We start from the raw sequence: 72,089 nt of genomic DNA, 5'->3' as shown, positions 1-72,089 counted from the left end.
TCCCCAATGGGACACACATGGCAAAAGAAACTGACAGGTGTTATAACCTAAATTGAAAAAAATGCCTTATGTTCTACTTTAACCACTTGCCAACTGTGCTGTAGCTGAATGATGGCTACAGTGCAATTGTCTAGTTCTGGGAGGGCGTCATATGATATCCCAGAAATTCTGAAGGACCCTCTGCACACTGGTATATACCCTTTCAAGCAAACTATGCAATAAATAGGGATATTTAGTTCACACATATTGCAATACATGCTTAAGCTGGCCAACTGCGTCAAAGTAATCCCTCTATGGCCAGTCCTACTCTGCTCTGCCTACGCAAGTGCTACTGTGGACACAATGCTAGCATAGGGGAAAAGACACAATGGGGAGAGCTACAAGGTTCAGGTCTGGCTACTGATACCAGTGTGCAGAGGTTCCTTCAGAATTTCTAGAGTTAATGTGGTTACACCCCTTTAGCACCTGATGGATAAATGCATGCACTAGCTGTATGGATTTGAGCACAGGGATCTCTTGTTTGTTGTATTGTTGGGTCAGTAGCCAGACCTGAACCTTGTAGCTCTCCCCATTGTGTCTTTTCCCCTATGCTAGCATTGTGTCCACAGTAGCACTTGCGTAGGCAGGGCAGAGTAGGACTGGCCATAGAGGGATTACTTTGACGCAGTTGGCCAGCTTAAGCATGTATTGCAATATGTGTGAACCAAATATCCCTATTTATTGCATAGTTTGCTTGAAAGGGTATATACCAGTGTGCAGAGGGTCCTTCAGAATTTCTAGAGTTAATGTGGTTACACCCCTTTAGCACCTGATGGATAAATGCATGCACTAGCTGTATGGATTTGAGCACAGGGATCTCTTGTTTGTTATATGACATCCCAGAACACACCCTCCCGTGCGCCCCTAGCAGCGCGCACCCCGCGCTTTCCTACAGACACAGCTGATCACATGATGAGGTAAAAGGCCAATTAAAGTGGCCTTTTACCACATGATCAGCTGTATCCAATGACACAGCGGATCACAATGTAAATACAGTTGCCAATTATCGGCAGCATGAGGAAAGTTCTGCCAATAAATGGAAAATGACACAGAGGACATCTGCACTGATCATCAGGGCACTGATGATCAGTGCCCAGCAGTGTCACCCAGCAGTGCTACCCAGCTGTGCCTCCCACCAGTGCCGCCAGTTAGTGCTGTCATTCAGTGCCGTACATCAGTGTCACCCATCAGTGCCCATCATTACTGCATATCAGTGCAGCATCATCAGTGCCTCCTCATCAATGCCCATCATTGCCGACTCATCAGTGCCACCTCATCAGTACCCATCAGCACTGCCTATCCATGCCACCTCATCAGTGCCCATCAGTGCTGCCTATCAGTGCCCATCAGTGCAGCCTCATCAACGCACATCAGTGAAGGAGAAAAATGACCTGTTGGCAAAATTTTATGATAGAAACAAAGAAAAACGTTTTTGTTTTTTTTTGCAGTTTTTTGTTTATAGTGAAAAAAATAAAACACCCAGTGGCGATTAAATACCACCAAAAGAAAGCTCTATGTGTGTGAAAAAAAATGATAAAAATTTCATATGGGTACAATGTTGCATGACCGCACAATTTTCATTCAAAGTGCGACAGCTCTGAAAGCTGAAAATTGGCCTGGGCACGAAGGGGGTAAAAGTGCCTGGTAGGCAAGTGGCTAAACTACGTCTCCAGCCTAAAATGATTAACTTTCCTTTGAAAGTTTCCCACAGGTTATGATTAAGCACGAGATTGTGTGAAAAAGGTCCTGTATTCATGTCCTGGTGTTTTGTGTGTCCTATGTGTCAATAAATATACACTATATTCATCTATGCTCTGGTGTGCAGCTGACCCTTCTTGCTGTTGCATCGTGTGTGGTGGCGAGCCAGAGCCTTCACCTGACGTGGATTGATCTGAGCGGTATACCTTTGTTCTTAATACTAGCTCATTGACAACATGTTATTTTCATGACCTTCTATGACTTCTATGACTCTTACTTGTTGATTCTTCTGGTCCACTGAATAAGACGTATGTCCATAGGGTGGTACTATGGATACACCACTCATAGACTCATAGACTGTGCCACATCCTATAAGACTAGTCAAAAAATGGTTGCAGCTCAATGGACTTTATAGGTGTTTAAACATAGGCGCAAAAATGTAAAATCTTAATTCTCTTTATTATACAAATCACATGGTTACACAAAAGACAGAAACAATTATTCCTAAAAGGGATACCAATATGTACCATAAACTCCACTGAATAGCTCCTCATTTCCTGAGTTGGGCTAGAAAGGGGTGCTACTGAAATGACTGATCTCCCTACAACGTTATTAGTATTCATTCTTTTCTGCTCAGACGCCTCCCCTCACTGCGCATGGACCTGAGCAGAATTATCGGAACGCATGCGCAATGAGGGAAGCTTCTGAGCTGAAAAAGAGGATATGAAGACAGCTTCTCCATTCCTTCCTTTTATATTAGCACTCAGGGAAATCTCTGCCCCCAGCAAGAAAGGAAAGGAGTAGCACCGATAGTTAGCGATCACATGACCGCACATCAACAACAAAAAAAAGGCGTTTTTTAGCAGATTTTAAAAAATAAATATTGATGAGTGCAAAATGAGTGCTTTCTTTACCACTTTGACCACTGAGTCGTAGCTGCGTTTTTATCTACTTTAAAGCTGCATTCGGGGAACAATAATCTTCATTTAAATAAATTCCTTCATAGCCAAAAAGGATATAAATCCACTTTTTGGGCGCCAAAGCCTGTTATTACCTTGTAAAAGTAGTAGTGACATCACCACTATGTTGTACATAGCCTGAGCTGAAAGAAGAGCTCTCTGTAGGAGGGGCCCAGCAGCCTTCACTAACTACAGGCTGCCTGCAGAAAACTACAGGAGGAGGCAGGGACAAGACTAGTCACCCTGCACAAGAAGCTACAGCAGCAGCGACTGGTCTTTAATCCAGAAAGCTCCTGCACAGGGGTCATTACTGCACAGATTTGGAGAAAGAAATACACAAAAACACACCAAGATTCAAGTTAGATCTTTCCGGATTGATAGGCAGTCCAACAGCCAGCTGGAGGAGCATGCACAACAGGCTGACAACACTGTGATAACTGCAACATGGTGGCTTATGCTGGCCATGCAAAGCTCAAAATTTGGCCACATCCTGCTGAATCTGAAGCTATGAAAGGCCCCGAGCTCAACAAAGTTCGACCAAAAAAAAAAATCTAAGGACTGGACATAAAACTCTTAGCTGAACAGTGTTTGCAGTCAATCAGATGAGGTCACTGTTCAGGTATATTGACAGCTGTGTAAGCAGTGGCTTTCGGAAGACAATAGGCAGCATGCTGCTTAGCTTGGATGGCGGAACCTACTGATTTCTCTCATTCAGTCCACAGTGCTGAATAATAGAAACCTTCATATGTATGGCTAGCCTTAGAGTGTTACTAAACTCAGGACCCTGCATTCACTATATCTGGTCTCCCACAGGAAATACAATTATTTCAGAAAAAATAAACTGCTACCTTTTCTCATCAGCAGTTAGAGCAGTCTTGTGACTTCTATCAGTGTCCAGCAGAGCACTGGTTAATCTTGTAGGAGGAGTTTTCATTCTCTTCTGACTGACCTATGAGGCTGCGGGACTCCTGACCCTCTATCAGGACAGTGCTGATTGACGCTGTGCTGATCACATGCATTCTCCCAAGAAAAAAAAACTCTCTAGCAGTACACACCAAACTGAGCATGTACAGCTTACCCCCAAGGCTCTGCTCTATCAGGAGATGAGTCAGGGACAGTAGAAGAAAGGAAGGATCAGAGAAGACAGGATCAAACAGCCTTTTTACACACTGCGGAAAATTAACCCCTTAGGTTCCACAGTGAGTATAGCAAGCATGCTTTACTGCATATAAAGACTGATTTTACTGTTGTGGGTTTAGTAACACTTTAAGCCGGCCATACATTAATAGAAATTAAGCCAGTTCAGCCGATCCATATATGGGCACCCTGATTGTATAGAAATTGATCTACCAATCGACTTCTGAGCAACCAGCCTGTCAATTTTTTCCTGATCAATCAGTTCTGGATATAGTCTGCAACATTGATCATTGTATTCTGATGGTGGGGAATGCTCCCCGCTGTCAGAACATAAAAGCACAGAGGGAAGATTCTCCTATCCACATCAAATGTGTGCATAGGAAAATCGGATCACTTTTTTTCTTTCAACTTGCTGGTTGAATGAAAAACGTGATGAATGTATGGACTGCCTTAAGGTTGTCAACCTGCAACAGGAAATAATAGAAAAAACCTTCTGCGCTGCTACAGGTATAGATAGGACTATTGAAAAAAGCTGCAAACACCTAGACCTAGACACCACTAGCACAAGGAAACAAAACAAATAATATGGTGTTGTGCTAATATCAATAGTACTAAGGACACAATAATTCAAAGAGTGGGGAGACAGAAAAAAAAACAGAGGTGATAAGTATAAAGGTCTGAATCCAGACCTAATTAGGTGCAATATGAACTGTGACAAAGACAACATGAGTAATAAACAGCAAGTGAACGTAAATAATACATAAAACTGTAAAGGCCTGAACCCAGACCAAACTAAGTGCAATCAGGGGCGAACTGACAACTTATGGGGCCCCCGGGCAATAGGGGATCATGGGGCCCCTGTGCCCTTGCCCAAACTCAAAAAAGCCTATGAAAAAGGTACCAGGTGCATCTCATGGGGCCCCTTACTGACCCCGGGCCCTCGGGCAGTGCCCGAGTTTCCAAATGGTCAGTCCGCCCCTGTTCCTCCCACTAATACCAATGATGGGTCAATATTCCTCCCACTAATACCAATGATGGGGCACTGTTCCTCCAACTAATACCAATGATGGGTCAATATTCCTCCCACTAATACCAATGATGGGGAACTGTTCCTCTAACTAATACCAATGATGGGGCACTATTCCTCCCACTAATACCAATGATGGGTCAATATTCCTCCCACTAATACCAATGATGGGTCAATATTCCTCCCACTAATACCAATGATGGGTCAATATTCCTCCCACTAATACCAATGATGGGGCACTGTTCCTCCAACTAATACCAATGATGGGGCACTATTCCTCCCACTAATACCAATGATGGGTCAATATTCCTCCCACTAATACCAATGATGGGTCAATATTCCTCCCACTAATACCAATGATGGGTCAATATTCCTCCCACTAATACCAATGATGGGTCAATATTCCTCCCACTAATACCAATGATGAGGCACTGTTCCTCCAACTAATACCAATGACTGGACACTATTTCCTCCTTCCACTGACTACAAGCACTATGACATTTATTTTACTCCTACTGATGCTGGGACATTTTCTACTCCCACTGGGCACTCCGCCCTCCTAAAGTCTTAAGGACAATAAACTGGCCCTTTGTTTAGAAAGTTTGGAGACCCCTGATTTAGAGTAAGAAAGGGTTATAACACCTGTCAGTTTTTTTTTGCCATCTGTGTCTCATCCTGTCCCATAGCCAAAACAGGAAATGAGAGGAAATCCATCCAAAGAAAGGGAATCCCTGGTTGTCACCAGGGTCAATAGATCTAGTGTCTCCATTGGAAGATTTTACCTCTAATACTGTTCTGGGAACAACCCAAAATTTTGGATTTTTTTTTACTTTCATTTTGGTGGTAATGCCCCATACACACGGTAAGAAAATTGTACGAAAAATGTAGCGGAACCACTGATCGAACGATTTTCTCTTCGTTGCTGAGCAGGATGTTTTAACCGATAATGATATTGTGAATGAAAAAATCTGCTTGAACAACAGTGAAAAATGTTGTCGTTTGCATATGAGCGACCGATTTTCTATGCGGTGGTATAACGGTTGTACGATCTATCAAGCGCTATCACGCATGAGCGGAAACAGAATTTGATGTTTATGTCCAAGGAATTTTCGTAAACACGAACAAAAAATCCAAATGTTAAAAGTAGGTTGGCCTAATGAGATAATGAAACCAGAATTCTGCATATTATATTTTATGTATCACTATTTATGTATATAGATAATGTAATAAACTATATTATACTCATTGCTGTTAATAGTTGTGTATATCGTTTGTTCTGGCCGGAAGGGTGGGGCTACAAGATCACACACACACTGCATCACTTCCACTTGTATGGAAGATGTCAACACTATGTATTGCCCGACAAATTATTTTTTTAGATTGGTTAATGTGGGCCATGATTTCGACCAACGAACGAATGCCTCTCGGTCGTCGGATGACCAATCGGTCGATTTTCTAATTGTGTATTCCCACCTTAACGGGGACACAGACAGCAAAAAAATAAATCTGACAGATTCTAATCCCTCTCCTCACTGTCCAAAATTTAAAAAAAAATAGTTTTGCTTTTAGTTATCTTAATGTCTATGGGCACGTGTAGAGGACATCAGCATGCTGTGGTGGGAACATCTTTTAAGCAAGAAAACCACAGCAGGTTTAGACATAGAAGACAATGGAGGGTAATTATGTGCCTCTTCTCTCTTCACCTGCTCTGTGTTGGTTTTGTGGACATTTGTACTTAGCGCTGGATTAGATTTGTGCTAAGGGGGGTTATCAGAGGCGTATGTGACTGGCGGCACATCCGCACAGGGGGAGGGGTTGGGGGCCCCTGGTCATTGTACGGGCCCTGTGTCATGGAAATGCTTCTCTTCCTAGTCTCTGCTGTGGGTGCCATAATACCACCATTCTGTAAGACGAAAGGTAGCTGGAACCCCCTGGGGAAAGGAGTAAAGAAACTTCAAGTTTCACTGGCTGAAGCATGCCTCCTATATTGTGACTTGTAGACACTAGCATAGAGTGTGAACAATACAAAACCGTGCTGCATTACAAAGACATACGGGTACAATATAGACGAACATTAACCACAATAGTATATATAATACAAAACTGGGTGCTTTGGGCTGCATTCAGGTGTCAGACAGGATATGCATCTAAATAAATATCAAATATACATCGCTATGTGTACTCTGCCATGTACAATTCCCACGATCGTCATAACTAGGGATGAGCTAAAGCAAAAATTAATTTAGTCGACGATGAAATTTCACCAGCACCAAAATTCACTAAGCTGCTTAGGTGAAGAATGTTTGGAATAATCGTAATGGAATAATAACTTACAATACACAGTGCTTTTTGCAGACTAAAGTTGGGAATTAGATTTACTTTGATATTATCTTTTTTTTAATTATTGATTTGTTCTGTAGAAAACTCTCTCTGCTTCGCCAGTGTGTCCACTTTTAAACATTTAAAAAAACCCATATACAGCTGGAAAAATAAGTATTAAACACGGCACCATTTTTCTAAATAAATATATTTTTAAAGGTACTATTGACATGACATTTTCACCACATGTCGGTAACAAGCCATGCAATCCATACATACAAAGAAACCAAAACAAATAAGTTCAGAAATTAAGTTATGTGTAATAAAATGAAATAACACAGGGAAAAAGTATTGAACACACTAACTTAAATTTATTTAATACTGTGTACAAAATCCTTTGTTGGTAATGTCAGCTTCAAGATGCCTCCTGTATGGAGAAACTAGTCGCGTGCATTGCTCAGGTGTGATTTTGGCCCATTCTTCCACACAAACAGTCTTCAAATCTTGAAGGTTCCGTGGGCCTCTTCTATCAACTCTGATCTTTAGTTCTTTCTATAGATTTTCTAGCGGATTCATGTTAGGTGATTGGCTGGGCCATTCTAACAGCTTTATTTTCTTTCTTTGAAACCAATTGAGAGTTTCCTTGGCTTTGTGTTTGGGATCATTGTCTTGCTGAAATGTCCACCCTCGTTTCATCTTCATCTTCCTGGTAGATAGCGGCAGATTTTTATCAAGAATGTCTTGGTATATTTTTCCATGCATCCTTACTTCAATGAAATGAAGTTTGCCAGTACCGTATGCTGAGAAACAGCCGCACACCATGATGTTCCCACCGCCATGCTTCACTTTTGGTATGGTGTTTTTGGGGTGATGTGCAGTGCCATTTGACCTCCAAACATGGTGTGTATTATGGCATCCAAAGAGTTAAATTTTGGTCTCATCTGACCAGATTATATTCTCCCAGTATTTCACAGGCTTGTCTAGATGTTGTGCAGCAAAAGTTAAATGAGCTTCAACATGCATTTTCTTTAGTAATGGAGTCTTGTGTGGTGAGCATGCATACAGGCCATGGCGGTTGATTGCATTAGGTATTGGTTTCTTTAAAACAATTGTACCTGCTAATTCCAGGTGTTTCTGAAGCTCTCCACAAGTGGTCCTTGGTTCGTGGACAACTCTTCTGATAATTCTTTACACTTTCAGAAATCTTGGGAGGAGCACCTGGTCCTGGCTGGTTTATGGTGAAATGATGTTGGATTATGGCCCTAACAGTGCTCACTGGAACATTCAGAAGTTTAGAAATCCCTCTGTAACCAATACCATTGGTATGTTTTGCAACAATAAGGTTGCGAAAGGCCTTGAGAGAGCTGTTTGAATTACCCATCATGAGATGTTTGTTGTGTGGCACCTTGGTAATGAGATACCTTTTTATAGGCCATCAGTTGAGACTGAACCAGCTGATATTAATTTGCACTCACAAGGGGCAGGATTGCTTTCTAATCACTGAGAGATTTCACATTCCATTTTATTACACATAACTTAATTTCTGAACGTATTTGTTTTGGTTTTTTTGTATGTATGGATTACATGAGTTGCAAGAAATACTATTGCATTTTTTAAAGGATAGGTTCGCTTTTAGTAAAATGCCACACCTGTATTTGAGGTGTAATACAGGGGTGCTCAACCCTTTGAAGAACGAGAGACGCTTAAGTGATTTGATAAACAGTTGGGGGCCACAATAAAATGAAATATAACATTTTTTATTTTGAATAACATAATGAACATTTCCTCCTGCAGCCACTACTGTAAATGCAGATGGGAGAGGAGGAGAAGGGAGGCTGCATGGGCCCATGGAACCATTGTGAACCCTGACTCTACACCAGTGGATGGGGGTGTGTGGTAAAAACATGTCTCAACCATGGACTTTTACCTCCCCCCAAAACGCAAATGTAAGGATCTTTACTTTCAGCCATGGGGCCATCATTTTCCACTCTTAATAGAAAATAATGTCTTTTTTGTAACCACCTCCCACCCACCCGCAATGTACTGTGGACGTGGCAACTGCTGTAGGCACAGTGACATACCCAGGGGCTATTTGTTAAGCGAGAACGTATGTAATGGCAAGGGGTGGTGGGGGTACTGCAGAGTTCATTGATGCTGGCTGGTTGGGGATCTATTGTTGCTGGAGGGTATCTACTTAACACGTTCTATTGATGCTGGAGAGGTTTACTGTTGATGGAGGGGATCTATTGTTGCCGGGGGTCTTATGTTGCTGTGATGGATCTACTGTTGAGGGAGGGGTCTATTGTTGCTAGCTGCTGGAGGGTCGAATGATGCTGGCTGTGGGGAGATCTGTTGTTGTTGCCATGGATCTATTGTTGCTGGAGGGGCAGTTATTTTGTTGCAGGTGGTCTATTTTACTGCTTTTCTTGTTATCATTAACAAATTCTATACAAATTGATAATTAGTTACGTATTCTGTAAAAGGAAGGCACTGGTAGGTAGGTAAGGTGTGGAACCAAGGGATGGCATGGGATGAAGACAAGGGGTGACTCGGAAAGAGAGAGTTTGTGCACCTATTCTCTGAGAAAAAAAGCCCCGGACTTACCTGTACATTGCTGCCTACTTCTGGGTTTAGGATGCGTGCATGCGCACCCCCAGCCAGCACTCGCTGTAATACACAATGGAAGCCTGTAAACAAGTCTCAGCCAATGATTCATTAAGACCTGGGTGTGTACAATTAACACAGAGCTCTGTACAGAGAGAATTCTCTCTGTTACTAATCCTTGCAAAGCAGGGATGAGAAATTTAGAGATCTATTAGTAAAAGCAGCACACCTTACACACAGTACACATAGGTATGCACACATTTAACCCCTTGATTGCTCTAGATGTTAACCCCTTTCCGGCCAGTGTCATTAATACAGTGATAGTGTATAATATCACTGATCACTATGTTAATGTCACTGGTTATGTCAATGGCAATTAGTCAGTCCCCCCCCCCCCCCCCCCCGCGTCAGTTAGTGTCAGATTGCCTGTAGTCCCATTAAAGGTTCATTAGCATTCTATAACCATAGTTTTTAGGTGCTATACCTTTCATGAAAAGCAATCAGTATATGCTCATTGGAATTATTTTTAATCAAAGATATGTAGCAGAATACATTTTGGGTAAAATTTATGAAGAAATTTGATTTTTTTTTATTTTTTATTGGATATGTTTTGTAGCAGGAAAAAAAATCAGTCTTTTTTTGTTTATATCACAAAAAAGGAAAAACTCAGCGGTGATCAAATTGGCCACCAGACAAGACCAGCCAGATCAGGGATATCTTTTTATGTCTATAGGTATGTTTATGTGTAGAAACAACCCAATACAGATAGAATATCCATCAGGTGTGCACATATATTGTTCCCAATTTCACCCCCTGCGACCTAGGGACAATGGGCCAGTTAAAGGACACTAAGAACATTAAGACATGAAAGGTTCCCTGGGGAGACATACACAAGGAAAATGAAACAAAGTGAATCTAATTAAAGAGAAAATGACGCATATGGGCTAGAAAAATAACTCCTGAATTGTATAATCTGTATATACACATATGTAATGGTGGCTTAGTAGTTAGCACTGTTGTCTCGTAGCACAGGGGGTCCTTGGTTTGAATCCCATTCATGATGCTCAATGCATGGAGTTTGCACATTCTCCCTGTGCTTATGTGGGTTTCCTACCAAAAAACATGCTGGTAGGAAAATTGTTTTTTGCCTAAATTGTCCCTAGTATGTTTGCATGTGACATAGGGACCTTAGATTGTGAGCTCCTGAGCTGCAAAGACTGATGTGAAGGTATGTAGTGTTGGCGCTATATAAACGCCTGTAATAAATAAAATGTAATGCATAGCTTTGTCTGTGAATAGGATGGACATAGAATTAGCTGAGGTCTGTTTTTCTCTCTGAATGCCAGGATTGATTAGCCCAGGGATCCCCAACAAATGTCTTGCCAGCCACATGTGGTGCTTGGGTGTCTTTCGTATCAATATCAGCAGCTTCTTAAGTATTCTTTTGGGAAGTTCCACTGTATCTGAGCACCAGCTGATTTCATGATTATTATTATCTTTGTTATCTTTCTTGCTGGTGAATGTAGTGGCAGAAGGGGTAGGAAGTGGTAGATAAAATGGAAGTACAATGGAAGTAGATTTGTTTGTATGCAAATGAAAGTATGTCTAGTTTAAAACCCTCTTCTGGAACCACAACAAGATATGAAAGGAAATCTCTCCAAAGAAAAAGGAAATGACCTTTTAAGATGGTCATACGCTAGGAGAATTTCGAAATTTGAACATTTTAATTTTAAGAATGTTCATCTGATTTTCTAACAGTATATGTGGTTTTTCATTCAGGAAAGTCCAGTCATTCATAAATCAAATGTTAAAGGCAAATAAAAGTTTGAACAGTTTCGAATGAGATTTTTCAAGTGATTGAATGTGCCGAGAAACTTTTCATACAAATGTTTGTACAAACTATCATTAAAAAAAATATTAGTGTATGGCCAGCTTTTGACAGTTATCCCAAGAACAGATGTCTCCATAGAATTATTTCCCCTTACTACCTGCTCTTGTGACAAATGTAGCATTTTGGATTTCCCTTTATTTTCTCTACCAATTTTCTTTTACAGCTGAAGTATTAGTCGAGGTATTTGTAGTAATAGTAGCAGAATCATTAGTAATCATTGTAATAATGGTAGCAGCAGAAATTATAGTAAGAATGTAAATTTTTTTTACAGCAGAAAACCATTTGTGCAGCTGCACAAGGGCCCTATGGGACTCTGTGGTGCCCAATCAGACTAGTCCACTCTGGGATGTGATGTTAAAATGCATTATGTTGTACATTAACATATCTTCCTCTGGATCAACTGTGAGTATAGGACTATAACTTTTTTTTTTTTAATGGTTGAACTGGATGGACTTTTGTCTTTTTTCAGGCAGACGAACTATGTAACTATGTAACTATGTAATTACATAAAGGCTGTTGATTCAAATTAATGGGCTGCCAATGTACCAGAAGGGAAAAGAAAAATTGAACATGCACCTTTTTATTTATACAGTGCACCATAGCACCATGCTTTGTGGTGCGCTGCAATGCATGTGCGTCAGAGGCGCGTTGTCTTAGGGCACTGGGGTTCCATTGGAAATTAATGACAATGCAAAGTACTGATGCATGTATTGCACTTTAGTGTGTACTACTGCAATGTCCCATAAATGAGAAGTGTGAGTGGACCCTTAGATGCCTTTTTGCACTATATGTGGGTCAGATGGGTTCTAGGACCCTCTATTGCTGTTCTGTAGACCTAGACAGTTTCACTGTGAATCCATATCTATGGAGAATAAATGTTTTTAACCAACCGGTAGTTAAATGAAGGAGAGATCAAAAATTGGTCTTGCACAAGGGCCCTTTGGTCTATGTGTCCACCACTGGTAGAATAAATCATATGTAGGGTATTATAGAAGTATTATTAGTATTATTAGCAGTAGTAGTGGTACTTCATTCTCTTCTGCAACATTTTTCCCTAAAGAAACCCACTGAAATAATGTTCAGGTCTCAGAGAACCCCTGCTGAAATCAATTCATTAATGGTCAAAGGGAAAATCAATTACACTTGTGGACAGTTAGAAGAATTCCATCCTTGCCAACAGCTAGATCAATGGTGCCATGCAACTGGCTCTGCCAAGGGACATTGACCCCTGGAACTATGTAGGCAACATCATATAATAGGTTAATCTGCCACAGCTCAAGGAACCCATAGCAACCTCTGTAGGAAGTGTAGGGTTTCACAGTACCCTGGATGAGAATGGCTGGTGTAAGGGAGCAAGGTATACTGAACCACCAAAAGTGAGAATGGCCACACAGTTGTATGTGGGTAAGCTGAGCATCACTCTAGTAAAGTGTCAATACTTAGGTTCACTTTTAGGACCACCGCACAGAATGACACTAAACATTTCCTGCAACATGCTGGTGTCAAAGTGTTAACACTAGAACATGTCAGGTCTATGGGAACATTTGCCTTGACTGTCACAGTTCTCTTCACTGTAGGCCTAGTAAGGCCCAGCCTATGACAGCAGTAGTAGGCAATGTGACAATGACCTGACACCTCGCCATTATGTACCTGCACATCTGTTTATGACCTGACACCTCGCTGTATTATGTCTATATTAGAGTGTGAGCTCCTTAGGTCTGGCCTGTGAGAACAGTAGCAGACCGTGACGTCACACCTTTTACAGGCCTAAGTCTCTTTCTTCTTTTTTTTTCAACTGGCAGTGTGAGAAGAGACAAAAGAGTTTTCCAAAGACATAAAAGCTCATTAATAGCCTAAATACCCCCCTTCAATACCTCCCATCTCCAGCCAGCTGACATGGATGACCCCTCCCAGAGACACACACAGAGGGTCTTTTATCTGACTATCCCACACTCTCTCCCACATTGCTGAACAGTCCTTCTCACATACTGAAGCACAAGAGGAATTCTTGCCAGCAGAGCTATCAGTCTGTACATCTATCGCAGCAAGATGCTGGGCCGCCACAGGAAGCTGAACCTCGGGGCGCTATGGAGTGAAGGTAACTCACAGGAATTTTTACTGATAAAATCAAAGATACATTTTTTTAAAGGAAAAATATTGGATTTGGTTTGTTCCTACAGATGTCCTGTGTGCAGAAACATGTGTAGCAATTCTTGAATTGGGTCAAGAGGTATGCTTCCTCTGAGCCTGTGGCGTCAAGATTAAAGTGTTATACTAATTTCACTAAGGATTTGGATTTTTGAATAATTCAGACACAGAACAGCATCAGGAGCTCTCTTGTGGAGTCAGAGAATTAAATAGAAAGAGCCCAAACCTGTTATATTCCATTGCTGGTTACTCAGCATTGATACATGGATATAAAATGTAAAAACAATGTCTTAAAAAGGATTGAATCTTGCTTCACATGTGACTGGTTCACTCTAAGGTCCATTTTCACTTGTGTTTGGGGGTGGTAAAAGCACACAGTTGAGTCAGGTACCACCTGCTGAATGTGATCTATTTACCTAAATGAGGCTGCAAGGCAACTGACCTGCAAATGCGTGCAATCCACATAGTTTCAGCACAATGGTGTGGGTTTTTAAGAAATAAAAAAGATGGTTAGGAGGCAACATAATACCTAATCGAGCGGCTCCTCTATCCCTGTATGTAGGTAAATTCTTGGGTTGTGGTTACCAGTCTAAAGCCACAGCCTGTCATTGATTTATACAGGCAGCTGCCCTTACATTGAAAAAGCAGAGTGAAATCAGAACTCCTGATTTACATACATATTCAAGGTTAGTCTTGAGGCTATTTAATTAGCATAGATGTCAGACAATTAGTATTTTAGAAGGAAAAGTCAATAATGTCCGCCTAGATGTTCTGTTCCTTTAAAAGTAAAAAAAAAAAAAAATTTATTGCTTACGTATAGATATTAAAGAAACCTGTACTAAGTGAATTTGAAGGATGTCATTGCTGACTGTTTCTGAAAATGCTAGCTCCCTGGCTGTCACACTAAAGCAATAGTTTTTGTTTAACTGAATCTGAACAAGTGTCCTATAGCCAAGGGAGGACTGACTATTTGGAAACTAGGGCACTGCCCGAGGGCCCGGGGTCAGTAGGGGGCCCCATGAGATGCCCATGGTACCTTTTTCATAGGCTTTTTTGAGTTTGGGCAAGGACACAGGGGCCCCATGATCTCCTATTGCCCGGGGGCCCCATGAGTTGTCAGTCCACCCCTGCCTATAGCCCAAAAAATCCAGGTAACTGGTATTTTCAGATGACAAAAATAACCAGAGAAATGTCACCGAATGGAGCCTGCATGAGTTTGGGCGACCTCCATACGTTTAAGCTGTTAGAATGCTTTCTGGTCTGTTTTATAATACGCTGAAAAGAAGAACATGCAACCAATCAGGATTCAACTTTCATTTGAATATACTACTCAATATTAAAAACACTGATATCTGATTGCTATTGGATTTTAAACATGGTTTAAATTGACTTTGTTACATATTAAATTAGCATCTAGGGTGTTTTGATACTTCTTCTGAGCATAGAATGAGGACTGTTCATTCCCATATGAAAGAAAAATATATTTAAAAAATATTCTTCCCAAATATATTGCCATATATTTTAAATGCTACAATTTTGGCCATATTCAATATATTAAAAACATATTTCAATAAATATATAGTTACATACTTGCATAGTTAGTCTGGCTGAAAAAAGACAAAAGCCCACCCAGTTCAACCATAGAAAATAAAAAAAAGTTATAATCCTATACCCACAGTTGATCCAGAGGATATATATATATATATATATACTGCATGTTGAAATATGTTTTTAATACAAAATATATGAAAAATATTTTACAAAAATAATTTCAAATATACTGTATGTCTTTAAAAATGCAAATCTACATTTTTGGAATGCATATACAAATATATGTAAAAATACATGTTAAAATGACTTTTTTATATGGTAAAAAAAATCTGAAGAATATATTTTTAAAAAATATATTTTTAAAAATATATACTTTTTAAATATATTCTTCAGATTTTTTTTACATATTAAGTAATTTTAACTTATATTTTTACATATATTGTAAATGCATTCCAAAAATGTAGATTTGTATTTTTAAAGACATACAGTATATTTGAAATGTAATTTTTAAAATATTTTTCATATATTTTGTAATAAAAACACATTTCAACATGCAGTATATCTACAATCAAATTGACTATACATTTAAGACATAACTCACTCATTGTCTAATCATCCAAAAATAACATAAGTGCTTAATATTCTTGTCTTCTACTAATCTAATCTCTAAAGTACTGATAACCTACTGTAGGTTTCTTCTTGGTAATTTGTGCTGGTCATTGTGTGTAATTCCACTACTGTGGGGTGCTGTTCTTTTGCCATCTATACAAGCGATGCATGTTTTTGTTAAAGTCCCATGGGATCATGGGCGGACTGACCATTTGAAAACTCGGGCACTGCCCGAGGGCCCCTAGGTCAGTAGGGGGCCCCATGAGATGCCCCTGGTACCTTTTTCATAGGATTTTTTGAGTTTGGGCAAGGACACAGGGGCCCCATGATCCCCTATTGCCCGGGGGCCCCATGAGTTGTCAGTCCGCCCCTGCATGGGATTTTTGCTTTGTGTATATACTATGTGAATGTGGTCCCTGATTAAATATTTGAAGACATTTTGTAATGTCACATCACACTGCAACACACAGACTTCATGTATGACTGCAATAGCTTCACAAATATGGTGTCATGGCAACTTTGCACTTAAAGTCAACTTATGATGACAATAGAATGAAGGTTCCTGTGGACAGGAAATCACTTAAAGTGATTGTAAACTTTGTATTTTTATTTTTACCTACAGGTGAGTTTATAATAAAGCTTACCTGTAGGTTAAATAACTATCTCCTAAACATGCACCATTTAGGAGATATTGCAGTGAGCAGCAGCCAGTGACATCATCAGCACATACTCTCTGAAAGAACAGCTTACCTGAGCCCTTCCTTCAGAGCTTTGTGCCACAGCCGGGACTACTGCATGACGTCATCGCAGCTTGGCCATTCAAGCTGATGGAGCCCGCAAACCCTAAAGGAAGACTGGGTGAAGATGGAAGCACCTTCAGTGGTGACAGCGTGCTGCTGGAGGACTTTGTTTCAAGATATGTGATGTATATCACACTATAATACTGCCGTGCAGATTATTTTTTTTTCTCCTTATTAAGTTTACTACTGCTTTAATGTAATGCTTCAGATTTGTGCTTAGGGTGGTCATCCAAAGAGAAAGGCAAGGAACAGCAGTAACAACACTGTCAGAAGTTCTAATAACTTCCCCTCTCTATAAAAAATGGGTTTTTGTTTGTCTGTGTCTCCATTAGAGAGATTTCCCATCACTTCCTGTATCAACTGGAAGTAAGAGGAATATTCCTCAATAGTAATAATAACCAGACTCTGTTTCTAATCCGTCTCACACCTTTTTTCCCCACTTTATATTCCTTTAACCTTGCATATTCTAAATTTTAACTGATTTTTGCTTACAAATACTTAAAATACTCCTCCCTCAGTGGAAATACGCTCACTATAGTTCCTATGTCATTGGCCTACCTAATCGCAGGCTATCCCCTCTTCAGTCTATCATGAATGCTGCTGCCAGACTCATCCACCTTACTAACCGTTCCTTATCTGTTATCCCTCTCTGCCAATCCCTCCACTGGCTTCCCATTGCCCAACTAATAAAATTCAAAACACTAACAATAATGTATAAAGCCATTTTTAACTCTGCCCCAATTACATCACCATTCTTGTTTCCAGATATCACCCACGCCGTCCTCTCTGCTCCTCCAACAACCTCCTGCTCTCTAGCTTCCTTGTCTCCTCCTCCCATGCTCGTCTCCAAGACTTCTCCAGAGCTTCCCCCATCCTCTGGAACTCTCTACCCCAATCTATCCAACTATCACCTACTCTGCCCACTTTCTCTGAAAACCTATCTCTTCAGGGAAGCCTATCATGCCTTCAGCTATTAACAGAATCTTCTATTCCTTCTATCAGTTCATCCCCCACAGTTATTACCTTTTGTACCACCAGCCCCTCCCTCTTAGATTGTAAGCTGCAAGGAGCAGGGCCCTCCTAACCCTCTTGTATTGAGCTGTATTGTTGCTGTATTGTCTCCCTTTATATTGTAAAGCGCTGAGCAAACTGTTGGCGCTATATAAATCCTGTATAATAATAATAAAAATAATAATGAACACACCCTCATCACACAGGCTTATGGGAGAGAGGGGGTGTGTCTGGCCACATCTGTTAAATTACCACGTGTACAGAGCAGTGTGGTCAGAATCTGCTTATTGTCCTATTTAGACACCTTGGGGTTGATTTACCAAAGCTGGAAAGTGCAAAATCTGGTCCAGTTCTGCAGAGAAACCAATCAGCTTCCATTTTTTTTTGTCATAGCTAAATTGAAGAAGCTGAATTTAGAAGCTGATTGGCTTGGAGGAGCTCAGCTATGAGGAAAGATTAGAGGAACTGAATGTATTCTCTCTTGAGAAGAGGAGATTAACCACTTGACCTCCAGAGGACTTACCCACTTTAATGACCAGGCCTCATTTTGCTACTCAGCGCTGCACTAATTCAACTGATAATTGCGCACTCATGCAACGCTGCACCCAAACGAAATTTACGTCCTTTTTATCACACAAATAGAGCTTTCTTTTGGTGCTATTTGATCACCTGTGCGCTTTTTATTTTTCACGCTATAAACAAAAAAAGGCCAAAAATTTTGAAGAAAAACAATATTTTTTACTTTCAGCTATAAAAAATATATAGTAAACTCAAAGTTGGTTATAAATTTAGGCCAAAATGTATTCATGTTACATGTTTTTGGTAAAACAAATCCCAATAAGTGTATATTGATTGCTTTGTGTGAAAGTTATAGCGTCTACAAACTATGGTATAAATACTGCAATTTATGCCATTTTTTTGCTATACAGCGCTGCGCTAGTTTAATGAACAATTGCGCGGTCATGCAATACAGTACATAAATGAAATTTACATACTTTTTTTCCCACAAATTGAGCTTTCTTTCGGTGGTATTTGATCGCCTGTGCGGTTTTTATTTTTTGCGCTATAAAAAAAAAGCTGACAATTTTGAGGAAAAAAAAACAATATTTTGGACTGAAATCATGTCCAGTAAAAAAAAATTTACAAATCAAATTTAGTCATAAATTTCTGCCAAAATGCATTCTGCGACATGTTTTTGCTAAAAAAAAAACCCAATACGTGTAAATTAATTGGTTTACGTGAAAGTTATAGCGTTTACAAATGGAGGGAAAGATACTGGGATTTTTAGTTTTTTTTTATACTAATAATGGCGGCGATCAGCGACTTATGGCGGCGATCAGGGACTTATGGCGGTGATCAGCGGCTTATGGCAGGACTGCGGCGGACATTCTGACATTGGGGGGTACTGACTTGGGGTCACTGAAATCCCCAGTGACACCAATACAGTGATCAGTGCAAAAGAAAAAAACACTGACACTGTACTAATGGCACTGGGGAGGAAGGGGTTAAGTTTATTTTTCAGGGAAGGGTTATCTGTGTGAGGGGAGTGTTTTACTAGGGGGCGGGGGTGTGTACTGCACAGGACACCGCTGATCGGGAGAGAGAAACTCTTCTGTCCCGATCAGCTTGTCCTGGAGCTGTCAGGGAACTGACAGAAAGCACAGCTACTGCAGCTGTGCTCTCTGTCAGCTGCCACCGGCTTTGACCCGGCGACTGACATCCGCGGCTGTAATCGGTGGGACAGGTAGGGCGGCGGCGCGCCTCGCGCGCACGCCCTACCTGTTTACAAAACACACGTTTTAAAATGTTTTTGCCTGCCCGTGCCGGCCTGCCGCCGTATTTCTACAGTGGCTGGGCGGCATGTGGTTAAGGGGGGATATGATCAACATGTATAAATGCATCAGTGGTTCATATAGTGAACTCGGTGTAGAGCTATTCACCCTGAGGTCATCACAGAGGACAAAGAGGCACTTTTTATGTCTGGAGGAACAGAAATTTAATCTCCAAACACGGAAAGGTTTCTTCACAGTGAGAGATGTGGAATAGACTCCCTCAAGAGTTGGTTCTGGCCAACTCAGTGGATTGCTTCAAAAAAGGCCTGGATTCTTTCTTAGATACACAGAATATAACTGGATACTAACATTTATAGGTAAAGTTGATCCAGGGAATATTCGATTGCCTTTTTTCAGCCAGACTAACTATGTAACTATATACCATGCACAGCTGCACCTGATTTTTAGTAAATCAACCTCTTTGGCAGAGATTTACTAAAACTGGTATACACAAAATCTTGTGCAGATGTGCATGGTAGCAAATCAACTTCTAACTTCAGCTTGCTCAATGAAGCTTTGACAATGAAACCTGGAAGCTGAATGGTTTCCATGCAGAGCTGCACCACATTTTGCACTCTCCAGTTTTAGTAAATCTCCCCCATTGCTCAACTGCTGAAAAAGTGGTGGTAAGGCTTTAAAAATGGAGGCTGTTAGTGCAATGTCTATCTAACTGAATACCTACTGCAGTCATTCTCAACCAGGGTTCTGTGGAATCCTAGCTTTCCTCTAAAGGTTGCTAGGGGTTCCTTGAGCTGTGGTTGATTGTCCTCCTATTTGATGGCACCAGCCAAGTTTCTGGGTCAACACTACTTCACAAAGCCAAGAGCATGACACCAGTTTATCTTTTCAGCTGGCATTCTGACCACCACTGTGGGTTGCAATCTTCCTACTGACCACCAAAATAAGAGACATTTTTCCCATATACCCCCAATGAATTGGTTTTAGTAAGGGTTCCTCAAGAAATGAAAATTATTTTAGGGGTTCCTCTGGAGTAACAAAATTGAGAAAGGCTGATGTACAGTAAGTGTGAGTTTAAAATTTTAATATAATCTCATCTGTACATTAGTAATAGTTTCTTTTCTACTGTGAGAGTCTTTTCTACTACATGGTCTTCTGGGTCATCCTTACAAGTTACAGAAATCCTGAATGTAAAGAGGTGTGATGGACCCTATTGTATTACAATTGTGTTATTGTGAAGGCAGTTCATTTTCATCTGCATAGAAGTGTTTCAAGGAAGGTGTTACTGCAATCTGTAGTTGTCTTTTTAATCTTATAATTAGCTTGTACTGACAATGTTTCATGTAGGCGAGGGTGAGATGTGCAGGGAGTCTCAATCTAATGTTCAGCCACTAATTGCATGTTCTATTGAGTCAGTTACCACAGAACTGTCAGTTCGTCAGATAAACCTAATGAGATCAAATTAAAACCTGCACTGGAAAATGAAGAGCAACACAGACAGTTCTCATTTCAGACTCCTCTCAAAAAGAGGTCCAAGGTTTATAGAACAGCTGTCAGGAATTTATATCTGTTCTTAGGATTGTCTATGAATCTGGTGCATAAGCAAATAGGTAAAGTTTATATTCAATAAGGCAAAGATCAAGTTGCACAGGGCAGTAAATTTTAGCAACCTATTAGAAATATTTCTTTGGGAAAAAAAAAAGCAGCTACAAGTATTACCGCTGACTTTTAAAAAACATACTTAACAGCCCAAAAACTCCAGCACTGTCTTCTTAGAACCCAAAGTCTTCACCACAGTTTTTGTTCCCACGCCATCATCTCAGGATTCAGGGGTCAGCTGTGACTTCATGATCGATTATAGCCGGCTCCCTACTGCACATACACAAGATGCATTGACTTGCGGAGACTGCCCTGAGGCCTCCTGGGATGTTTGATGTGATGAGGAAGTGGGAGCGAGCACCTACTGAAAGGGTACTTACTACCCAAAAAAAAAAAGTGTAATTCAGGGATGAGAGGGTTAGGATGATGCCATGTCTTAATGAAGGTTCAATTTAAAGGTGACATTCGCCTGCTGTGGATTATTGCTTTCTCAATGCTCTTGCTCTGCCTATTGGCAAAGGAACAGATACAGGTGTATAACATGGAAGGTTGAGTGAGGAATAGTGTCTGAATTTTTGCCAAATCTACTATCAGTCAAGGAGGACAATATGGAGCCTCCTTATGACCACATAGGCATTATTGGATAGATAGATCACCCACTGGGTATTGGATAGTGGCTCTGCACATTAGTTGAACTAATTTAATAAACTCTCAAAAGTAAAGCTTTCACTAATAAAAGGTAAAAAAAAATAACCCTCACTGTACCTCACTGCTACCTCCTGGGAAAGCTGGGCTTTAGAAATCTCATGGCAATGTGCTCCAGCCCATTGCAGGAGTGAGGGATCTGCCAAGCTAATTATATTCTATCACAGTTGCAAAGTGAAACCTTCAATTACAAGAAGCCATAAAGGCAAATGACCCTATCTAAATTTGATATCTGTGCAAGGTGGGCCTGGTGGCTGTCACAATCAGAGTGCAGCAAACACTTACAGTAGATCTGGTTTTATGACTACTACTACTGTTTTGTTTTGCATTACAGACACTGTAGACTAGCTTTTCAAGTATAGCAGATAGGGCATACCACCTATAAGTGAATGGCTGGAGACAAGTTACTTCTGCTTTGCGGAGACGGGTGTGAAAAGAAAGTTTTGTCTAAGGTGAAACAAGGAGGAAGTTATAAAATATATATATAGTATTAGACTAAAAGGTACGTGATCAGACAGACATCATATTTGTCTCCATCTGATGCTCCAAATATCTTATTCCCACGCATGAATGGAATTAGAGAGCCGGGTGGAGGTACCCAGTACAGTTACTTTATCAGAATATGGTGGAATTTCTTGCAAGCTACCCTGGCTTCCTTTATAAGATTCAAGCATTTCATACATAATTGAAATATTTCCACAAATACATTTTTTTTTCATGTTTGAGTTACAGTTAAACAAAAACAGGTTTGCATCCTTTATGTAGATTGTTTTTTGTGTTATTCAGTTTTCTGTACCTACAATAGAAGCAAAAAGGGGAAAATAATGGACATTTGCTATTTCTCTGCCACAGAAGGCATTGTATGGAGAAATTGTCCAATTAGTCTTCTTTTACAGAGTGCTTTAGCTATCTGTTATAAAGGTCAAACTGTATGGAAACAGAGGAGGAAGGACTTGGCTGGCAGCCCTGAGTTGAGATACTTCACCATTCAGACATCGATCAGTCTGGGCATTATGTAGATGCAGGGCATTATGTAGCTGGGCATTATGTAGGTTCCTGATCCCTGTTCAGATCTGCAGTCACAGCATTGGCTTCCTTTGTGGCTCTGAGATGTCATGTGAACAAATGCAAAAGTCGAAAAAGGAAGATGTAAAGATCAGTAAACCATGTTCTATAGGACCAGCCACCTTTTACTATGACCACCAATCCGTGAGGCACCATGGTACTTTGGTAGTACACTTTGATTAGTTTGGAGACTTTTGTCTCTACCAATAAAGGACCACTTGGTTGTTTTCTGCCCCCTCCATGTCAAAGGTTCCCATCCTCCCTTGGATACAGACCTTTGGCATCACCTGTACAGTATATCTCCCAGGTTCATGAGAAAGGATGCTAGAGACTGATCATATTGTCTCAATTTTTACGTAAAAAATTGGAAATAAACATTTTGGTACATGTAGAGTATACTTATTTATATGGACATTGTCTGACTGAAAAGATCCTTGTTTTTCAGGGACAGGGGAGGGGATTACACATTATTTTAGCCTAGGGGCTCACAAAATAGATATGGCACTGACAAACATATCCTTCATAAATTCTGTCCAGTATATGAGTGGATATCTGCCTACCTAAAAGCCAAAGGAAGATTCTAAGAGACCCCTCTAACTAGACTGTATATTTGCACCGTAATGTTTATGGTCATACACCTCACATTACTACAAGGAAATAATTTAAAACTGAAGGAAAAAGTGGCAGTACTGCCCATATAGCCTTGTAAAACCGCAATAATGTTAAAAACACAGATTTGGAAAAGAAAGCACAGATTTAATTAGTTGGTAGCACCTTCATTTTCACTCATGAGCCAAGTAGACCCATGGATTGGGTGTTCTAGAGATGTCGGTGCCTCTTTAATGAATCTTTGGGACTGTAGCAACAAGGTCTTCCAATTACAGATCCAGCTTGATTGAATCCTGATCACAACCGCATTTCTCATTGATTAGTTGGCATGGTGATAGATGGGTGTTACTAAAGGGCATGATTTATTGTGACATGTCTTTGCACGTTGTCATTTTTGGGTCTTGGCATTTGGTCGCATGACATCTCACAGCCTCAAAGAAAGTCAGTGCTGGAAGACAATGCTGTGATTACAGATCTGAACAGGGATTATAAAAATATATAGTGCCCAGCATGTATCACTGACTGCAAGTCCCACTCTGATTGATGTGTGATGAAGTATCTCAACTGAGGGCTGCCGGCCAAGTCCTCTCTCAGCTGTGTCCATTCAACTTGTCTTTTATAACAGACAGCAAAAGCAATCTGCAAGCTGCAGTCAAGAAAAAGATGGATTGGACAGCCTGGTCTCCCAATATATGGTCTTCTATGGAGAGGAAACAGGATTTTTTTCTATTTTAGGTAAACAAATAAAAATAACACAACAAAAAGATCTGAAAGAGATATCTGACACTTGTTTTTGTTGAAAAAAAAATCATATTTGACATATTTGGCAAATTATTGCAATTATGTATGAAATGTTTGTATCATGTAAAGGAAGCCAACATAACTTGCTTAGAAAATCCACCAGATTCTAATGTAACTGTACTGTATTGGGTATCTCCACCCAGCTCTGTAACCTGAGGGAAGTTTCATCCATGTCTGGGATTTATCAGACACTTGGAACATCAGATGTGGACAAACATGTCTGTCTGATGGCAGTCTCTTTGAATAGATTCTATATACACTGTATATGTTCTGTAACATGTCTGCCATAGACAGAAGTTTCTTTCGACGCCCGTCTCCACCAGGCAATGGTAACTTGTGTCCTATCATCCGCTAATAGGCTGGAGGTCTACCTCTCTGCTATACTTGAAAGGTTAGTGTACAGCCCATTATCAGACATAAAACCAGACCTGACTGATTACATGCTTTCTGCCACTATTCCCATCTTGCATAGATATCCTATTTAGATAGGGTCACTTTCCTTCATGACTCCTATGATTGAGGATTTCTCACATAACCCTATGGGTCATGACTTTTCAGAGGAGACATTGGCCCTGTGGCTGGTCCATGGAACTGCAATCTTTTGGTGGTGACAGCTCCGGGTTAGGTTAGTGTTAAGCTCCATACACACGAACTGAATATTGACCGGTTTGGCAGAAACCAGCCAACATTCGGCCCGGGTGTACACCCGTCTTTCTGACAGAAGTACGGTTATCGAATGGGCATGCTGGAATACCAGCATCCGATCAGTGCTGGCCACCAATAGCTGAGAGCGCTAACTAGTGTGTTCCGGTGGTAGGGGGTGGCTTGGCGTTTCAGTCCCTGTCAAAACACAATAGATCAGCAGGGAGATTGCTTATTAACATTGGATAGCTAGTACAGCAAGCTCCTCCCGAACTCTTCAGTTTTTTTTTGTTCAGCCCACTGGGTATAAGTATAAAGTTTAAAGTGTATCAAAGCCAATGTGATTTTTCTACACTGGATGTAGTAGGAAATGGTAAACCCCCTTCAGGTTTTTTTAGTTATTTGCATTCAGTTCAAGAGATTTCTCTTCCCTTCCTGTCTTGTATGCATAATAAGAAATAATGAGAAATCTCTTTTACATAGTTGACACCAAAACAAGCATCCGCATTAGAATAGTTCCCTTCATTTTCTGTTCTGGGGACACCTCAAACATTTTAGTTTTTTCTTCGGTTTCAGACCCTGTGTCAGCTGTTTTCAGGATAGACAGAGAGAATAAAACTGGCCATACATGGATTGAGATTCAGCTGGTTCAGCGGGTTGTACAAAAGTTGATAAACCAATCGACTTCTGTACAACTGCTCTGTCGGATTTTCCTCGCTCGATCAGCTGTGCGCTACAACCTACAACACTGATCTGTGTATTCTGGCAGAAGGGAAGTCTCCCCACTGTCAGAATACAATAGCTCAGTGGGGAGGATGCCCTTATCCATATCAAGTCTATGGAGGAGTTAGCTCAGTTTTTTTAGTTCAATGCCCTGGTTGAACAAAAAAAAACTGTATCATCTATGGCAGTCATTCTCAACCAAGGTTCCATGGAACCATAGGGTTCCTCCAGAGATTGCCAGGGGTTGCTTGAGCTGTGGCTAATTGACCTCCTATCTGATGGTTTCTTCATAGTTCCTTGCCCAATGCCTCTGGCAGCAGGACACCAAGGATCTGTAAGGATGGTATTCTGATGACCACTGTAAAGAGGGTATTTTTCTATTGACCACCAATGTAAGGGAGCACTCTTCCTGCTGACCACTACAGAAAGGGAGGCATTCTGAGCACCACTGTAAGGGGTGTGTGCTTTCTACTGATCACCACTGTAAGGGGGGCATTTTCCTTACTGATCTCTGATTAGTTAATTTTTGCAGGGGTTCTCTGAGACTAGAAAATTATTTAATGCGTTCCTTTGGGATAAAAAGGTTAAGTCTTATTCAAGTGTGACATAGGTTGCAATACAAACTGGACAGGGAGTCTTTCCACTCACCACTCTATCAAAAAAACCTTTGCTTAGAGTTTAGAGGCAAAGCTTCATCTGACAGATGAGGCATGAAAAGTTAACATTTTGTTACATTTTTTTGTAGGTTTTACCTTATAGTTATGGATAGTTTAGGGTTAGGGACCTTTGGGAGCAATGCTTTATTTTTGTTTGACTACTGTGCCAGGTTCCTGTTATGGGAGTTTGCAGTGAAGAAGGTTTCTAGGGAAATTTTAAACTTAAATCCACAATTTGCACACCCTGGGATACGTCCACCAAATATGTAGCATGGATTCAGGAGAGCCATATTCCCCTCAGCAGTTGGGAGAAGTATCAGGGACATATTTTGCATTTCTGTCTGGTGTTAGTTACCAGAGCTTTCAAGCTATAGTGTGGATTGTCCCATTTTTGGTAGAGGAAAGAGAACAATTAACAGTTGATTGCCAATTTTGAAACAATCAGGAAAATTCTGTGTGTATTAGCGGATTCTTTCAGGTCTTGTTACTAATCTGAAATGAACGCCTAAATGGGCAGTCATTGCTAGTAATGTTCCAATTTTTCACACCATTTTTCAAACTGTTGGCACTATTTAAATCCTGAATAATAATAATAATAATAATTCCCCTTTGTCAATGTGTACTTAGCCATCCTTGAAGTTTAAAAGATTTACAGCACTGTTTAGTATTTATCTGGTATTCTTATTTCCATTATTGATATCCAGTGTATGTTACTAATGTTATACATGTTTTATTTTATACGAATCTGTCTTTAGGTATAGATGATTTTGTCAGTGCTTCTGTTCCTGCTGCACAGGACTGGATAGGTGCCATCCCTATGTGTACAAATACCTAGGTCACATCCTGTACCATTATTCATGTCGCTGGAATGTGACTTTGCAGTTGGATAAATTCCACAAAGAGTTTCTTAGTCAATGAAGCGCAGCATCATATGGGTGATATAGAGGTTAGAGAACAGCAAACTCAGTCCTTTATATTGGGGCTATGACAATTGCTGGATTGTGTGAGTAATGTTTAAAAGCATGACGCATACAGAGGTATGTAAAACCCTGGCCGTCCCTGGTTCATGTTGCATTAGTTGATGATTCTCTAATTGAGATGTTCATAAAACCTCTGAAGAAGAGACATTTAAAGTACACCTGTCACTAGCTGTGAGCTACAAAACTACCCTTACCAATGCTAAGAGGATAACTCTAAATTCTGCAGTGCCTTTACAGTACAGAACTGCAGGGGCCCATTGGTATGCAAATTCTGACTTGTGGAATAGTCAGTTCACAGTCATGCCCCAGCATAGTGGAAAAGTTATATAAGCCAACATTTCTCAATATTCATGTTTAAACCAGGAAGGTACACACTGCAGAGTTTCACAGCTTTCAGGCGCTTCCAGGTGTCCAGGCTGGAGCTAACTGGAATGGCACTGCTACAGACATTTCTACAGACTGTCAGCAGGTCTTTTGTTCACATTATATGGGTTCAGCATTACTATACAAGCCTATTAAGCCACATTCACACCTTTGTTTTGGCCCACAGCATGTAGAGGTGAGAAAATCAATGGGAGGCCCCAAAGATTAACTGAGTGAAACAGCCTCATTGAAAGCTATGGGAAGTTGCTGGCTCCCATAGCTAAATGAAGACTGTCTGCATCCAGGGCAAATCAGTCGCAGGTAATCGCCACATAGCGATTACATGCAAGTGATTGCAATTAGCTGCAGGAGCAGCCAGCCTCCCATTGCTTTCAGTGAGGCTAGCTCCCGCAGTTAATCGCCAGAACCCTCACACGCACGCACACTAATTTTCTTGCATCTACATGCTGTTGGGAAAAAATGAAGATGTGAACATGGCCTATTAGGCTTGTATGGTAACACAGAACCCATCTGATGTGAATGAAAACCAGTTGACGGTCTGTAGAACTGTCTGTAGCAGTACCATACCAGCATGGCTGTCTGGGCAAAAATGCAAGTGTGAATGTACCCTTAGAATGGAAAACCTGCTTGAAGCAAGTCAAAAAAAGATCAACTGCAAATCAAGTGCACCTGTCAATGAATTCTAAATGGTAGGTTAAAGTGGTTCTAAAGGCAAAACATTTTTTAACTTAATGCATTCCCTGCATTAGGGTAAAAAATGTTCCAGAAGTTCTATCATTCCCAACCTCCCTTGGTACCTACTTGAACCCTCACTCGATCCAGCCCCGTGCCCATCTGCAGCGGCTCTCTCCCCATTATCATAGAAACAAGCAAAAGCGGAAGCCATTTGCTCCTGCTACTGTCAGTCATATCATGTGAGCACAGAGAGGTGGACAGGGCCAAACTGTGCTGTGTGTATCTATGGAGAAGGAGTGGAGAGTGCTGGAGGGGGACACCAGAAAAGGAAGTAAGGGACCGCTCTGTGCAATACCAGTGCACAGAGCAAGTAAGAATAACATGTTTATTATTTAAAAGAAAAATGTAACTTTAAAACCACTTTAATTGGCTCCTGTCTTTTTTGTCATTAGTATGTAGGTATGTGAAACAGGGACATTAGCTTGTAAGCTGTTTGAGGACAGGGACTGATGTGAATGCACAGTAAATAAAGCACTGTGTAAACTTGCAGCGGTATATAAATGCCTGTAATGCCTATAAAATAAATCTCAGAAGCATCTCAGACTAATGTCAAACTGATGCCTTGGGCACAAGCCCATAGTCTGTCAACACAGGTACTAAGTCTAGTGACAGGCATGTCTGACAAGGGTCAGATGCAGGTGTATGAAGGACTATGATGAGTATAGGGATGCCTGGGTAAAAAAGGTCAGATGCAGGGGTATGAAGGACCATGATGAGGATGGTGCTGTCCGGGAAACAAGGGTCAGATGCAGAGGTATGAACAGGGGTGGACTGACCATTTGGAAACTTGGGCACTGCCCGAGGGCCTGGGGTCAGTAGGGGCCCCATGAGATGCCCCTGGTACCTTTTTCATAGGCTTTTTTGAGTTTGGGCAAGGACACAAGGGCCCCATGATCCCCTATTGCCCGGGGGCCCCATGAGTTGTAAGTTCGCCCCTGGGTATGAACCACCATGATGAGGTTGATGCTGTCTGGGAAACAAGGGTCAGATGCAGGGATATGAAGGACCATGATGAGGATGATGCTGTCCTGGAAACAAGGGTCAGATGCAGAGATATGAAGCACCATGATGAGGATGATGCTCTCTTGGAAACAAGGGTCAGATGAAGGGGTATGAAGCACCATGATAAGGATGATGCTGTACAGGAAACAAGGGTCAGATGCGGGGGATATAAAGGACCATGATGAGGATGGTGCTGTCCGGGAAACAAGGGTCAGATGCAGGGGTATGAAGCACCATGATGAGGATGGTTCTGTATGGGAAACAAGGGTCAGATGCAGGGGTATGAAGGACCATGATGAGGATGGTGCAGTACGGGAAACAAGGGTCAGATCAGGGGCAAACTGACCATTTGGAAACTCAGGCACTTCCCGAGGGCCCGGGGTCAGTAGGGGGCCCCATAAGATGCCCCCGGTACCTTTTTCATAGGCTTTTTTGAGTTTGGGCAAGGACACAGGGGCCCCATGAGTTGTCAGTCCGCCCCTGGGTCAGATGCAGGGGTATGAAGGACCATGATGAGGATGGTGCTGTCCGGGAAACAAGGGTCAGATGCAGGGGTATGAAGGACTATGATGAGGATGGTGCTGTCCGGGAAACAAGGGTCAGATGCAGGGGTATGAAGGACCATGATGAGGATGGTGCTGTCCAGGAAACAAGGGTCAGATACAAGTGTATGAAGCATCAGAAGTATGACAATGTCTCTGCCTAGTGTTAGGTTTGGATTAAATATCATGCATACTGCTGACGGTGAGCACCATTCATGTGAATAGAGAGGCCAGCGTGCGCTCCATTGTGTCCAGTAGATATGTGACCGGTGTTATCAGATGGGAGGAGGAATGTGGCCGGGCCGGTCTGGCAGCATTCCCATATCCCGGCACAGAGACTGCACTGTGTCAGCGCAGGAGGAATGCGGCAGGTGAAGAACTGCCGTATAAGGAAGAGATTGGGCGGGGCTACAGCGCAGGTAGGAATGAGCAGGTAGAGCCGGGATTGTCAGTTGGAGGTCAATGTGAGCGCCGATCGTACAGGAGAACAGATGGTGATGGACTGAGGTCTGCCCATAGACATCACAGGTACGTGACTGCACCCTATATACCTCTATACTGTATCTCCCTCTATATATACATCTATACTTCCCTATTCACTGAGCAATGCTGCAACTACAAGAGTGATGCTTCAGCCATTGATTGCTGCGGATCGCATTGCATTTCATTAGTACGGTGTGTAGGCAATGATTGATCGCACAGTCAGCAATCGGTCACATCGCCGGTAGTGGTAGTAGGGATGATTTTCCCATCTCTTGAACGGGCAGCTGCAGGTTGTCACACACAATTCCATCTTTCCACGATTTTATGTGATGGGAAGTAATTGGACAGGAAAGATATATCTGAGTGCTGTAAAAGCGACTGATCATCTGGCCAGGAATAGCAGAAATAGCAGAAGATTGCCCAGGATTGTTGGGATTTGCTAGCCAATTTTTAGTCGACTGCACAATGAATGAGAGTATAGTTAGATCTATAATTTTATATATATTTTATATTGTGTATATATATATATATATCAAATACATATATGTGTGTGTGTGTATATATATATATATATATATATATATATATATATATATATACACAAAGGACCCCATGATAATATATATCTATATATATGTACACACACATACAGGGTGACCCCATGAGGTAGATATATATATGGGGTGGCACAGTGGCTTAGTGGTTAGCATGTCTGCCTTGCAGTAAAATGGGTCATGGGTTTGATTCCCAACCATGGCGCCTCCTGCATGGAGTTTGCATGTTCTCCCTGTGCTTGCATGGGTGTACTCCAGTTTCCTCCCACACTCCAAAGACATGATGGTAGGTTAACTGGATCCTGTCTAAATTGGCCCTAGTATGTGTATGTATGAATGTAAGTTAGGGAGCTTTAGATTGTACACCCCTTGAGGGTTAGGGACTGATGTGAATGTACAATAGGGACTGATATGAATGTACTATACAAGTACATGAAATAAATATATACTGTATGTATATATATGTACACATACAGGGTGAGCCCATGATACATTTCATATACAGCACACTGTATTTCAAATAGATGAAATGATTATGTTAATAAAGTGATTATATTCACATTGATGATGCATAATATAAATCCAGAGATTCATTTTGTCTGGGGGCCCCAGGCAATATTGTCCACAGCTTATTCACACTTATGCGCCCTGTTGCGATGCGTTATTTCATACACATTAATGCTTGTTATTTCAAGACGAGGTGCGGTGGTGACATTTATTCTTCTGTATTGCTGCATGCCACCTTCTACAGGTTGTTTCAGTACCCCATATATGAGTGGATTTTGATCTGGTGTGCAATATCTTTATAATATTGTAGGCTATGGTATGCTTTAATGGGCATTGCATTAATGCAGCCCATTCATTTTGAATAGGAAGCCAATGCACCAGAATGGATTTAAAAAACCATACATGACCCTTTTTTATGCTATATGGATTGTGGTGCACTGCGTTGTACTGTACAATGCATTGGGTCTCCATTCACAATAAATGGCACCACAAATAGAGCAGCTGCATTTCCACACATAGGTTCAGTGTGCATTAACACGTGTTTTAGTGTGCATTGCCACAGCGCACAAGTGTGAATGGGCTCTTTTTGGGTGGAAATAGCTATTTGCTAAAATAGGCTGAATTTTTTTTTTTGCGTACTGTATGGACAGTGTGTTGTCATGACAGCTTGTGGGTCACAGGATCTTCTGGAAATACACTTGTACATGTATAGCAGTAGCACACCCAACAGCTGGAAATAGGCCTACAAATTTAAACATGCATTTCTGTTTGAGTATTGGAGAAGGCAGAAATAGCTGGGAAGCCAAATGTCTTCCTCCACCTTCTAATATCTATGGCCAGCTATGCCAGGAATTTGATATCAGTAATTAACAAACACATTTGTAATTCTTTTTCCTCTCCATAATCATTAATCCGGTACTCATACTCCTTGGGATTCCAACAGCATACTGAAATGATGTGTCCAGTCAAATCTAAATATGGAACTGTCAATGTCTAATGATTAAGAGTATTGCGTCATTGAGAATCATATTGACTTAACACAAGACACTTGAATAATGGAGTTCCATACTGTACATCATTCTTTTTCAGTTAGGGTTCCATGCACCCCTATAGTTCCTCCAGAGGTTTCTTGACTAAATAGAAATGTAAAGGACATTCTTCATCCAGCTATTTACCAATGTGAGTGGTCTCTTGTCCCACTGCCATAAATGTAAGAGACCCTTCTCTGCTGAACACTAATGTAAGGGGTTTTCTTTCTCTCCTGATCATTGGGGCACATTTTTACTGACCACCAATGTAAAGGGGAGAGGGCTTCTCCAATGACCACTAACATGATGGGACATTACAAATATCATTGTCTGCTTTTCCTATTATCATTCTATTTGGTTCATTTCAACTTCATGAATATACTGTATAAAACATGGGGTTATTGGAAATGATCCACCTTGAGCATCAATTACACTACATACCTCAAATTCTTTATTCTTTTGATGTCTAATTATTTCTGCAACTTACTGATCATGTTATGTACCATGATCTATAGGTATAATCATTTTCGCAGGGGTTCTTCTGAATTAAAAAGGTTGAGAAAGACTGCAGTACACAACAGTAGCACTGTAGAAGGCTGTTAGCCCATTTTAGTCTTATGGTTGCCAACAATGAAGGATCTAAACTGCTCAATATTGCAGGGATTCAGTAGAAAATGGTCAGTAGACTTGAGTTTGCGAGGATTCATACTCATCATTGTCTTTGTGAGTTAATATTAAATTCTAAAAATCATTAACAAATACACAGATTGCAGCAAGATGCATTTAGAAAGCACTATCAAACATATATTTGTCATTAGTTGCAACAGCAAGACCATACTTAATTTTTATTAGTGTTTAAAGAGGTATGTGGACAATGGAAGAAAAAAAAACTTGGGCTGTGATGCTAAAACTGGCAATATGACCGTTATCTGATAAGACCACTTTAACACTTTCCAATCTGTTGCTGAATCCTCTGTCAAATGATCTAGTTTATTTCATTATGTACGTGGCACAAGGTTTTTTAACACACTGTTTTTCTTTCACGATTACAGAACGATCAGAGGGTTGTGTACTGTTGGGAAGTACTGCTGTTTATCGGCGTCTCATGGATCCTTCTTCCAGTTGCAGCATCTCTAGAGGTCCTCTCTATCCCAAATCCTCAGCTAATCAAGGGGGAAATGGTGGATATACTTTGACACGTAATCGTTTAGAGAAATCGGAGTCAGAAGATTCGGGTGTGGAGCTGCCACCAAATTCCCCATATGGATCTGAAAGCAGCTATAATCCAGATGAATGTGGAAGTGTAGAGAGCTCCACGTCTGAGGATCCTGAGAGTTTGGAAAATGCCACCCCTGAGGAGTCTCAGAACCTGAAAAGCCCTCCCTTAGAACAACCAGATAATTTTCAACATTCTCAAGAAACAGCTGCAGTGGAACACCCTTCTTCAGAAAGTCCCAGGAGCTTTGATATGCATTCACCTAGGGATGTACACACAATGGAATATTGTATCAACAAACAGCCTAATAACGATGTTTCAAGTGTGCCCCATAAACTGGAACAGGCAATCCTCCGAAGCAGGAAGCAGAGGAGCAGTAGCCGGGAGGCCATTCAAAATAGAGCAGCAAGATGTATCAGGCAGTATCCGGGCTCACTAAAAGAACAGCGTAGAGGGAAATCTGTTGGCTATGAAGCAAGAAGCCCAGTTCGCTACACTCTAGAAAGTGAGGTATGTAAAATGAATGACACCTTCATACATCACACAAGATAGTACATCACAGAAAAGCTTTTAATGCTAAAGAAGATTTTGAATTTTATTGAAAATCTGCTTTCTGTCTTGGTCCTCTACTCCTTAACCCCCTAATAAAAAAAAAAAATAATAAAAAAATGCACATATGATGGTGAAGCTACTATAACTATGCAACTCCACTGCTATTCTGAATTGCACAGTGGGTTATGCTACAGTTAAAACCAAGCACATGATAGAGTAAACAAAAGAGATTGGCATATATACAATATACTCTCTAGTGAACTGTATGGTAAGCAGAAGTATTTATATAGCATTGACAATTTACACAGCACTTTGCATAGTGTAAGTTCACATTAGTCTCTGCCCTCAGGGAGCTTACAATCTAAGGTTTCTATATCACATGTAATTACTAGAGTCAGTTTACCTATCAGTATGTCTTTGGAGTTTGGTAAGGTACTGAAAAAAAAACCACAGAAGCATACTGAAAACTTGCAAACTCCATGCAGATAGCATCCTGGTTGAGAATTGAACTAAGAATCTTAGTGCTGCGTGGCAGAAATGTTAACCACGAATCCACTGCGCTGCCCATTCAAGTAGATTCCTCATACATTGACATTGCTTTTTATCAATTTTAGGATCAGGACGCCCTAAACCTTCCAGGTGATGGTCTTCGGTATCTGGAAAATCTTTGTCACATGCTGGAGCAAATTGCAGAACTGCAGCAAAGGAATCAGAAGCTTCAACATCAGAAGAGAACACTGGAGGAGAGACTGCAAAGCAAGGTAAGTATCCGCATACAGCAAATACCAGTGCATCTAACAATACAATATGCTGATGACCCTTGTTCATTAGTTGTATTCTTCAGCCTGTCATTCAGTGGCCTGCAGGCACATAAAGTAATTGTACAATGATATATATACACACAATGTGCCCTTCACCTCTCCACCTAGACCTCTGGGCTAATCCACCTAGGAGATATCACTTAGAGGCTGTTTGCCTGGTGTAATTTACTGTGGCCACAGAATAGTCTTTATAACTAAGAATGATGTGACAAGCAAATGTTCACATGCCTGGCCATTGTTTGATGTTGGTGTCATTTAAAATGTGCTGATTTGGGACTTGTTTCTTTCTATAGGTGCTGTTTCTGGACTCATGTGTGTGTGGTAGCTCCAGGGACTCCAGAGACTTGGAACCAGACAGCACAGATAACCCCCTTCCCCATGGGGCAACCTGGCAACCACAACACTACAGGAAGAGGTCCAGCTCCCATGCTGGGTTCATGCTCACTTTGGCCAGACAACCAGGTAAGGATTAACCTACACCAGGTTTTCTTAACCAGGGTTCCTCCAGAGGTTGCTAGGGGCTAGCAATTTCTGCCTCTTGGACAAGTTCCCATACCATTCATCTTTTTAGATATCAGTAGGGGGGTACATCTTCTCAGTGACCACAAGTGTAAGGAACCTTCTTCCCACTGACCATCACACTAACGTATCATGAGCTGTAGAGATCGTAATTTTTAGCAGGGGTACCCTGAGACCGGAAAGTTATTTCAAGGGTTCCTCTATGCTGAAAAGGTTGCGAAAGGCTGACCTGCACTGTAATCGGGAATGATGAAAATGTGGGAGAAGTCTTGCTCTCAGCACCCAACCACATTATACCCTACACATTCAAAAATCATTCAATCATTCAGAACGATCATTTTTTCTGTATTTTGTAATTGAAGTTTGAGCTTTCTTTTAGCACGAAGAAGAACCATGCTCACACTATTACGACCAGTGATAGCGGTCTCTCATTACCATTTACTTCAAGAACTCTGTTTAACTTCAAAAAGATACAGATTTTTTGTACTTTCTTGAAGTTCACCCTGAACTGTCCATGATAACCATTATTGCACTAGTCATGACAGTAGGAGCTTTGTCCAGATGTAAGTTGGCCATACAATGCTTACATTTTGGCAGATTCCTGCTGGTTCAATTGAACTTTGAGCAGTGTATGATTCTGCTGGAACTTTTTCATTAGACAAAAAAAAATTGATTGTTTAAAGGCTAGGTTCATCTTTTTGAAAAAGAATAAAATGCACGCATTTTGCAGGGAAAAAATGTGCATTTATTATTTTTTTTTTTTTTTTTTTTTACAGGAGCCTGCAGAACATTGCACACACAATAAGTGGATTGCGGGTACAATGTCAGGCTTCTGCAAACACTGCCTGTAGCTCTGTTACCTGTAAATCTGTATGGGCTTTGTGTTACAGAGCTGTAGGAAGTGTCAATGGACTAAGAGTGTGCTGATGAACAAAACATTAGATGACTTGAAAATTATTATCATATCTCATATACAAATTTTTACGTTTATTGCTTTTAATTGTATAGATACACCTGATATGAGAGAGATACAAATTTAACATTAATATTATTTGTATTTTATCGGTGACTACTAGCAGGCTCTCGAGCATTTTGTTAAGTATCTAGCAGCATTTTATTGTCCTGTTGCATGAAAAGTGCATAGATTAGGCCTGAATACGTATGTGGACACCTACAGCCAGCTTCTCTTATTGAGGCTATTCAGGAAAGCAGTATAGCTGGAATGAGTAGAGAGTTAACTAAGAGACTGCATTTAATGAGCCTATTTGAAATTCTAAGACATCTTTTGTCATTTATAGAGAATAACCTCAAGGAAACCAGCAAACTGGATCCACAATATGTGAGCGTACCAAACCTACAGGAAACAGAAAGACAAAGAACAAATCAGAACTACAAAGTGAGTAGAAGTAGTTTAGCAGACACTGGCACTCATGTCGGCAATATACATTCGAAATAAAGCTCATAAAAGGATCAAAAATGTGTTTACATGAAATATTGGTTTGTGCTCAAGGCATACTATCCCTTGGGTACTCTATGATAAGATGTTCATGCTTAAGCCAGGATTACACAGCTGTATAGCCATTACAATGGTTTCCTTTGGCCTGCAGCTATGGGTCATAGAAGTGAATCCCACTTGAGACACTATCTGCATGGAATTTGCATGTGTAATGGGCACGTACTGTATAAGCTACTTTGGGGAACGAAGTGATGTGAATGATTCTATGTACTCATTATATAGAACCAGGGTTTGTGGCAGGGAGATCATGCTGCTGGGGGCTCGTGGCTGGTTTAAGCCATTATGTGCTAGTATGCACCGCATACTAGCATAAACATGGCAGACTTACTTTAAAACAAAGCCTTCCAGCGGCATGCTGTCACCCTGGCAGGGCTTCAACCTTCACCCAGTCTTGCTTCCTTGTTGGCGGACTCTGGCTGTTTGAATGGCCAGGTTGCAAGGATGTCGATCTCGCACATGTGCATGGGAGTCACGGCCACAGCAGTGCTCTGAATTGACAGCATACAAAATGTACTGGCGATGTCACCGATGACCTCCTAATAAAACATATCATGTATCACCTAATTATAAGTCCATCTGAACTTACAATTTTCCTCTGCAAAGTTCTACAAGTACCTGTTGAGTCTTCCAGTGAAGTCCACCTAATGCAGCTTCCTGTGATGGGGTGGCAACAATGTTAGACTGCTCCTGGTGTCACAGAAGAGTTGTCACTTTCATGTAGACTGTGCATTATTTTAATACCAAGGGATAATAAGAAAATGTTGCAGGGGGAATGGCTATCAGCATTGTCACTGCCGAATCACAAGTCTATAGGCAGCTGGCCACACCTAATCCTGCCAACTGCCTCTGTTGCTAAAACTGTCCCACTGTGAGCTGGGGAGGGGGTGTTTGGGGGGGGGGGGGGGGGGGGTTGGCACATGAGACACAAATGAAGGAGAACTTGTCAGGGAAGATAGAATAATTTAACAATAATTATTAAATTATATAGGAACTTGATTTGGAGCTTGTGTAGACTGTCATACAGGAGCCCTCAATGTACTTTAAATACCAGTGTAGAAATGCAATTAGCCCAGTTCTCTCCAAGAAATGCATATTTGACTTTGAATGCAGTAAACAATACTTCTTTGTGATATATTAACAAAGAAAACAAGACCAACAAAAAAGTGCCAGAGGCAATTATTAAAGAAATGCAAATGGATAATACAGTGCACTTGTAAAGAAAATGGTGACAATGTAGAGAAACTTGTTGTTCCCTATCAGCTTAGGGGGATGCAACTTGCCTAGAGCTATTCCTCAATATAAACCAGTCACATTGGAGGATGGATGTATAATCATGCCTGACCAAAGAAAAATAGCAAATACACACATAGACCAAACCAGAGCATCTATCTTCCAACCACCAGAAATCACAGTTGGAGGTGCTTGTTGCAGGCAGCAGACTTTTTTGGAAGGCAGTGCAAACTGTTTTTTGTTCATTTGCTTCCATAACGATCCATCCACACTTTCTGTGGACAGACACTCACCGTTAAGGCAAACCAGTGCAATGTACCCGTGGATTTGTATGGGTTGCCTGTGCTTTGCCATAGACCTTTTTTCCTGGTGCCTCCATGGCAGCATACATACAGTTGTGTTCAAAATAATAGCAGTGTGTTGAAAAAAGTGAATAAAGCTCAAAATCCTTCTTATAGCTTTTATTTCCATACACACAAATGCATTGGGAACACTACACATTCTATTCCAAATCAAAACATGAAGAAAAATATATCAAATTTGTGTTGTTCCGTCTTTCAGGTTTTGGTTGCCATTTTAAAGCATTTGCGATCATTTTAGCTGAGCAGCCTATCATTTTCTGCACTTCTTTATATGTTTTCCCCGCTCCAATCAACTTTTTAATCAAGGTACGCTGTTCTTCTGAACAATGTCTGGAACGACCCATTTTCCTCAGAATTTCAGAGAGAAATGCGCTGTAACCAGCATGTACAATATTTGCTGCCTTCCTTCCTTAAATAAGGGCAATAATTGCCACCTGTTTTTCAAAGAATGAATGACCTCACTAATAGAACTCCACACTGCTATTATTTTGAACATGCCCCTTTCAATTAGTGATTCAATTACACAGAATCAGCAGCATGCATGTCATGACTATTGGGTCTGTTGGATTTCTATTACTCTACTACACCTGCTAGTAAATTATTTGCCATGTAGAAATATCATTTCTACCAAAAACAGTGATTGATCAGGTTAGTGATGTCTGACCGCTATTATTTTGAACACAACTGTACGTGGGTGGAGATGTATGCTGCCATAGATATGCACCACGAAACAAAAATTACGGAAGATACGTATTCAGTTTTTCATTTTCCTGGTGCTTCCGTGGCAGAATACATATGGTTTTTAGCTTTTATATATATATATATATATATATATATATATATATTCTGCCATGGATAGGCAGCAGGAAAAGAAGTATTCAATTTTCCATTATTGCATTGGGTGGTTTTGGTATATTTCCTGAAAGTGCACCAAAATTCTTCCATAAAGGACTTTTGGTGCACTTTTGGAGAACTCAACAGAACTGCCAGATGCAATAGAAGTCTATAGCAAAGATCAGTTAACCTACAAGAAACCCGCAGTGCAGGAGACTGCACCACATCAGTGTGAAAGTGCCATTACAGACTTTACCTGTACTTGCTAGTGAAATCCGATATTGCAGCTAAAACATACAGATATGATCATCCATATTTAGTCTTTGGGATGGAGCTCATCAAACCAATAGTTTAATTTTTTTTTTTTATGGTTGTTATTCCACATGCTAATCATGCTGTCTTTTATCCTTAACAGGCAGAATCATCGCAGTGGTTTAAAGTGAAGGATTTACTCTCTAAATTTTCCGGGAAGAATTCACCGCCAACACCGTCTCACGGGACTCAGAGCAACTTCAGGTAGAGCGCTGGTATTTGTTTACAAAACGTCTGGTGCAGTACAGAATACATCAGTACAAATGTCTATGGGGAATGTCACCATATCATGATACCATATCACCTTTTTTTTCCCCCCACAGAATGCAGACTGTTGTGGATGGAACACCTCAACACCCCAAAAGACTTTTCCTGCCTGGCCTGGTGATTAGACCACGCAATCATGGCCGCCAGTTTCATTGAGAAAGACTTCTGCAGACAAAGACACATGCACTGAAATGAAAGGACTTGCTTTCAGTAACACATTCCCTCACAGGGACTCACCAGTATCTGGGAAAATGAACAATGGCTCTGAAACTCTGCCAGGGACGTCACCTCGCCTCCTTACTCATCCGCCATGCTATCTGTGGTATGAAAGAAATGCTCTGTGGGAAAAGCCATTCTGACGGAATGGAAGGACTAATGAGGTCACATTGTGGAGGAGTTAACAATCTCTGATCAGAGAACTGCCAGCCAGCACAATGTGTGCATTTTATATTTATACCAAAAGCCCTGTTTGTACATGTATTTAATTAATGCAGTTTAATGTATTGGAGTAAACCTGTTGATATTCGTTTCACTAATATAATTTATTGGTATGTTTATTCAAAGTGCAGCAAGGCAATAAAAGTCTTTATAAAGGGACTTGAAACAGGCTTAATGTATTCATGAGTAGTAGCAAGCCATTATTATGGCACAGCGTTTAAAACATCAAGGCAAAAATCACGACGATTAGTAATGTTGTGTAAAGCAAAAAGCTATTTACCTGTCTCTGCTTTTTTCTTTTTTGAATGTGTTGTAAGGAGGAAAATTACAAAGTTCTAAAGAAATTTCAGCCTAGAGAAGAAAACAAGTCTGTCAAAACCTTGCTTCTGTGATACTGGATAACATGGTAGAGTAGACACTGGTCAACAGCGAGGATTTAGAAATTCTGCCTGAAGGTCCTAATAAAGCTTATCGATCAGTGAATGTGCACCAGGATTCAGTTACATAGCTAGAGTGGGCAAAACCAACATAGATCCATGAAGTTAAATAGTCAAAGATAGGCAGATACCTTACCCAAAAACAGCAGTTGTGGAGATATTTACTCATCATGGAATGACCCAAACCACCAACAGCATTCACACAGCACTTCTGATCCCATACTCTTCTCCACAGAACATCACATAATTAGGATCTGTTCAGACAACTAGCTTGAAAAAAGTTCTTGTGAGTTGACAAGAACTTTTCACTCTTGATTATTGCCCACTAGCACATGAGAAATGTCCCAGTATTCACAAATGATGTTCAAAATGAGAAACCATGCTTACTTTTAATATAATTTTTAGAAAGCATGCTTTAATAGGAAAAAAGCCCATTCTCATCCATCAAGGAAAACGGGTAGATAGTAAATCAATTTTTTACATTGGCATGAGAGTTTAGTTGCAAGATGAAAAATTCAGCCATCACAAATCTGTTGAAAATTGCTGCAGGGCACCTTAGGGCGACATCTCGCTGGCCTGGCTGTCAAGGTAGCATCTTCATATAAAAAGGTACAAGGTCTGTTAGCAATTCTGTCCCAAGATTTCTCATGTGACATCAGCCTTAAAGATCTATCATTTGTTTTACAGTTCTGTCCCCTATGGGATAAGCACATGTAGTACTTTGTGCTTTTTAACCTTAGGTATGAGGTCTGACCTGCCCCCCTCTTCTCCTGCCACAGTCAATCCGAGTTATGAAGGAGATTGCTGATTCAGAAGTACCACTTGTCTTTTCTGTGAACTCTTTACTGAGACAAACAACAGCAAGAGAAATGCAGATGGAAGGGGGATGTGTCATCCTCTGCATTTTCCTTGCCGTTGCTTATCTTATTACAGTGCTCACAGCCAAGACAAGTTGCACTCATGAATCAGTTGTCTCCTTTAGTTCTGTTGTCAGATGCAACACAGCAGGAGGGGGGCAGGTCAGACCTCATAACTAGGGTTAGAATGCACTTAGAAACATGGAACAAAGTACTACAGAACTGTAAAAAAAGGAACATGTTACATGATATACTTTTATTTAGTGTGTAATGTTACTGAAGAGCATCTGCCTATGCCCCTGAAATCCCTAGCTGTGGCAGCGGCCAGGGGATCTTCTCCCCACACCCACCGTCACAAATTAAAGAGTTCTGTGAATAAATGAACTACAACTACCATCTGCCATTGCAACAGACAGCTAGCAGTTCTCAATGAACTGCAAGGGTGCTGGTGAGCAGTCTTGTAGTCCTTTGATCTTCCTGCTCTCCAATAACTGTTTGCCCGTACGGGCAGCCAGCTGACTGAAAGTTTGCAGGAGCCTGGCACTCCAATAGTAATCTACTGATTGCAGGTGCAATGCTCTGCAGGCCCCAGAAACAAACTGAAAAATGCACATACTTTTATCTGCAAAAGAATGTGCACATATGTTTGGTTTTTTTTTAGGTGAACTTAGCTTCCTGTGTTTCTACTCTGTAGATATCAAAGATTTTGAACACCAAAATTGGACAGAGAAAAAAAAAGGCATAACCTTGCACACCTCCTTAATTTTATTTATTTTTTTTGCAAATTCTCTTTATTGGCATAAAAAGTGTTGGTTACAAAACAATGCCTATTGGACATGCCCAGACTAAAAAAGAAAAAACACAGGTAATAATTAACAAAAAAAACCCTCTAAACTCTTGGAAGCCAGTGCCTGTAGGCACAACTCACTCCAGTCATTGTTGCTGAGACAGAGATATTGAATAAGGAAAAAAAATTTGCTATCCATAGCACTATAGGATACTGATAACCATATAAGAAAAAGTGTCATCTCATAGACTTCTGGGGTAATTCAATGGAGGCCACTGTATCTTTGGACTCCATCCAAATATCCCAAATTTTAGAGAATTTCTTTGGATACCCTCTGGATTCATATGTGAACTTATAAAGTGGCAGCATTTTATTATGGGTATGTTTCCAAAAATCAGATGTAGGTGCATGTGGGGATTTCCATTTGAGAAGTATAACTTTACGTGTGTACAATTGATAAAGGTAGGTAATTTGAGGTGGGACTTTAAATATACCTCCAAGTTTCACAAACATTTTTTTGTACAAGCAAACAGATAAATATATAAAATTACAAAATTTAGATGGTTCTTTTTACATGTCAGTGCAATAAATGTTGTAATTTTATATAAATAGATGGTTCTTTTTATATGTCAATCCTATAAATTTTGTAATTTTATATATATTTCTGTTTGCTTGTACAAAACATTTTTGTGAACCTCGGAGGTACATTTAAAGTCCCACCTCAAATTGCCTACCTTTATCGACTTACAGATATGGGATGATACCCTGGGGGCTCTTAATTACTAGTTTATTGCATACACCACTCCTTTTAATGCATATTTATATGAACTTTACATGCATACAAGAGCAAAAGCCCCAACAAGGTTCTCATTGCTTTGGATACAGCCAGGAGATGGACCAAGCTTAACATACAAACATCAACAGATAAGGGTATAGAATGGCTGTCATAGAGCAAATACACTGAGCAACATCCATCCAAAAAGATTTTCTCATGGGACATTCCCAGCATACACACAGGAACGTTGCCGAATCATCCTGGTAATGCCAGCAGTTAGACGGGTGGGAAGGATAAATCCTATGAATTTTTTGGGGAGTGGAATTGACTCTGTGGAGAATCTTAAATTGAATTAAGCAGTTTTGAGCAAAGACTATTTGTTACATGGGATACTCACATATATACTCCCAATCTTCAGAATCCAATTCAGGTACCTCCCCACACCAGCAAGATAATAACTTTCCAAGACTTTCATGAATGGTAGGCTGAAGAACTTTGTAAATATTGGAAAGTGGTTTTGTCAAGGTGTTATCATGCATTAGGGATACAATCCTTGACACAACAAATGTAACTGGTTGGAGGTATCAGAACAAGTATGAATTAGGAAGGGCATATTTTGTTTTGAACCACTTTCCTACTGGGCACTTATATCCCCTTTGTGCCCAGGCCAATTTTCAGCTTTCAGCGCTGTCGCACTTTGAATGACAATTGCGCGGTCACACAACTGTACCCATATAAAATTTTATCATTTTTTTCACACACAAAGAGCTTTCTTTTGATGGTATTTAATCATCACTAGGTTTTTTATTTTTTGCACTATAAACAAAAAAAGAGCAAAAAATTTGAATAAAAAAAGTTTTTCTTGTTTCTATTATAACATTTTGCAAACAGGCAATTTTTCAACGTCACTGATGTGCATTGATGAGGTTGCACTGATAGGCACTGATAAACAGCACTGATGAGGAGGCATGGATAGGCGGCACTGATGATGCTGCAGTGATATGCAGCAATGATGGTCACTGAAAGGCAGCACTGACTAATTGCACTGTTGGGTGGCACTGATGGGCACTGGTGGGAGGCACTGCTGGGCAGCACTGCAGGGCACTGATCATCAGTGCCCTGATGATCATTACTGCTCTATGACAGCGTGAGGAAAGTGCTACCGGAAACTGTATTTACTCGTTGATCTGCTGTGTCATTGGACACAGCTGATCACGTGGTAAAAGGCAACGTGATTGGCCTTTTACCTCATCATGTGATCAGCTGTGTCTGTAGGACACAGCGATCATGGAGATCACCGCAGGCGCACGGGAGGGCACGTTCTGGGAGGAGGTCATACGACGCCCTCCCAGAACTGGATAATCGTGCTGTAGCCGTCATTCGGCTATATCGTGGTTAGCAAGTGGTTAAAGAATCAAAGGTTTGGAGTGTACCCTCTGTACAGATTAGGTTAAGGTATTTGATCCCTTTAGATGCCCATACATTGGGATCTGGAGCTATAAAAAACTCAGGGAGGCGGGGATTTAACCATAAAGGCATATGGAGTGACCAGGTATTAGCAGAGACACCTCCTTCATTTTAAACAATAAAAAAATAAATACGACATAAAAATGTAATTTGTTTAGCCATAAAGGTGAACATCTGTGAAAGCGAAAGGTATAGTACAAAATAAAAAAAAAAAATACTGGTGTTGGAAAAAGAAAAAAAAAAAATTGTGCTGCCTGCAGCAGTCATGTTTCGCAGGTTACAAAAGTTTATCTCCTAAAACAAAGCAATATATTATAACTACAGTATAGAAGCCTGTCTGTCACAGCACCAATTTAAAGTAGCTCTGGCAGCAGCTCCGGCAAGTGCTGGAAATGCAGGATATTTCAAATAGCTGTGGCCCAGCATTTAAGGAACAGCATGGATTAACACCCGGGCTTCTGAAATGCTACGTATGGACCTCACTGTGTATAAGCGTAGCATGTACAGTAATGCACCGGTTTATTTTTGCATGCTAGTCTACATATCGAAAATGAAGAGGGTACTAATCTTATGAAAATTCTCATATGAAAGAAGAGAATTTTGAAAGTGATGTAATGTATTGTATTGTATTTTCGGACAACTACTGTACTAATTAAACGAAAATCGTACAATCTGGTATCGTGAGAGAAAAATGTTTAAGCTTGTCCCTTCGGGTATTGTTGCATGAATTGTCCTGATATTCGTATGATTTTCCTATTGTGTGTATGGGCCCTAAGAATTATAATAGCTCTCAGAAAACTTCAAGCAGCTTTTCTGAATCACTTAGCTTCAGTTTGGAGATGTTCACACAGGTCTTAATGGAAGTGCTGATTGTTACTTAACCAGTTCCGCGTCGCCGTATAGCAGAAATACTGCTACAGGGCGGCACAGGTGCGCAAAATTACATATATAATTTTGCAGGCCATTCATGGTCTTGGCTGTTAATCACTGGGCCCCGGCCAGTTATTACTTTCTGGCACCCAGTGATCGCCGAGCATCTCTGATGGAGGAGAGACCTGTGTATAAACAACACAGATCTCTCCCCTGTCATCTCCTGCACACTGCTTTGTATGGCTCTGCATAGCTGAGCTACACAAAGCAGTGTGCTTACAGTGAAGCACACACACAGCCAGGATAGTGAAACAGCACACAGTTAACCCTTTAGTTAATCATTAGTACAGTGTCAGTGGTTTTTATTAGCACTGAGCACTGTATCGGTGTCACTGGGGATGTCAGCAACACCAACTCAGTTCCCCCCAGTGTCAGAATGCCTGCAGTGAAAAGTTACAATTTATTTTAATCCTGAGCTCAGGACAGAACATTTCCACACTAGTATATTGTATACTTTTAATTTACTAGCCAGTGCAGAGTTCCTCTTATTATTTTGTACATTACTAAAATACCAACTGCCTACTGGAAGATTATAAATAACGAATGTGTGCTCTTTAGTGAATTGACTTTAACAGCTTCCCGACCGCCTTATAGCAGATATACTGCTACAGGGTGGCAGGGGTGTGCAAAATCACATTTAATATATATATATATATATTGGGGCAAAAAAGTATTTAGTCAGCCACCAATTGTGCAAGTTCTCGCACTTAAAAAGATGAGAGAGGCCTGTAATTGGCATCATAGGTAGACCTCAACTATGCGAGACAAAATGAGAAAAAAAAATCCAGACAATCACATTGGCTGATTTGGAAAGAATTTATCTGCAAATTATGGTGGAAAATAAGTATTTGGTCAATATCAAAAGTTCATCTCAATACTTTTTTATATAACCTTTGTTGGCAATGACAGAGGTCAAACATTTCCTGTAAGTCTTCACAAGGTTGGCACACACTGTTGCTGGTATGTTGGCCCATTCCTCCATGCAGATCTCCTCTAGAGCAGTGATGTTTTGGGGCTGTCGCTGGGCAACACGGACTTTCAACTCCCTCCAAAGGTTTTCTATGGGGTTGAGATCTGGAGACTGGCTAGGCCACTCCAGGACCTTGAAATGCTTCTTACGAAGCCACTCCTTTGTTGCCCGGGCGGTATGTTTGGGATCATTGTCATGTTGGAAGACCCAGCCACGTTTCATCTTCAATGCCCTTGCTGATGGAAGGAGGTTTTCACTCAAAATCTCACGATACATGGCCCCATTCATTCTGTCCTGTACATGGATCAGTCGTCCTGGTCCCTTTGCGGAGAAACAGCCCCAAAGCATGATGTTGCCACCCCCATGCTTCACAGTAGGTATGGTGTTCTTTGGATGCAACTCAGCATTCTCTACGAGTTGTGTTTCTACCAAACAGTTCTATTTTGGTTTCATCTGACCATATGACATTCTCCCAATCCTCTTCTGGATCATCCAAATGCTCTCTAGCAAACTTCAGATGGGCCAGGACATGTACTGGCTTAAGCAGGGGGACACATCTGGCACTGCAGGATCTGAGTCCCTGGTAGCGTAGTGTGTTACTGATGGTAGCCTTTGTTACGTTGGTCACAGCTCTCTGCAGGTCATTCACTAGGTCCCCCCGTGTGGTCCTGGGATTTTTGCTCACCTTTCTTGTGATCATTTTGACCCAACGGGGTGAGATCTTGCGTGGAGCCCCAGATCGAGGGAGATTATCAGTGTCTTCCATTTTCTAATTATTGCTCCCACAGTTGATTTGTTCACACCAAGCTGCTTGCCTATTGCAGATTAAGTCTTCCCAGACTGGTGCAGGTCTACAATTTTGTTTGTGGTGTCCTTCGACAGCTCTCTGGTCTTCACCATAGTGGAGTTTGGAGTGTGACTGTTTGAGGTTGTGGACAGGTGTCTTTTATACTGATAACAAGTTCAAACAGGTGCCATTGATACAGGTAATGAGTGCAGGACAGAGGAGCCTCTTAAAGAAGAAGGTACAGGTCTGTGAGAGCCAGAAATCTTGTTTGTTTGTAGGTGACCAAATACTTATTTTCTTCCATAATTTGCAAATAAATTCTTTCCAAATCAGCCAATGTGATTGTCTGGATTTTTTGTTCTCATTTTGTCTCTCGTAGTTGAGGTCTACCTATGATGCCAATTACAGGCCTCTCTCATCTTTTTAAGTGGGAGAACTTGCACAATTGGTGGCTGACTACTTTTTTGCCCCACTGTACATACACACACACACGTTATTTTTTTATTTCCGGGTAGGTGGCGCACATGAGCGCCCTACCCATGCCGCCATTTGCAGCCTTGGCTGTCAATCACCAGGTCCCGGGCCGGTGATTCCCTGCCGGTACCCGGTGAGAAAAAATTCCAGCATCTATACCATTTGTAAATGCTATAACCTTCACGTAAACCAATTAATTTACACGTATTGGGATTTATTTTAGCAAAGACATGTAGCAGGATACATTTTGGCTTAAATTTATGACAAAATTTGATTTTTTAAATTTTTTTTACTGGACATGTTTAATTGCAAAAACTCAAAAATATAGTTTTTTTTCTCAAAATTGTCAGGTTTTCTTTATAGGGCAAAAAATAAAAAACACACAGGCGATCAAATAGTACCGAAAGAAAGCGCAATTCGTTGGAAAAAAGGATGTAAATTCCATTTGGGTGCAGCATTGCAATTGTCAGTTAAAATAACGCAGTGCCGTAATGCAAAAAATGGCCTGGTCAGGAACGGGGGTAAATCCACAGGAGGGCAAATGTTAATGAGTTATCTAGTTTTTTTTTCAGTATTTACCTCATATTCAATATTTTACTCCGATGAATCAACTCTCACATTTGATAGTTCCAAAAAATTAGTCAAGTGACCTTCATATCGCATGCAGAATCCTTTAGTGAATTGACCCCATTGTCTTAAAGATCAGTTTTCGGAATACCAGACAATTTTTACATAGTTGCACTGTCCAGCTTGGTCCAATAAAAGTATATTCAGTTGCGTTCAAAATAATAGCAGTCAGACATCACTAACCTGATCAATCACTGTTTTTGGTAGAAATAATATTTCTACATGGCAAATAATTTACTAGCAGGTGTAGTAGAGTAATAGAAATCCAACAGACCCAACAGACATGACATGCATGCTGCTAATTCTCTGTAATTGAATCACTAATTGAAAGGGACATGTTCAAAATGATAGCAGTGTGGAGTTCTATTAGTGAGGTCATTCATTCTTTGAAAAACAGGTGGCAATTATTGCCCTTATTTAAGGAAGGAAGGCAGCAAATGTTGTACATGCTGGTTACAGTGCATTTCTCTCTGAAATTTTAAGGAAAATGGGTCGTTCCAGACATTGTTTAGAAGAACAGCGTACCTTGATTAAAAGGTTGATTGGAGAGGGGAAAACATATAAAGAAGTACAGAAAATGATAGGCTGCTCAGCTAAAATGATTGCAAATGCTTTAAAATGGCAACCAAAACCTGAAAGATGTGGAAGAAAAGGGAAAAACTACCATTTGAATGGATAGAAGAATAGCCAAAATGGCAAGGACTCAGCCAACAATCAGCTCCAGGAAGATCAAAGAAGGTCTAAAGTTACCTGTGAGTACTGTTACAATTAGAAGACGCCTATGTGAAGCCAAGCTATCTGCAAGAAGTCCCCACAAAGTCCCACTGTTGAAAAAAAGACGTGCTGAAGAGGTTACAATTTGCCAAAGAGCACATTGACTGGCCTAAAGAGAAATGGCGCAACATTTTGTGGACTGATGAAAGTAAGATTGTTCTTTTTGGGTCTAGTGGCCGGAGACAGTTTGTAAGATGACCCCAAACACTGAATTCAAGCCACAGTACACAGTACTGTGTGAAGACAGTGAAGCATGGTTGCGCAAGCATCATGATATGGGGATGTTTCTCATACTACGGTGTTGGGCCTATTTATCGCATACCAGGGATCATGGATCAGTTTGAATACATCAGAATACTTGAAGAGGTCATGCTGCCTTATGCTGAAGAGGAAATGCCCTTGAAATGGGTGTTCCAACAAGGCAACGACCCCAAACACACCAGTAAACGTGCAACATCTTGGTTCCAGACCAACAAGATTGACGTTATGGAGTGGCCAGCCCAATCCCTGGATCTTAATCCAATAGAAAACTTGTGGGGTGACATCAAAAATGCAGTTTCTGAGGCAAAACCAAGAAATAGAGAAGAACTGTGGAATGTAGTCCAATCATCCTGGGCTGGAATACCTGTTCACAGGTGCCAGAAGTTGGTTGACTCCATGCAACACAGATGTACAGCAGTTCTCAGAAACAGTGGCTATACAACTAAATATTCATTAAGTGATTCAAAGGAAAGCAAAATCTTCAAACATTTTTCAGTTTATATAGTGAATGTTTGAGTTTGTAAAGAATACAAACACTGCTATTTTTTTGAACAGTCTAATATTCACTTTTCTTCAATTGTTTTAGAGGAACAACACAAATTTGAAATATTTTTCTTCATGTTTTGATTTGGAATAGAATGTGTAGTGTTCCCAATGCATTTGTGTGTATGGAAATAAAAGCTATTAGAAGGATTTTGAGCTTTAATAACTTTTTTCAACACACTGCTATTATTTTGAACATGTGTATGTGTCATAATTGTGGGATCCCTGTGGAAGCTGGAAATCACTGTAGCAGGCATGGCTACAATAGTGATCTGTAACTTTTGAGTCTAGTTCTGAGCCCAGCTGCATTGTGAGCACAGACAGGAGATTGCTGCCTCAACCATTCCTATTTTCTCAGTGAATGCAAAGCCCTGGGTGAGTGGGCAAATTTATGTGTTCACAATGCAGTAGTACAGCCAATGGAACCCAGAAGCCAGCAGCAATCATATTATGTGGTGCCTACAACTGTGATTCCCAGCTTTCAGCAGGATCCCACAGATGGGAAACATACAGTAGATACTTACACTGGTTCAAGCTGGACCAATGTAACTATAAAAAAATTGCCATATCTGTAACCAAGCTTTAATTACACACGGCTCAAAAAAATTAAAGGAACACATGAAAACACATCTGATGTCAATGGGGAAAAATATCATGCTGGATATCTATACTAATTTGGACTGGGTAATGTGTTAGGAACGTAAGGATGCCCCATTGTTTGATGGAAATGAAAATTATCAACCTACAGAGGACTGAATTCAAAGGCCCCCCCCGAAAATCAAAGTGAAACAATGATGCAGCAGGCTAGTCCATTTTGTTGAAATTTAATTGCAGCAACTCAAATGGTTCTCAGTAGTTTGTATTGCCCCCATGTGCTTGTATGCATGCCTGACAACGTCGGGGCATTCTTCAAATGAGATGACAGATGGTGTCCTGGGGTATTTCCCCCCAGATCTGGACCAGAGCATCACTAAGCTCTTGGGCAGTCTGAGGTGCAACCTGGCGGCTTCAGATGGACTGAAACATGATATCCTAGAGGTGTTCTATTGGATTTAGGTCAGGCGAGCGTGGGGGGCCATTCAATGGTATCAATTCCTTCATCCTTCAGGAACTGCCTGCATACTCTTGCCACGAGGCTGGGCATTGTCGTACACCAGGAGGAACCCAGGACTCACTGCACCAGTGTAGGGTCTGACAATGGGTCCAAGAATTTCATCCCGATACCTTATGGAAGTCAGGGTGCCATTGTCTAGCCTGTAGAGCTCTGTGCGTCCCTTCACGGATATGCCTCCCCAGACCATCACTGACCCACCACCAAAACAGTCATGCTGAACGATGTTACAGGTAGCTTAACATTCTCCACAGCTTCTCCAGACCTTTTCACATCTGTCACGTGCTCAGGGTGAACCTGCTCTCATCTGTGAAAAGCACAGGGTGCCAGTGGGGGACCTGACAATTCTGGTGTTCAATGGCAAATGCCAATCGAGCTCGATGGTGCCGGGCAGTGAGCACAGGGCTCACTAGAGGACATCGGGCCCTCAAGCCACCCTAATAAAGTCTGTTTCTGATTGTTTGGTCAGAGATATTTACAACAGTGGCCTGCTGGATGTAAATTTGTAGGGCTCTGGCCGTGCTCATCCAGTTGCACAAAAGGAGCAGATATCAATCCTGCTGATGGGTTAAGAATCTTCTACATCTCTGTCCAGCCCTCCTAGAGTAACTGCCTGTCTCCTGGAATCTCATCCACGTGCTGGGAGACATAGCAAGCCTTCTGGCAATGGCACGTATTAATGTGCCATCCTGGAGGAGTTGGACTGCCTGTGCAACCACTGTAGGGTCCAGGTATCGTTTCATGCTACCAGTAGTGACATTTATCCTAGCCAAATGAAAAACTAGTGAAAAACAGTCAGAAAAGATGAGTAGGGAAAAAAATGTCAATGGTCTCCACTCCACATGTAAAACCATTCCTGTTTTGGGGGGTCGTCTCACTGTTGTACATCTCGTGCACTTGTTGTTAATTTCACCAAAGCAGCTGAAACCTATTAACAACCCCCTCTGCTACTTAACGGATAAGATCAATATCCCAGGAGTTTGACTTGATACTATACTCTGATTAAAAATTGTTACTTTATTTTTTTTTGAGCACTGTATGTAAACTTAGTCACTAAAATCTCAAACAGGCATTAACATATTAAAGTGTATATAAGCTCAACAATATAAGATTTCACAACTTACCAGTTCTTAAATGTGGTGGCTGCATTAGTTTTTATTTCTTATTTTTAAGATGATCCTGCAAATAACACATTTACTGTACCTCTTGGTCTACAATTATTTCTCCATGGTTGTCACACAGGCTGGACTTTATATACGCTATATGGCCAAACGTATCAGGATGGCTGCCTTTACATACACATGAACTTTAATAGCACCCAGTCTTAGTCCGTAGGGTTCAATATTGAGTTGGCACACCTTTTGCACCTATAACAGCTTCAGCTCTTCTGGGAAGGCTGTCCACAAGGTTTAGGAGTGTGTCTATGGGAATGTTTGACCATTCTTCCAGAAGCGCATTTTGTGAGGTCGGGCACTGATGTTGGACGATAAGGCCTGGCTCACAGTATCCGCTCTAATTCATCCCAGAGGAGTTCTATTGGGTTGAAGTCAGGACTCTGTGCAGGCTAGTAAAGTTCCTCCACCCCAAACTTGCTTATCCATGTCTTTATGGACCTTGCTTTGTGCACTGGTGTGCAGTCATGTTGGAACAGGAAGGGGCCATCCCCAGACTGTTCCCACAAATTTGGGAGCATTAAATTGTCCAAAATGTCTTGGTATGCTGATGCCTTGAGAGTTCCCTTCACTGGAACTAAGGGGCCAAACCCAACCCCTGAAAAACAACCCCACACCATAATCCCCCCCCCCCACAAACTTTACACAATGCAGTCAATTCTGTACCGTTGTCCTGGCAACCACCAAACCTTGACACATCCATCGGATTTCCAGAGAGTTGTGATTGATCACTCCAGAGAACACATCTCCACTGCTCTAGAGTCCAATGTTGGTGTGGTCTACACAACTGCATCCAACGCTTTGCATTGCACTTGGTAATGTAAGGCTTGGATGCAGCTGCTCAGCCATGGAAACCCATTCCATGAAGCTCTCTGCGCACGGTTGTGCTAATCTGAGGGCCAAACAAAGTTTGTAAGTCTTTAGCTATTTTGACTCTGTAGCCAGTTAGCGACTTCTGCGTACTGTGTGCTTCAGCATGCACTGACCCTGTTCTGCCATTTTACATGGTTGCTGTTGTTCCCAGTTGCTTCCTCTTTGTTATAATACCACAGTTGACCGTGGAACAGGGGCAGACTGACAACTCATGGGGCCCCCGGGCAAAGGGGGATCATGGGGCCCCTGTGTCCTTGCCCACACTCAAAGCATACCCAAAAAAGCCTATAAAAACGTACCAGAGGCATTTCATGGGGCCCCCTACTGACCCCGGGCCCTCGGGCAGTGCCCGAGTGCTCGAATGGTCAGTCCGCCCCTGCAGTGGAATATTTAGTAGCAAGGAATTTTGACGGATGGCTACCTGTACCACTCTTGAATTCACTGAGCTCCTGAGAGTGACCCATTCTTTCACAAATGTTTGTAGAAGCAGTCTGCATGCCTAGGTGATTGATTTTATACACCTGTGGCCATGGAGGTGATTGGAACAACTAAACCCAATAGTTTGGAGGGGTGTCCCAATACGTTTGCCAATATAGTGGGTGTCTGCCTTTGTTCAATTCTATAACATGGTGGATTGATGGGGCTATAAATTTACACAATAAAGAAGTTTTTGGTGCTTTCTTTTATGCTCACAGGAAGTGACAAGAACAATGCATCTATGGCAGGATCAACAGATATTTTATGTACTTGCTGAAAAGTAAAAACTGCAAAATATTGTTTTTTTTTTTTTTTTCAAGCTTAGATCTAATTCAATGTAATATTAAATCATTTTTAATACACTTAAGGCCCCTTTCACAATCTGATCAGGTCCAACTGTCAGTTTTTCAGGTGAACCTGATTGAATGGTCCATATATTCCTATGGACCGGTGGGTGTAAAATGATCAGAGGTCCTGGTACACCCAGCCTCTCATAGAGCAGAGTAAGCTCTGTCCTTTTCCACTCTGCATAAACTGAGCAGACACGGATCTGTCATCTGCCCATTCCACTCTGTTCAGGAACAGGCAGACAGGTGCCATGGGACTTCAACAAGTGCACACTGGATGGCTATATGAGGTTAAGGACAAATGTGAAGGCTCATTTGTTCTGAACTGCATGTAACTGCTCAATGTGTGGTTACATGCAAACAGCCACGGTACCGGTCATTGATTTGTATAGGCTGCGGGCCGCAGGTGAATGAAAACATCCCAGAAAAGGGCTAATTATTGGTGGTATAGGCCCCCCATCAACTGCTAGTCCTAAAATAGCAATGTTTATGAAAATTTTGATCCTGCCTCGAAGGCCCTATTCATGCATTTCCTGTTATGTCACTTCTGCCCCCCTTTTCCAACTCTTCCCCTGAGCTCTTGATTGAAACTACAAGCAGTAATGCTAGCACGGATTGCACAAGCAAGTTCTACCTTTGTCACCATCAGGTTGCCTGTCCTGAACAACACTGTACAGCAGCTGCTAGAGTGTATGTAGATACAAATTTACTAAAGAAGATCAGAAGAACTAAAAGAGGTAAAACAGTCAGGGTTTAGATCTAATTTAAAGGCAGAATACACTGCTAACATATTCTACTATAATACATTTGTGTGCGTTTTCCTAGCAACTCTGATCATGTCTGTTCCTTATAAAATGGATCTTAAAAAGGATAAGTTCACCTTCTGGACAAAAATATTAAACACACATTATTTTGCATGTAAAAAAATGTGCATTTATTATTTTTGTCCAAAGGAGCCTGTAAAGTATTGCACCAGCCATCGGTAGATCACTAATGCTATGCAGGTCTCCTGCAGACCTGTCAGACTATCTGCTAGCTGTACAGGATGTACTGCCAAAGAGATATTCTGACAAGAAGCTTCAATGAACTACCACGGCGCTCCACAGCTCCATGGTAATTAATTGAAAACTACAAACCAACAGTCACTAATGCAGGCCATAGACGGGGAGAAAAACGGCCGATTTTTCTTTTAAAAAACAAAAAAATCGGTCGTTCAAGCGGCCGACGTTACCAGCAATGGTAGAAAAAAAAATCGGGCGATTTTCATCCCGTCTACAGCCGGTAAAAAGTGTCCCTGCAGAGAGCTCTGCTATTTCTTTGACAGTTCATTGACATTTACAGCGGTTGCAACATTGTATCTATTTGTATCCATTAGAGATGAGCGAAGTATTCAAAAATTCGATTCGACTGATTCGGCGAATTCGTAGAAAAAATTCGATTCGAGTCGAATATATTCGCTGTGAATTTAACTTAAAAAAGGGTGTTTCTAGGCTTCAGAGAGACTTAATATTAGTGCTGAACACTGTACCTTTAATTTAAATGCCCTTGGAGTCTGCTGGGGAAGAGAAATAATACTGTCAGGCAGTATGACATGCAGATGAGTGCCGTCGATCTTAGAATCACCGCACACTTCACTCATTTGGCCAGTCACGGGGCCAAAACCAGAGTGTGGAGCCACAGTGTGGCGGTGGAGGCAGCAGCAATGGGAGGCCATGCAGCACCCTATGACAAAAATGGAAACCACCAGCAGTGTGAGGAGACCTGAAAGTGGCACATGGCAGAGTGTGGCGATAGAGACAGCAGCAATGGGAGGCCGTACAGGGACCCATGACACACTCTGGACCTGGCAGCAGCATGAGGAGGCGGTACAGGGGCCCATGGCAGATTACGGGCCTGGCAGCAGCATGAGGAGTCGGTAGGGGGGCCCATGGCAGATTACAGGCCTGGCAGCAGCAATGGGAGGCCGTACAGGGACCCATGACACAATCTGGACCTGGCAGCAGCATGGGGAGGCGGTACAGGGGCCCATGACAGATTACGGGCCTGGCAGCAGCATTTGGAGTCGGTACGGGGGCCCATGACACACTCTGGACCTGGCAGCAGCATGAGGAGGCGGTACAGGGGCGCATGACAGATTACAAGCCTGGCAGCAGCAACTTGGACAGGAGGACGTTCAGTTTCTGCACCGTCTGGTGCGTGCTCGCAAACTGTTGTCTCTTGGAAACGGATTCCAAGAAAGACTGCTGACGGAATCCGTGAAGAGGAGTAGCAGGAGAAGGAGCATCTGAACGAGCGGAATATGCCAACAAGCGACAACAGGGGCCCATGACAGATTACGGGCCTGGCAGCAGCATGAGGAGTCGGTACGGGGGCCCATGGCAGATTAGGGGCCTGGCAGCAGCTATGGGAGGCCCGTAATCTGCCAGCACCCTATGACAAAAAATGGAACCCACCAGCAGTGTGAGGAGACCTGAAAGTGGCACATGGCAGAGTGTGGCGATGGAGACAGCAGCAATGGGAGGCCGTACAGGGACCCATGACACACTCTGGACCTGGCAGCAGCATGAGGAGGCGGTATATAGGGGCCCATGGCAGATTAGGGGCCTGGCAGCAGCTATGGGAGGCCCGTAATCTGCCAGCACCCTATGACAAAAAATGGAATACACCAGCAGTGTGAGGAGACCTGAAAGTGGCACATGGCAGAGTGTGGCGATGGAGACAGCAGCAATGGGAGGCCGTACAGGGACCCATGAGAGACTCTGGACTTGGCAGCAGCATGAGGAGGCGGTATAGGGGCCCATGGCAGATTAGGGGCCTGGCAGCAGCTATGGGAGGCCCGTAATCTGCCAGCACCCTATGACAAAAAATGGAACACACCAGCAGTGTGAGGAGACCTGAAAGTGGCACATGTTTGGGGCATGATTCATGGCGGATTTAGTCAGTTGTGTCAGGAACTGGTGGTTTGAAATCCAGACTAATCCACGCCTGATTCATTTTCACAAACGTCAGTCTCTCCACACTTTGGGTGGACAGTCGTGTCCTCCGCGGAGTTGCAATACCTCCTGCCGCACTAAACACGCGCTCCGATGCCACGCTACTGGCCGGGCATGACAGCCTTTCAAGGGCAAATTCAGCTAGTTGGGGCCAAAGGTCAAGTTTCGTTGCCCAGTAGTCAAGGGGATTGTCTACCTCGGTTGGCAGGGTGCTGTCCAAGTAGGCCTAAGCCTGTTGTTTGAGGTCCTGCTCCAGGTCCACCTGATGCTGCTGCTGCTGCTGCTGCTGCGGCTGGTTAGTAGTTTCCTCACTGCGCTGGTGAAGAAAGCTACTCATCATCGACTGCAGACTGAGGCAGCCGCTGCTGGTGGAGCTGCCACTGCTCCTACCACCCCACCCCTCCCCTGCTGCCATCGCAGCGGAACGCGAGCGCACAGGGCCCACAGTGTCTGAGGATGGACGTTGGCGCAGACAGGCAGAGACCAGCTGACTACATAGGTGGTTTTTATAGTACGTTATTTTGGCCTCCCTCTCAGCAGGTGTGAAAAAGGCCACCATTTTGGAACGGTAGCGAGGGTCCAACAAGGTGGACAGCCAAAAGTCATCCCTCTGTCTGATGGTTATTATTCAGCTGTCGCTACGCAAGCAACCGAGCATGCTATGGGCCATTTGTGCCAAGGAATGCGAGGGACTCCCTGCCTCCATCTCCACAGCATACTGCCACGGTGCGTCTGGGTCCTCTGTCTCCTCCTCCTCCTCCTCCTCTACCAGATGCTCCTGCTCCTCCACTCCTGTCCGCTGAGTGGAAAAACCACCCATTTCACTCAATAATTCCTGAGCACCAATGTCCTCCTCTACCTCCTCCTCTTCTTCCTGTCCTGCCCCCACAGGGGTCATGTGGCGTTGAGATCTGTGCGCCACGTCTACCGCACCCTGACCAGCCATTGTTAACAGCATTTGTTCCAGGACGTGCAACAGAGGAATGACGTCGTTCATCCCATAGTCCTGCCGACTCACGAATAGCGTGGCCTCCTCAAAGGGCCTGAGCAAGCGCAGGTGTCACGCATGAGCTGCCAATGGCTGACATCTAAGTTACACAGGGAATACCTTTATCCGCTTTTAACATCAGGAAATCTGTGATGGCCTTTTGCTGTTCGTAAAGGCGGTCTAACATATGTAGGGTTGAATTCCACCTTGTTGCAACGTCACAGCATGAGGAGTCGGTATAGGGGCCCATGGCAGATTAGGGGCCTGGCAGCAGCTATGGGAGGCCCGTAATCTGCCAGCACCCTATGTCAAAAAATTATACACACCAGCAGTGTGTGAGGAGCCCTGAAAGTGGCACATGGCAGAGTGTGGCGATGGAGACAGCAGCAATGGGAGGCCGTACAGGGACCCATGACAGACTCTGGACCTGGCAGCAGCATGAGGAGGCGGTATATAGGGGCCTATGGCAGATTAGGGGCCTGGCAGCAGCTATAGGAGGCCCATAATCTGCCAGCACCCTATGTCAAAAAAATTCTACACACCAGCAGTGTGAGGAGACCTGAAAGTGGCACATGGCATGAGAGACTCTGGACCTGGCAGCAGCATGAGGAAGCGGTATATAGGGGCCTATGGCAGATTAGGGGCCTGGCAGCAGCTATAGGAGGCCCATAATCTGCCAGCACCCTATGTCAAAAAATTCAACACACCAGCAGTGTGTGAGGAGACCTGAAAGTGGCACATGGCAGAGTGTGGCGATGGAGACAGCAGCAATGGGAGGCCGTACAGGGACCCATGACAGACTCTGGACCTGGCAGCAGCATGAGGAGGCGGTATATAGGGGCCCATGGCAGATTAGGGGCCTGGCAGCAGCTATAGGAGGCCCATAATCTGCCAGCACCCTATGTCAAAAAATTCAACACACCAGCAGTGTGAGGAGACCTGAAAGTGGCACATGGCAGAGTGTGGCGATGGAGACAGCAGCAATGGGAGGCCGTACAGGGACCCATGACAGACTCTGGACCTGGCAGCAGCATGAGGAGGCGGTATATAGGGGCCTATGGCAGATTAGGGGCCTGGCAGCAGCTATGGGAGGCCCTTAATCTGCCAGCACCCTATGTCAAAAAATTCTACACACCAGCAGTGTGAGGAGACCTGAAAGTGGCACATGGCATGAGAGACTCTGGACCTGGCAGCAGCATGAGGAAGCGGTATATAGGGGCCTATGGCAGATTAGGGGCCTGGCAGCAGCAATGGGAGGCCCATAATCTGCCAGCACCCTATGTCAAAAAATTCTACACACCAGCAGTGTGTGAGGAGACCTGAAAGTGGCACATGGCAGAGTGTGGCGATGGAGACAGCAGCAATGGGAGGCTGTACAGGGACCCATGACAGACTCTGGACCTGGCAGCAGCATGAGGAGGTGGTATATAGGGGCCCATGGCAGATTAGGGGCCTGGCAGCAGCTATGGGAGGCCCTTAATCTGCCAGCACCCTATGTCAAAAAATTCTACACACCAGCAGTGTGAGGAGACCTGAAAGTGGCACATGGCAGAGTGTGGCGATGGAGACAGCAGCAATGGGAGGCCGTACAGGGACCCATGACAGACTCTGGACCTGGCAGCAGCATGAGGAGGCGGTATATAGGGGCCCATGGCAGATTAGGGGCCTGGCAGCAGCTATGGGAGGCCCTTAATCTGCCAGCACCCTATGTCAAAAAATTCTACACACCAGCAGTGTGAGGAGACCTGAAAGTGGCACATGGCAGAGTGTGGCGATGGAGACAGCAGCAATGGGAGGCCGTACAGGGACCCATGACAGACTCTGGACCTGGCAGCAGCATGAGGAGGCGGTATATAGGGGCCTATGGCAGATTAGGGGCCTGGTAGCAGCTATAGGAGGCCCATAATCTGCCAGCACCCTATGTCAAAAAAATTCTACACACCAGCAGTGTGAGGAGACCTGAAAGTGGCACATGGCATGAGAGACTCTGGACCTGGCAGCAGCATGAGGAAGCGGTATATAGGGGCCTATGGCAGATTAGGGGCCTGGCAGCAGCTATAGGAGGCCCATAATCTGCCAGCACCCTATGTCAAAAAATTCAACACACCAGCAGTGTGTGAGGAGACCTGAAAGTGGCACATGGCAGAGTGTGGCGATGGAGACAGCAGCAATGGGAGGCCGTACAGGGACCCATGACAGACTCTGGACCTGGCAGCAGCATGAGGAGGCGGTATATAGGGGCCCATGGCAGATTAGGGGCCTGGCAGCAGCTATGGGAGGCCCTTAATCTGCCTGCACCCTATGTCAAAAAATTCTACACACCAGCAGTGTGTGAGGAGACCTGAAAGTGGCACATGGCATGAGAGACTCTGGACCTGGCAGCAGCATGAGGAAGCGGTATATAGGGGCCTATGGCAGATTAGGGGCCTGGCAGCAGCTATAGGAGGCCCATAATCTGCCAGCACCCTATGTCAAAAAATTCAACACACCAGCAGTGTGTGAGGAGACCTGAAAGTGGCACATGGCAGAGTGTGGCGATGGAGACAGCAGCAATGGGAGGCCGTACAGGGACCCATGACAGACTCTGGACCTGGCAGCAGCATGAGGAGGCGGTATATAGGGGCCCATGGCAGATTAGGGGCCTGGCAGCAGCTATGGGAGGCCCTTAATCTGCCAGCACCCTATGTCAAAAAATTCTACACACCAGCAGTGTGTGAGGAGACCTGAAAGTGGCACATGGCAGAGTGTGGCGATGGAGACAGCAGCAATGGGAGGCCGTACAGGGACCCATGACAGACTCTGGACCTGGCAGCAGCATGAGGAGGCGGTATATAGGGGCCCATAGCAGATTAGGGGCCTGGCAGCAGCTATAGGAGGCCCATAATCTGCCAGCACCCTATGTCAAAAAATTCTACACACCAGCAGTGTGTGAGGAGACCTGAAAGTGGCACATGGCATGAGAGACTCTGGACCTGGCAGCAGCATGAGGAAGCGGTATATAGGGGCCTATGGCAGATTAGGGGCCTGGCAGCAGCTATAGGAGGCCCATAATCTGCCAGCACCCTATGTCAAAAAATTCAACACACCAGCAGTGTGTGAGGAGACCTGAAAGTGGCACATGGCAGAGTGTGGCGATGGAGACAGCAGCAATGGGAGGCCGTACAGGGACCCATGACAGACTCTGGACCTGGCAGCAGCATGAGGAGGCGGTATATAGGGGCCCATGGCAGATTAGGGGCCTGGCAGCAGCTATGGGAGGCCCTTAATCTGCCAGCACCCTATGTCAAAAAATTCTACACACCAGCAGTGTGTGAGGAGACCTGAAAGTGGCACATGGCAGAGTGTGGCGATGGAGACAGCAGCAATGGGAGGCCGTACAGGGACCCATGACAGACTCTGGACCTGGCAGCAGCATTAGGAGGCGGTATATAGGGGCCCATGGCAGATTAGGGGCCTGGCAGCAGCTATGGGAGGCCCTTAATCTGCCAGCACCCTATGTCAAAAAATTCAACACACCAGCAGTGTGAGGAGACCTGAAAGTGGCACATGGCAGAGTGTGGCGATGGAGACAGCAGCAATGGGAGGCCGTACAGGGACCCATGACAGACTCTGGACCTGGCAGCAGCATGAGGAGGCGGTATATAGGGGCCTATGGCAGATTAGGGGCCTGGCAGCAGCTATGGGAGGCCCTTAATCTGCCAGCACCCTATGTCAAAAAATTCTACACACCAGCAGTGTGAGGAGACCTGAAAGTGGCACATGGCAGAGTGTGGCGATGGAGACAGCAGCAATGGGAGGCCGTACAGGGACCCATGACAGACTCTGGACCTGGCAGCAGCATGAGGAGGCGGTATATAGGGGCCCATGGCAGATTAGGGGCCTGGCAGCAGCTATGGGAGGCCCTTAATCTGCCAGCACCCTATGTCAAAAAATTCTACACACCAGCAGTGTGAGGAGACCTGAAAGTGGCACATGGCAGAGTGTGGCGATGGAGACAGCAGCAATGGGAGGCCGTACAGGGACCCATGACAGACTCTGGACCTGGCAGCAGCATGAGGAGGCGGTATATAGGGGCCCATGGCAGATTAGGGGCCTGGCAGCAGCTATAGGAGGCCCATAATCTGCCAGCACCCTATGTCAAAAAATTCAACACACCAGCAGTGTGAGGAGACCTGAAAGTGGCACATGGCAGAGTGTGGCGATGGAGACAGCAGCAATGGGAGGCCGTACAGGGACCCATGACAGACTCTGGACCTGGCAGCAGCATGAGGAGGCGGTATATAGGGGCCTATGGCAGATTAGGGGCCTGGCAGCAGCTATAGGAGGCCCATAATCTGCCAGCACCCTATGTCAAAAAAATTCTACACACCAGCAGTGTGAGGAGACCTGAAAGTGGCACATGGCATGAGAGACTCTGGACCTGGCAGCAGCATGAGGAAGAGGTATATAGGGGCCTATGGCAGATTAGGGGCCTGGCAGCAGCTATAGGAGGCCCATAATCTGCCAGCACCCTATGTCAAAAAATTCAACACACCAGCAGTGTGTGAGGAGACCTGAAAGTGGCACATGGCAGAGTGTGGCGATGGAGACAGCAGCAATGGGAGGCCGTACAGGGACCCATGACAGACTCTGGACCTGGCAGCAGCATGAGGAGGCGGTATATAGGGGCCCATGGCAGATTAGGGGCCTGGCAGCAGCTATAGGAGGCCCATAATCTGCCAGCACCCTATGTCAAAAAATTCAACACACCAGCAGTGTGAGGAGACCTGAAAGTGGCACATGGCAGAGTGTGGCGATGGAGACAGCAGCAATGGGAGGCCGTACAGGGACCCATGACAGACTCTGGACCTGGCAGCAGCATGAGGAGGCGGTATATAGGGGCCTATGGCAGATTAGGGGCCTGGCAGCAGCTATGGGAGGCCCTTAATCTGCCAGCACCCTATGTCAAAAAAATTCTACACACCAGCAGTGTGAGGAGACCTGAAAGTGGCACATGGCATGAGAGACTCTGGACCTGGCAGCAGCATTAGGAAGCGGTATATAGGGGCCTATGGCAGATTAGGGGCCTGGCAGCAGCTATGGGAGGCCCTTAATCTGCCAGCACCCTATGTCAAAAAATTCTACACACCAGCAGTGTGTGAGGAGACCTGAAAGTGGCACATGGCAGAGTGTGGCGATGGAGACAGCAGCAATGGGAGGCCGTACAGGGACCCATGACAGACTCTGGACCTGGCAGCAGCATGAGGAGGCGGTATATAGGGGCCCATAGCAGATTAGGGGCCTGGCAGCAGCTATAGGAGGCCCATAATCTGCCAGCACCCTATGTCAAAAAATTCTACACACCAGCAGTGTGTGAGGAGACCTGAAAGTGGCACATGGCATGAGAGACTCTGGACCTGGCAGCAGCATGAGGAAGCGGTATATAGGGGCCTATGGCAGATTAGGGGCCTGGCAGCAGCTATAGGAGGCCCATAATCTGCCAGCACCCTATGTCAAAAAATTCAACACACCAGCAGTGTGTGAGGAGACCTGAAAGTGGCACATGGCAGAGTGTGGCGATGGAGACAGCAGCAATGGGAGGCCGTACAGGGACCCATGACAGACTCTGGACCTGGCAGCAGCATGAGGAGGCGGTATATAGGGGCCCATGGCAGATTAGGGGCCTGGCAGCAGCTATGGGAGGCCCTTAATCTGCCAGCACCCTATGTCAAAAAATTCTACACACCAGCAGTGTGTGAGGAGACCTGAAAGTGGCACATGGCAGAGTGTGGCGATGGAGACAGCAGCAATGGGAGGCCGTACAGGGACCCATGACAGACTCTGGACCTGGCAGCAGCATGAGGAGGCGGTATATAGGGGCCTATGGCAGATTAGGGGCCTGGCAGCAGCTATAGGAGGCCCATAATCTGCCAGCACCCTATGTCAAAAAATTCAACACACCAGCAGTGTGAGGAGACCTGAAAGTGGCACATGGCATGAGAGACTCTGGACCTGGCAGCAGCATGAGGAAGCGGTATATAGGGGCCTATGGCAGATTAGGGGCCTGGCAGCAGCTATAGGAGGCCCATAATCTGCCAGCACCCTATGTCAAAAAATTCTACACACCAGCAGTGTGTGAGGAGACCTCAAAGTGGCACATGTTTGAGGCATGATTCATGGCGGATTTAGTCAGTTGTGTCAGGAACTGGTGGTTTGAAATCCAGACTAATCCACGCCTGATTCATTTTCACAAACGTCAGTCTCTCCACACTTTGGGTGGACAGTCGTGTCCTCCGCGGAGTTACAATACCTCCTGCCGCACTAAACACGCGCTCCGATGCCACGCTACTGGCTGGGCATGACAGCCTTTCAAGGGCAAATTCAGCTAGTTGGGGCCAAAGGTCAAGTTTCGTTGCCCAGTAGTCAAGGGGATTGTCTACCTCGGTTGGCAGGGTGCTGTCCAGTAGGCCCAAGCCTGTTGTTTGAGGTCCTGCTCCAGGTCCACCTGATGCTGCTGCTGCTGCGGCTGGTTAGTAGTTTCCTCACTGCGCTGGTGAAGAAAGCTACTCATCATCGACTGCAGACTGAGGCAGCTGCTGCTGGTGGAGCTGCCACTGCTCCTACCACCCCACCCCTCCCCTGCTGCCATGGCAGCGGAACGCGAGCGCACAGGGCCCACAGTGTCTGAGGATGGACGTTGGCGCACAAAGGCAGAGACCAACTGACTACATAGGTGGTTTTTATAGTACGTTATTTTGGCCTCCCTCTCAGCAGGTGTGAAAAAGGCCACCATTTTGGAACGGTAGCGAGGGTCCAACAAGGTGGACAGCCAAAAGTCATCCCTCTGTCTGATGGTTATTATTCGGCTGTCGCTACGCAAGCAACCGAGCATGCTATGGGCCATTTGTGCCAAGGAATGCGAGGGACTCCCTGCCTCCATCTCCACAGCATACTGCCACGGTGCGTCTGGGTCCTCTGTCTCCTCCTCCTCCTCCTCTACCAGATGCTCCTGCTCCTCCACTCCTGTCCGCTGAGTGGAAAAACCACCCATTTCACTCAATAATTCCTGAGCACAAATGTCCTCCTCTACCTCCTCCTCTTCTTCCTGTCCTGCCCCCACAGGGGTCATGTGGCGTTGAGATCTGTGCGCCACGTCTACCGCACCCTGACCAGTCATTGTTAACAGCATTTGTTCAAGGACGTGCAACAGAGGAATGACGTCGTTCATCCCATAGTCCTGCCCGACTCACGAATAGCGTGGCCTCCTCAAAGGGCCTGAGCAAGCGGCAGGTGTCACGCATGAGCTCCCAATGGCTGACATCTAAGTTACACAGGGGAGTACCTTTATCCGCTTGTAACATCAGGAAATCGGTGATGGCCTTTCGCTGTTCGTAAAGGCGGTCTAACATGTGTAGGGTTGAATTCCACCTTGTTGCAACGTCGCAGATCAGGCGATGCTGTGGAATTCCGTTCTGCCGCTGCAGCTCAAGGAGGGTGTGCTTTGCGGTGTAGGAATGGCTGAAATGCATGCAAAGTTTACGTGACATTTTAAGGATGTCTTGCAGTGGGATGGTGGATTTTAAGAACCGCTTGACAACCAGATTGAACACGTGAGCCATGCATGGCGCATGGCACAACCTTCCTTGACGCAGAGCAGACACCATGTTCTTTCGTTGTCGGTCAACATGGTTCCGATTTTCAGTTTGCGCGGAGACAGCCATCTGTCGATTTCTCTGTTCATTACACTCAGAAGTTCCTCCCCTGTGTGACTACGTTCGCCAAGGCATACCAGGTGCAGAACAGCGTGACACCGTTGCGCCCTGCACATGTGATATGCCGGTCGGGTAATGGGACTTGGCACGGGGGTGGCGGCTGAGGACACGGCGGAAGAAGAGGTGGTAGAGGCGGACATCTTTGCCGGACCAAGGACGTGCAAACGTGGAGGCAAAAGCGGCGTGACCTGTCCAAGTTGCTGGTGCGGCTGTGACGGCACCACGTTCACCCAGTGGGCCGTAAATGACATGTACTGTCCCTGACCGTAGTTACAGCTCCACACGTCGGCGCTGCCGTGCACTTTGGCAGAGACCGACATGCTCAAAGACTGGCCCACCATGTCTTCTACATGTGAATGCAGGGCTGGCACTGCCTTTTTGGCGAAGAAATGACGGCTTGGCACTCTCCACCGCGGCGCGGCACAAGCCATCATTTCTCTGAAAGGTGCCGAGTCCACCACTTGGAAAGGGAGGGACTGCAGCACCAGCAACTTGGACAGGAGGACGTTCAGCTTTTGCACCGTCGGGTGCGTGCTCGCAAACTGTTGTCTCTTGGAAACGGATTCCAAGAAAGACTGCTGACGGAATCCGTGAAGAGGAGTAGCAGGAGAAGGAGCATCTGAACGAGCGGAAGATGCCAACGAGCGACAACTCCCCTCAGCAGAGGTGTTGGAGCCTTGACTGGCTGATGGAGGGCGATTGACGTCGGGTGACGGAGCAAGTAACGGAGCGGGTGATGGAGCGGGGGCTGGGGCGGGCAGAACCGCCGTATCTTTATCACGGTTTTCCCAGGCCACCAAATGGCGACGCTGCATATGCTGCCGCAACGCTGTAGTCCCAACATGGGCCCCCTGGCCACGCTTGACTTTCTGGCCACATAGTCGACATACGGCTACGTTTACTTCCTCGGGCGGCTTGACGAAAAATTGCCACACCGCCGAGTAGGAAACTTTGCCCCCGATACTCCTCACTAGCTGACTGCTGCTTCCTCCGTGCACACCGGCACCACTACTGGCCGTGGTGGTAGGCTGCAGTGGAGCTGGTGCTCTACTCCGTGGCCGTTTGGCTCCACTGACACTGCTGCGACCCTGCTGCTGTCTCCTGGGCAACCCACCGACTGTTTTGCTCGCTGCCAAGCTGCCACCCTCTTCTCCTGATGATGCGGAAGAAATTGCCTGATGACGACGAGGCTGCCAAGTGCGATCAGCCTCATCATCATCAATTAGGGTCTCCGCCTCACTACTAGCCCCCTCGGCTGCGTGTGGGTCAGGAGACAGACCTGTCTCTAGACCGGCTACCGAGCCACTCTCCTCGCCACTACTTCTTCGCCTGGCTGCTGAAGAGGCGGATGTCTCTGTTAGCTCTTCCTCACTGTACAGTGGGGCTGAGCCCACAGCATGCGATACTTCGCTTGGTGAGGGAACACCAAAGGACAGGGGCAGGTAGAGGACACGTGATTTTAGTGGGCTTGCTCCCGGGCCATGCCAACTAACGGTTGTGTCTGACGTACCCACCGACCGTTGGCTGTAGGTGTCAGAGGTGACCTGGGAAGAGGAAGATGACCGAACCAACCAATCGATGACGGCAGGGTTGTCGGTGGAGACACGACCGCTGGATGACACCGCGAGCACTGGCCTCTGTCTGCGAATAGTGCTGCCTCGACCCCTTCCTCAGCTGCCACGTCTGCTCGCTCCTAAAACATTGCCTCCTCTGCCACTCCTCTGCATGTTGTCTGACATACTCTTTAATTAAACGATTCTGTGTCCCTGAGTAACAATTCTGTGTCTGTCCCTGAGTAACAATTCTGTGTCCCTGAGTAACGTTTCTGTGGCCCTAAGTAACAGTTCTGTGGCCCTCAGTAACAATTCTGTGTCCCTCAGTAACAATTCTGTGTCTCTCTCTCAACAACAACAACGTGGCCCTAAGTAACGTTTCTGTGGCCCTAAGTAACAATTCTGTCTCTGTCCGAGTAACAGAATTGTTACTTGCACAGACACACAATTGTTACTCAGGGCCACAGAATTCATACTCAGGGACAGACAGAATTGTTACTGAGTGCCAGAGAATTGTTACTCAGGGACAGACAGAATTGTTACTGAGTGCCAGAGAATTGTTACTCTCACAGACACAAAATTGTTACTTGCACAGACACAGAATTGTTACTTGCACAGACACACAATTGTTACTGAGTGCCAGAGAATTGTTACTCAGGGACAGACAGAATTGTTACTGAGTGCCAGAGAATTGTTACTCAGGGACAGACAGAATTGTTACTGAGTGCCAGAGAATTGTTACTCAGGGACAGACAGAATTGTTACTGAGTGCCAGAGAATTGTTACTCTCACAGACACAAAATTGTTACTTGCACAGACACAGAATTGTTACTCGCACAGAGACAGAATTGTTACTCAGGGCCACAGAATTCATACTCAGGGACAGACAGAATTGTTACTGAGTGCCAGAGAATTGTTACTCAGGGACAGACAGAATTGTTACTGAGTGCCAGAGAATTGTTACTCTCACAGACACAAAATTGTTACTTGCACAGACACAGAATTGTTACTTGCACAGACACACAATTGTTACTGAGTGCCAGAGAATTGTTACTCAGGGACAGACAGAATTGTTACTGAGTGCCAGAGAATTGTTACTCAGGGACAGACAGAATTGTTACTGAGTGCCAGAGAATTGTTACTCAGGGACAGACAGAATTGTTACTGAGTGCCAGAGAATTGTTACTCTCACAGACACAAAATTGTTACTTGCACAGACACAGAATTGTTACTCGCACAGAGACAGAATTGTTACTCAGGGCCACAGAATTCATACTCAGGGACAGACAGAATTGTTACTGAGTGCCAGAGAATTGTTACTCAGGGACAGACAGAATTGTTACTGAGTGCCAGAGAATTGTTACTCTCACAGACACAAAATTGTTACTTGCACAGACACAGAATTGTTACTTGCACAGACACACAATTGTTACTCAGGGCCACAGAATTCATACTCAGGGACAGACAGAATTGTTACTGAGTGCCAGAGAATTGTTACTCAGGGACAGACAGAATTGTTACTGAGTGCCAGAGAATTGTTACTCAGGGACAGACAGAATTGTTACTGAGTGCCAGAGAATTGTTACTCTCACAGACACAAAATTGTTACTTGCACAGACACAGAATTGTTACTCGCACAGAGACAGAATTGTTACTCAGGGCCACAGAATTCATACTCAGGGACAGACAGAATTGTTACTGAGTGCCAGAGAATTGTTACTCAGGGACAGACAGAATTGTTACTGAGTGCCAGAGAATTGTTACTCTCACAGACACAAAATTGTTACTTGCACAGACACAGAATTGTTACTTGCACAGACACACAATTGTTACTCAGGGCCACAGAATTCATACTCAGGGACAGACAGAATTGTTACTGAGTGCCAGAGAATTGTTACTCAGGGACAGACAGAATTGTTACTGAGTGCCAGAGAATTGTTACTCTCACAGACACAAAATTGTTACTTGCACAGACACAGAATTGTTACTCGCACAGAGACAGAATTGTTACTCAGGGCCACAGAATTCATACTCAGGGACAGACAGAATTGTTACTGAGTGCCAGAGAATTGTTACTCAGGGAAGACAGAATTGTTACTGAGTGCCATAGAATTGTTACTCAGGGACAGACAGAATTGTTACTGAGTGCCAGAGAATTGTTACTCTCACAGACACAAAATTGTTACTTGCACAGACACAGAATTGTTACTCGCACAGAGACAGAATTGTTACTCAGGGCCACAGAATTCATACTCAGGGACAGACAGAATTGTTACTGAGTGCCAGAGAATTCTTACTCAGGGCCACAGAATTCATACTCAGGGACAGACAGAATTGTTACTCAGGGACAGACAGAATTGTTACTGAGTGCCAGAGAATTGTTACTCAGGGACAGACAGAATTGTTACTGAGTGCCAGAGAATTGTTACTCTCACAGACACAAAATTGTTACTTGCACAGACACAGAATTGTTACTTGCACAGACACACAATTGTTACTCAGGGCCACAGAATTCATACTCAGGGACAGACAGAATTGTTACTGAGTGCCAGAGAATTGTTACTCAGGGACACCTAATCGTTGAATTAAATAGTATGTCAGACAACATGCAGAGGAGTGGCAGAGGAGGCAATGTTTTAGGAGCGAGCAGACGTGGCAGCAGAGGAAGGGGTCGAGGCAGCAGTATTCGCAGCCAGAGGCCAGTGCTCCCGGTGTCATCCAGCGGTCGTGTCTCCACCGACAACCCTGCCGTCATTGATTGGTTGGCTCGGTCGTCTTCCTCTTCCCAGGTCACCTCTGACACCTACAGCCAACGGTCGGTGGGTACGTCAGACACAACCGTTAGTTGGCATGGCCCGGGACCAAGCCCACTGAAATCACGTGTCCTCTACCTGCCCCTGTCCTTTGCTGTTCCCTCACCAAGCGAAGTATCGCATGCTGTGGGCTCAGCCCCACTGTACAGTGAGGAAGAGCTAACAGAGGGCGGTCAGGAACGGGGGGAGACATCGGCCTTTTCAGCAGCCAAGCGAACAAGTACTGGCGAGGAGAGTGGCTCGGTAGCCGGTCTAGAGACAGGTCTGTCTCCTGACCCAGACGCAGCCGAGGGGGCTAGTAGTGAGGCGGAGACCCTACTTGATGATGAGGAGGTTGATCGCACTTGGCAGCCTCGTCGTCATCAGGCAATTTCTTCCGCATCATCAGGAGAAGAGGGTGGCAGCTTGGCAGCGAGCAAAACAGTCGGTGGGTTGCCCAGGAGACAGCAGCAGGGTCGCATCAGTGTCAGTGGAGCCAAACGTCCACGGAGTAGAGCACCAGCTCCACTGCAGCCTACCACCACGGCCAGTAGTGGTGCCGGTGCGCACGGAGGAAGTAGCAGTCAGCCAGTGAAGAGTAGCGGGGGCAAAGTTTCCTACTCGGTGGTGTGGCAATTTTTCCTCAAGCCGCCCGAGGAAGTAAACGTAGCCGTATGTCGACTATGTGGCCAGAAATGCAAGCGTGGCCAGGGGGCCCATGTTGGGACTACAGCGTTGCGTCAGCATATGCAGCGTCACCATTCGGTGGCCTGGGAAAACCGTGATAAACATACGGCGGTTCTGCCTGCCCCAGCCCCCGCTCCATCACCCGCTCCGTTACTTGCTCCGTCACCCGACGTCGTCAATCGCCCTCTATCAGCCAGTCAAGGCTCCAACACCTCTGCTGAGGGGAGTTGTCGCTCATTGGCATCTTCCGCTCGTTCAGATGCTCCTTCTCCTGCTACTCCTCTTCTCGGATTCCGTCAACAGTCTTTCTTGGAATCCGTATCCAAGAGACAACAGTTTGCGAGCACGCACCCGACGGTGCAAAAGCTGAACGTCCTCCTGTCCAAGTTGCTGGTGCTGCAGTCCCTCCCTTTCCAACTGGTGGACTCAGCACCTTTCCGAGAAATGATGGCTTGTGCCGCGCCGCGGTGGAGAGTGCCAAGCCGTCATTTCTTTGCCCAAAAGGCAGTGCCAGCCCTGCATTCACATGTAGAAGAGATGGTGGGCCAGTCTTTGAGCATGTCGGTCTCTGCCAAAGTGCACGGCAGCGCCGACGTGTGGAGCTGTAACTACGGTCAGGGACAGTACATGTCATTTACGGCCCACTGGGTGAACGTGGTGCCGGCACAGCCGCACCAGCAACTTGGACAGGTCACGACGCTTTTGCCTCCACGTTTGCACGTCCTTGGTCCAGCAAGCATGTCCGCCTCTACCACCTCTTTTTCCGCCGTGTCCTCAGCCGCCACCCCCGTGCCAAGTCCCATTACCCGACCGGCATATCACATGTGCAGGGCGCAACGGTGTCACGCTGTGCTGCACCTGGTATGCCTTGGCGAACGTAGTCACACAGGGGAGGAACTGCTGAGTGTAATGAACAGAGAAATCGACAGATGGCTGTCTCCGCGCAAACTAAAAATCGGAACCATGTTGACTGACAACGGAAAGAACATGG

At 43.9% G+C, this 72,089-nt stretch overlaps 1 protein-coding gene across 2 annotated transcripts; it reads left to right on the top strand.

Annotated features, from left to right (window-relative positions):
• The first annotated feature begins 13,645 nt into the window (after positions 1–13,645).
• Positions 13,646–40,824, top strand: CUNH8orf58 (chromosome unknown C8orf58 homolog). Of its 2 annotated transcripts, none has more exons than XM_089658689.1 (7): positions 13,646–13,772; positions 33,651–34,324; positions 34,981–35,127; positions 35,481–35,649; positions 37,005–37,102; positions 40,064–40,164; positions 40,284–40,824. In XM_089658689.1, exons 1-7 carry the CDS (start codon positions 13,724–13,726, stop codon positions 40,381–40,383), a joined length of 1,338 nt encoding a protein of 445 aa, XP_089514815.1. In that variant the 5' UTR covers positions 13,646–13,723; the 3' UTR covers positions 40,384–40,824. The 2 variants fall into 2 exon arrangements, with proteins under 2 accessions (XP_089514815.1, XP_089514816.1); XM_089658690.1 differs by lacking the exon at positions 13,646–13,772 and adding an exon at positions 30,321–30,554.
• Positions 40,825–72,089: the final 31,265 nt, after the last annotated feature.

Source organism: Staurois parvus, unplaced genomic scaffold (genome assembly GCF_062004578.1).
Source record: "Staurois parvus isolate SC_StPar_1 unplaced genomic scaffold, SC_StPar_1.0 ptg001090l, whole genome shotgun sequence".
Classification (NCBI taxonomy): domain Eukaryota; kingdom Metazoa; phylum Chordata; class Amphibia; order Anura; family Ranidae; genus Staurois; species Staurois parvus.
The sequence above is the reverse complement of the archived record's forward strand: the minus strand, read 5'-3'. Positions and strand labels throughout refer to the sequence as shown.

Coding starts and splice junctions, on each gene's coding strand:
- CUNH8orf58 (XM_089658689.1), top strand. CDS start 13,724: ATGCTGGGCCGCCACAGGAAGCTGAACCTCGGGGCGCTATGGAGTGAA. Junction 13,773..33,650: donor CGGGGCGCTATGGAGTGAAG/GTAACTCACAGG, acceptor TCACGATTACAG/AACGATCAGAGGGTTGTGTA. Junction 40,165..40,283: donor GGGACTCAGAGCAACTTCAG/GTAGAGCGCTGG, acceptor TTCCCCCCACAG/AATGCAGACTGTTGTGGATG.